This window comes from Hibiscus syriacus, unplaced genomic scaffold, assembly GCF_006381635.1.
Source record: "Hibiscus syriacus cultivar Baekdansim isolate YM2019G1 unplaced genomic scaffold, ASM638163v2 tig00112339_pilon, whole genome shotgun sequence".
Taxonomy (NCBI): domain Eukaryota; kingdom Viridiplantae; phylum Streptophyta; class Magnoliopsida; order Malvales; family Malvaceae; genus Hibiscus; species Hibiscus syriacus.
The window spans coordinates 377,907-444,314 of record NW_024063304.1 but is presented as its reverse complement, the minus strand read 5'-3'; the positions used below and the strand labels follow the sequence as shown (position 1 = coordinate 444,314).

At 33.1% G+C, this 66,408-nt stretch overlaps 2 protein-coding genes and 1 pseudogene across 3 annotated transcripts; 1 reads left to right on the top strand and 2 right to left on the bottom strand.

The window, feature by feature from the left end:
• The first annotated feature begins 16,917 nt into the window (after positions 1-16,917).
• On the top strand, positions 16,918-17,528 carry LOC120177856 (ethylene-responsive transcription factor ERF024-like). Its single transcript, XM_039183848.1, has one exon. It carries the CDS (start codon positions 16,918-16,920, stop codon positions 17,512-17,514), a length of 597 nt encoding a protein of 198 aa, XP_039039779.1. The 3' UTR covers positions 17,515-17,528.
• A 12,106-nt stretch (positions 17,529-29,634) lies between these two features.
• On the bottom strand, positions 29,635-39,664 carry LOC120177866 (serine/threonine-protein kinase CTR1-like). Of its 2 annotated transcripts, XM_039183854.1 has the most exons (16): positions 38,841-39,664; positions 37,501-37,802; positions 37,265-37,409; positions 36,946-37,049; positions 36,408-36,613; positions 33,999-34,337; positions 33,839-33,879; positions 32,776-32,844; positions 32,564-32,664; positions 32,340-32,424; positions 32,122-32,220; positions 31,386-31,454; positions 31,146-31,277; positions 30,463-30,557; positions 30,174-30,380; positions 29,635-29,889 (listed from the first exon to the last, which is right to left on the bottom strand). In XM_039183854.1, exons 1-15 carry the CDS (start codon positions 39,444-39,446, stop codon positions 30,272-30,274), a joined length of 2,502 nt encoding a protein of 833 aa, XP_039039785.1. In that variant the 5' UTR covers positions 39,447-39,664; the 3' UTR covers positions 29,635-29,889; positions 30,174-30,271. The 2 variants fall into 2 exon arrangements, with proteins under 2 accessions (XP_039039785.1, XP_039039786.1); XM_039183855.1 differs by lacking the exons at positions 29,635-29,889; positions 30,174-30,380; positions 30,463-30,557 and adding an exon at positions 30,743-30,817 and having other exon boundaries at positions 38,841-39,662.
• Positions 39,665-65,589: 25,925 nt separating this feature from the next.
• LOC120177843 overlaps positions 65,590-66,408 on the bottom strand; it is a 925-nt pseudogene continuing 106 nt past the window's right edge.

The window sequence follows — 66,408 nt, the reverse complement described above, 5'->3', positions numbered from 1 at the left end:
TTATCTGTAGATATCATCTTTTAACTCTATTGATTATCTTACTTGTACTACCTTATTTCTTTTCTTTTGTTTGTGCCATTTTTCATCTTTCTGTGCATTGCATTATATTTCATCGACATAACATAATGCGAAAGTGTTGATCCGCAAGGGGATATTCAAGAGAAAATTTTCACAAGAAGAGATAAAAGTTTTCAACCAAGCAGTCGCGTACACATACATGCCCCGAAGGTTAAAAGAAGTTCAGAGAGACCAAGAATGAGGCTTGCTCAAATATCGTGCAACATTCAAGACTAAAATGAGGATCCATTGATCCAAGGAGTAATCCAACAGTGGAGTATTATTTACGATCATCTCATCACTAGTCATCAAGGAGCAACACACTGACTTCAGCACCGCACGATGCATTAATGGAGTTAGGTCACAGAACGCTTGAGGGGCATCATTTTCAAGAACGAAGATCTGAGACGAAGTAGTGATATACTCCAAACTCAACATTTAAGCGAAGGCATGTCTATAAAGTGGGTTGTCTTGTAGTGTGGAGGCTTTTATCTCTGATGAAAATTGTTTTACGATGTTCATCGTTGGGATAAAATATTTTTGCATCTGTATTTTCATCTTTGCATTTTGCATCCACATTTCATTCATTAAAGCATTTTCACATACATCATTTACAAAACATGGAATTAATATGCGGAGGATTTGATGAAGTGGCCCTAACCACATTAAGAATAGAAGCAAGAAGCTGAAATCAGTACGGTGGGAGCTTGTTCGACTGGTTGCAGTATTGAACCTTTCAGGATGATCTGAAAAAAGAGTCCCTGATCCCTAAGGTTTTTGATGTTGAAGCCATGTGAAGTTACCACATAGGAAGCTTCAGACATTCCACTAAAAACTCTAAGGCAATGAAGCGCAAGATCCAGAACCTGATGGATTCAGGGGCATGGACAATCGAAGAAAGATGGGGTCATTGCATCTACTAATTGCACTAAGATCATTGTTTTGTTTGAACTCGTTTTTCTTCTTTCTTTAATATTTGCTTAAATATTTTTAATCTTTGATGATTGAATTTATGTTACATTCTAAGGTTGAATAATTGAACGAGTTTTAATCTTTAGTTCTTCAAATATCAAATGAATTATGGATTCTCCTAATTCTTCAAGAATTATGGATTTTTTACATATGGCAAGATTAGACCTTTCTTATCCTGTCTAAAACCCCAAAATAAAATCTCTTAATTCTTTACCCTAAATAATACATGGTCACTACCAAAGAACCAAATTTTAACATTCCATCTCTTTAAGACCTTGAAAAATTATTTTCGACCTTGAAACACTGCATTTATCTTTTCAATATATAAAAAGTCATACACATACCTTTCTTTGAGTCAATAAAGTCACACCATTGTTTTCTAAGACGCAAAACCAACATTTTTTCTACCAATAAAACCTAAATGCATTAAGTACAAGATGTTCATTTGAACATAAACCTTATTGCAAGAAGACATAATGTGGGGCATCTCGACTCAACTTCTTGAAGATGAGTTTGTACAATTGAGACATGCTGGGAGCGAGAAGACGATAAAAGAAAATTAATTCAAAATAATTCTATCATGTATTAATTACATTGTTTTCATGTAAATAAAATTAATCCTGAAAATCTATCCCCCTAGGGATACCTCTTTTGCAAAGACTTCCATGTATGAAATGATGAATGACATTCTTTCATTATCCCTTGACAAAAGGAGAAAATATATCCCTTGTGTCCCCTTTTGAGCCTGAATGATATTTTCTTCTGATTCAACCCTAACCAAGGATCACCCTCCACACCGAGGGTCAAGGTAGAGGAATTCTACTTGTATGAGTGAAGACATCGATTCAGAGGAGATACCAAAAGGTGAACCATATGCAAAGTGCGAAGATCCCATCATAACAAAGAGAAAAAGATCAAAGAAAAAACAAAAAACAAAGAAAAAAATCAAAGAAAAAAAAAGCAAAATAAGAAAACAAGAAGCACATGCAAAGAGTCTCTCGACTCAAATGATGCATCGAGTTTCAAACCATGAGATTGATCAAGCACAATCATTTCAAAGAATTGGTTCACCAGAAGATCATAGAACATCAAGAGAAAGATGCATACGAGTAGATTCAAATTGAGCAAGACAAAATTGAAGACAACATAATGAATTGATCATTGGTTCAATAACCCTAAAATACTTATTTGGGCTTTTTATTCCTTTCTTTCATAACCATGAACCATGACCCACATTACGTGCCTTAAAATTCCCTTCTAATCATACATGGATTTCTAAGCAGGAGATACTATCTTCAGATTTCATCCCGCCTATCAGGATTAATCTTTTATTTACAAAAAAGGTTTTCTAAAATCTTTAATGCATGATACAGAAAAAATAACAAGGGGGGTTCAAGACGTAAATTCTGAATAACATCAAGAAACCAAAGGAGGATTCGAGTTGAAAACCTGAAAAGGCGGCTCGAATATGAAGATGGTACAACTATTGAATAGAAGCCGATCACATAAATCTCTTAATAGCAATAATCTTGACACTTGTCAAATAGCTATAACTTATTGAAGGATTAACAGTGTAATTAGTTCTTTGATATCCAATGAACTCTTGTTTTATGATTTGTCAATTGTGAGACCTCGAAAGGGGCAATATTTTCAAACTTTTGATTAAACATTTTTAAAACTCTTTTAATTGATATTTTCAGACTTTTGAAAATAAAAGAAGAAGAAAAACGTTTTTCAAACAAGACAATCTCTCTAGAGTGGATCTTGGTAGTTGATATGTGGCTCTCAAACACAAAGCTCATGCTTAGAATCAGTGTTGAAGCATTCAACATCGAATATTGGAGCATATTTGAAGCAATTAAAATCGAATGTTAGGGCATCTCTAGGGATTCAACATCCTGATGTGAATGATCAGATCTTCTGAAGGCATTTCCTCCACTAGCAGGAACAAGAAGAATATCAGTATCCTTTGATGTTGTTTCTCTCGAAACAAAGTGTCGTCTCGCTAGAGACAATTTTCTTAAAAACAAATTTTGTCTCTCGAGACAGTTTATTTTGAAAAAAATATCTTTGAGTCTGTTTCTCTGGAAACAAAGTTTTGTCTCTCTTGAGACAATTTCTTTTGAGAAACAACTTTGAGTTTCTTTCCTTTCAAACAAGTTTAGTCTCCCTTGAGACATTTTCTCTTAAAACACTTATATTTGAGTATGTTTCCCTTGAAACAAAACAAACATCTTTGATATCGTTTCCCTTGAAACGAATTTTGTCTCTATTGAGACATTTTCTTTTGAAAAATCATCTTTGAGTCGGTTTCTCTTAAAACCAAAATCCTTAAAGATGGCATGCCGTCCTCATCGTGTAGGAACCGTATCATCCCCCAACCATACCTCCTCATCACGTAGGAGTTGCATCAACCTTAGATAACCAATCGTCCTCATTACGTAGGAATCATGTTATCATCCCTAAAGATGGCATGTCGTCCTCATCACGTAGGAACCGTGTCATCCCCCCGACCAGACCTCCTCATCACGTAGGAGCCATGTCACCCTAGATAACCACTCGTCCTCATCGAGTAGGAACCGTGTTATCACCCTTCCTAAAGATGGTCAGAACTCTTGATAACGTATGAGTCGTGTCATCCACCGACCAGATCTCCTCATCATGTAGGATTCGTGTCACCCCTAGACGACCAGACCTCTTCATCACGTATGAATAGTGTCATCCCCAAATCAAACCCTATCAAATTCTCAAAACCAAAAAAAGAGAATCGAACAAAAACTTGTTGTCTTTTCGTCTTTTCCCTATTATTGTTAACACAAGAATGTTCAAAGAGTGGAAGCTGTAGACACCCGTTTTTGTTAGAGTTTACAAAAAATATTAAATTATTATTATTATTATTAATTATTTTGTTACATATTTTGTATAGGCCCAAGTGGAGCCCATTACACCACCAACCCATATTACACTCAAACCCAATCCCGATTATAACTCAGACCTAACCCAGCTGCCCCATTGCAATGATCTGGATCCTGACCAGACCCGTGGACTTGAACCAACCTGACCCGAAGGGGGATCCGACCTGAGCCTATATGATAACCCTAAACCCATTAGGGTTTCCTCTCACCAGCAACAGCAACCACTGCCAGCAACATTTCTAGCCCCAGCCGCGCGTGTACTACACTGCCACATTTCTCAACCGCTCAAGCCGATTGCTTCCCTTGCCGTCGTTGACAAACCTGCGCCAACAGTGACCCATCCAAGTCAGAAAATCAAAAAATATTATCCTAAAAGTCTAGGATATTATTACCCTATTTGAGCACTCAAATCACCAACAATCACAGAGAGAAAACATAAAAAGAGAGGGATTCGGGAACTAAAAAAGAAAATAGATGGAGATCAGAAGAGGGACATTCGAGGTTTGAATGAGAATAAAGAAAAAAATAAGGGGGTTTTAAAGAAAAAATAGAGAGAGGATTCAGGGTTTACAAAAAGAAAGAACAATAAAATATTAAAGAAAAAAGAAAGAAAAGAAGAGAAGAGGGAGAGCATACCTCGGTCGAACGTCGGTGAAAGACGAGGTAATTGGGGTCAGAGAAACCGAGGGGTTTTCCTAGATCTACCCTTTTGGGGACATTTTTTTTTTGGCTAAATAGAGCATGAATCCGTAACCAGGGTAAAAAATGAGTCGAATGATGTCTTCTTCTTTCTCATCCGCTGTTAGTGGACTGCGACCGACGTCGATCAGTGGCGGCCAGTACGGTGGATGCTTGTCAGTTTCTGGGAACTTTGGAGTTCCGTTTGAAGCTCTCTTGAGCTTCCTCCCTTTTCTCTCTTTCAAAAAAACAAGGAAGGAAATAAATGAAGAAGGTGGGTCGCTGTTTAGATCCATATTAAGCATATATATGGGATGTCAAACGACGTCGTTTTAAGGGGGACGAGGCTTGTGATTTTGCGCATGGGGTAATATTCATCCTGGTCCTTCTGATTGTGTAATATGCCCTTTTGATCATTAATATAAGTCTTATATTATTTTGTTTTGGGCTCTTATTTTTCAATGTTTATATTTCAGTCACCATCTTATATGTTATTCTATTTTTGTTAATGTTTGATTATGGCTACAATATTTGTGATTATTTCATTTTAGTCACTGATTTTTGTTGTCATGTTATTTTATTTGATGTTCGAATTTGGCTATGATATTTATGTATCTTTCATTTTGGTCACTGTTTGGGTATTTGGTTTAATTATTGTTTGATCCTATATGTTTCTGTTTATTTTATTTTAGTCGTGAATATGATTTATGGGTTTTGTTGAGTTAATCGATCGACGGAATCGGCCAAGAGGGGGGTGAATTGGCAATTAAAATTTTCGTGGAAGCTTTTGCAGAAAAATTGAAAGTAATTGCACAGCGATTTACAGTGGTTCGACTTTCTCAAACAAAGTCTACGTCCACTACCTTAGCTATCCACACTAAGGATTTTCCAACAAATTCACTAATTTTTTCTTTCTTTTGAGGCCAAAGAGATAACCTTACAAAATCCCTCAAGAGTATACCCCAACTCTTGAGAACACTCTTTTTCCCAAAGAGAAGATTACAAATTTGCAAACTTACACGAAAACCTCACAAGGTAAGATGTTTGCACAATTCTAGAACAAGAAAAGAACACTCAAATATAATTACAAATGAGCACAAATGGTGTTCTTGAAAGCAAAATGAATATTGAAAGGAAAATTGGCTTGATTTGCACAAACTTGCTGTTTGATGCTTTCTCTCTTGTTTCTCTATGATTTCTTATTGATCAAGGGCTTCAGAACTTGTTTAAATACACCTTAAATCACTTCTGAACGTTGGGGATAATTAATGAAGATAATATAGCCGTTTTAGTGTGAAAACATTTAATAAAATAGCTTGGAGCGTGGGGGAATCGGTTCCCCCTCATAGGGAATCGGTTCCCTAAGTGTAAAATTCAAATATTTCGACTGTTGAACAGGGGGAATTGGTACCCCCTATGGGGGAATCAGTTCCCTCCGAGCATTCTGGAAATCTCGGAGCAAAACCATTTAGGGGGGAATCGGTACCCCCTTGGGGGGGAATCGGTTCCCTCTGAGCAATTTGGAATTTTTGGCTTTGAAATGGTTCGAAATACTTTGAAAGATTATTTTGAAATTGTTTTAAGATTAAAACTTAATTTTACACTTAAGTAAGGATTAAAAATGATTTTTGAAATATTTTGAGTAATGTTTTGATATTCGAATAATTATATCGAATATACTTAGAAAATCATTTTGGAAAATCTTAAAATTCATTTAACTTAATTTGTTATATCGAAACATCAAAATGTTTTCAACAATCTCCCCCTTTTTGATATAACAAAACATTTTAGTAATTTTAAGATTTTGAAATCAAGTTTTGAAATTACTCCCCCTTACTTTAATACTTCTCCCATTTATCATTTTAAAAACACACTTAAAACACACTTCTCCCCCTTTTTGTTAAATCAAAAAGATTCAAATAAATGTGAAAAATATTAAGCCAATTAAGCTGCTAAGATCACAATCAAGAGAACCGTTAGCCATTAGTTCCGTAATCAATATTCATAAATAATGTGATATGGCAAAATTGGTCATATTGCTAATAATGATGTAAATGATGCAATAATAAATAAATCACACCAAAAATATAAGTTCAAACCATCCAAACAAATTCACAATCCTCAAATTCAAACATCCCAAAACATCAAAATGTTAAAACAATAAGTTTGGAAAACAAATTAAAACATAGAATCAAACATCCGTAGGAGGATCGGGAGGAGGAAAACGAGCTCGCATAGCGGCCATTTCGTTAGTGAGGTCATTAATACGTGCGTTGGTTGCTTCATTATTTGCACGCATTTCCCGAAGAATTTCTAATTGTTGAGCTCCCATTGTGGATAAATGGGACTCTATAGAAATAAAGCGCGAATCCATGGTCGCATATCGGTAATCAAATGTCTCCATAAAAGATTGAAAATATGGAGGCATTTGAGTCGATTGTTGTGCTTGCTCTTCGGGCTGCTCCTCGGCCTGCTCAGGTTCAGCTTCAGCTTCATCGATGTCTCGCATTAGTTGCTCAAGCTCGAGATCTTCGTCAGCTTCGGGTGGAGCTCGTGAAGAACTAGCTCCCGGAGTAGTTGCAGAAGATCGAACCCATTCCCCGGTTTCCTTATCTTTAATCCATCCCGCTCTCGTTAAGGAAAGAAGGTTAATTTGTTTCTTAAGAGGAAAAACGGCATCTAGACTGACTCTAAGCTCGGCTTTAGAAAAGAGATTACTAAGGATACAACCGTAAACTAGTGAAGAACAGAGTTTCTTATTTGGCACTAGGTTAACGGTTTCAACGATCTCAGCAAATATAATCTCGGAAAGGTTTATTTTTATGTTGTGTTCAAAACAATGCAACCACCAAATGTCTAAAGCTCTAAGAGTAGAATAACGACCCCCGGATGGTCGAAACCACCAAGTGATCATGAGATGAAGAAAACGCTCATGGAGATCTAGAACACTTGCACTATCATTCCGTTTATATCGTGAGCCTAAAACTTGTTTTTCTTTTGATAAACCTTCATTATGCAAGCCTAAGGCATTGGCTATGTAATCCGGATCAAGATGGAAATATTGACCTAGGAGGTAAGAACGTACTCCTATGGTTTTGGTTTTGTCACGATTTTTGATACAAACGGCATTACAGTAGAAGATACGAACAAGTTGATGATAGACAATGGGTTCAAGTTCGAAAAGTTTATCAAATTTCCATTCGTGCAAGATAGGGAGATATTTAAAGTTAATATCAACCATAGTTTGAAGAGATGGGATACGTTCTTCCCTAATCTTATACGAGTCAAAATATTGGTAAATCCAATAACGATAATCTTTAGGACCCGGTTGATTGAAACAAGAATTTTGGATAGTCAAGTTAGGATCAAGATTTGGAATAGGATTTTGAGGAATAGGATGAGGATTTGGTTGACGACTAGAACGACTAGATGAAGACCTAGCACGTTTAGGATTGGACATGGTTTAGGAATCGGAATAGAATTGATAACCTGCAATTTTAAAAACAAATGTATGCAATTCAATTAATCCCAAAACTCAATTGAGTCCTCAATATTTCAAGGTTCTCTAAATCAATCCTAATGGGCAAAGTTTTTGAAAAAACTTTTGAAAAATATGGTTTTGAGAAACAATATATGTATAGTTTTCATAACAACAACATAATTTAGTCAAAACTGAATCATCGCTTTTGGGCGCAGGCAGCCCTCTACCATCCATCCCATTGCATTAATTTAGTCAAAACACAATAATTTGAAAATTAACATTTTTTTTATTTCGAAAAATTAAAAAAAAATTGAAAAATTCTTGTGTTTTGATGAAATTAGTTGTAACATCTAGTTTTTAATCACTAAACAATCAATGCCCGATCACTATTTTAACCTAGAACTAATTAAAACTAATCCTATGTTCAAAATCAATGTAATAGAGAGTTTAGAAAAATTTACCTTGAAAGATGAAGATTGAGGGGATTTTGATGTTGTTTGCACGATTTTAATGATTCCAACAGGTTTAGAAGATGATATTTGAAGCAAATTCCGATTAATATCATTGATTTGAGGCAAAAATGGAGATTTGAGAGATTTATAGGTGAAGAACGACGGAAGAAGAAGAAAATGAGGGTTTTGGGGTTTTTGGGGGTGTTCTGCCCGATTTAACAGAACCCCAGGGGGGTATCGATTCCCCTGTGGGGGGAATCGGTTCCCCTTCAAAGGGGGAATCGGTTCCCTCATGGGGGGATCGATTCCCTCTGCACCAAAATGCTAAAATCCGACTTTTAAGCACATAAAATGCTAAATTAATCTTTTCTAGTGGTATAGGCAACTCATTTATTGAAAAATAATTATGTTCAAACAATTAAATTAATCTTTAAACATTATTTGAACATAAAATTAATTTTCACTAAGAATCATAAACTCCCCCTAACTAATAGCAAGAATGCAATCAAAAATTATTATTATAAGCATTTTTCAGTATTTATTAAAAGTGCTAAATTATTTTAAACACTAAGTGAAGATAGGTTAGTTAAACCTAATTCTCTTCTAAGTGTCCAAAACCTTTCATTGTCTCAGGGTTTTGTAAAGATATCCGCTAATTGATGCAAAGTATCAACATATTCTAAAACTACATCTTCCTTAGTGACATGGTCTCTAATGAAGTGATGTCTTATTTCAATGTGCTTAGTTCTAGAGTGTTGGATGGGATTTTTAGTGAGACAAATAGCACTAGTATTGTCACACTTGATAGGAATGGTACCTACTTCAATTCCATAATCAAAAAGTTGTTGTTTCATCCATAAAACTTGTGCACAACAACTACCGGCTGAAATGTATTCCGCTTCAGTGGTAGATAATGCAACACAATTTTGTTTCTTTGAAAACCAAGAAATCAGCATATTCCCAAGGAATTGGCAAGTACCGGAGGTGCTTTTCCTATCTAATTTGCATCCTCCATAATCTGCATCAGAAAAGGCATGCAAGCTAAAGCTAGAGTCTCTAGGATACCAAAGTCCTAAACTAGGAGTGTCCTTAAGGTATCTAAAGATTCTCTTAACAGCTAGTAAATGTGATTCTTTAGGACATGATTGAAACCTAGCACACAAGCAAACACTAAACATAATATCCGGTCTACTTGCGGTTAGAAGAGCCAATCATGGATCTATATAATTTAACATCCACACATTTACCTCCTTCGTCTAAGTCAAGCTTTGTTGAGGAGCTCATTGGAGTGTTATGAGGTTTCCCATTTTCTAGTCCAAACTTCTTGAGCATATCTTTGACGTACTTAGCTTGATTAATGAAGATGCCATCTTTTCTTTGCTTGATTTGGAGTCCCAAGAAAATGAGAGCTCCCCCATCATGCTCATCTCAAACTCACTTTGCATTAGCTTAGAAAATTCTTGGCAAAGAACATCATTAGTAGAACCAAATATTATATCATCAACATAAATTTGAACTACTAATAAATATTTACCTTTTCTCTTTAAAAACAATGTAGTGTCAACCTTTCCTTTTAAAAAACCTTTTTCAATTAAAAAATTTGACAATCTTTCATACCAAGCTCTAGGAGCTTGTTTTAAACCATAAAGAGCTTTTGTCAATTTTAAAACATGATCCGGAAAATTTGAATCTTCAAAACCTGGAGGTTGTTCCACGTACACTTCTTCTTTTATAAAACCATTTAAAATGCACTTTTAACATCCATTTGATATAATTTAAATTCATTGAAACATGCAAATGCTAATAACATTCTAATTGCTTCCATCCTAGCTACGGGAGCGTATGTTTCATCATAGTCTATGCCCTCTTCTTGAGTATAGCCTTGAGCAACAAGTCTAGCTTTGTTTCTCACTATATTACCACTTTCATCAAGTTTATTTCTAAAAACCCATCTAGTACCTACAGTAGATTTATTACTAGGCCTTTCAACTAATGTCCATACTTTACTTCTCTCAAATTGATTTAATTCTTCTTGCATAGCCATAATCCAATGTTCATCTTTTAATGCTTCTTTGATGTTCTTAGGCTCTATGCATGAAATAAATGCAACATAATTACAGATATTTCTAAGAGAAGATCGAGTAGTTACCCCTTTTGATGGATCACCTATAATTTCACCATCCTTGACATAGTTGTACTCTCTTAGAAAAGATACTTCCCTTTCTTCACTGGTTGGATTCTCGAGGGGATCATGAGTTTCCTCATCTTTTGTTTCTTCCTTTGATGATGATTCTCCAACGTCATGTCTAACGTCATTTGCTTGTACAATACCTACATCATCATTAACAGAAGAATCCTTCCTCGGAAGGGGATTATCATCGAAAACAACATGTATAGATTCTTCTACAACTAAAGTTCTTTTATTAAATACACGATAAGCTTTAGAATTTAAGGAATAACCCAGAAAAATTCCTTCATCACTTTTAGCATCAAATTTGCCAAGGTTTTCTTTACCGTTGTTTAAAACAAAACATTTACATCCAAAAGGATGAAAATAGCTAATGTTAGGCTTTTTATTTTTGAGAATTTCATATGGAGTTTTCTTTAAAATTGGCCTAATCATTACTCGATTTACAACATAACAAGCGGTATTTGTGGCTTCCGCCCAAAAATATTTTGGTAAATTATTTTCACAAAGCATGGTTCTAGCCATTTCTTCTAAAGTTCGATTTTTCCTCTCAACAACTCCATTTTGTTGAGGAGTTCTAGGTGCTGAAAAATTATGGCTAATACCATTAGAATTACAAAACTCAATAAATCCAGATTTTCAAATTCAGTTCCATGATCACTTCTAACACTAGTGATAGAGTAACCTTTTTCATTTTGGATTATTTTTGAAAATGTGATGAAATTTTCTAATGCTTCATCTTTAGTACTTAAGAATAGAACCCAAGTGTATCTAGAATAGTCATCTACCAAGACAAATGCATATTGTTTTCCTCCCAAGCTAGTAGTTCTAGTTGGCCCAAAAAGATCTAAATGGAACAATTGTAATACTCTACTAGTTGATACATCATTAATAGATTTAAAAGAAACTCGCTTTTGTTTTCCTTTAGCACATGCATCACAGATTTTATCATTATCAAATTTAAGCTTAGGCAACCCTCTTACTAAGTCTCCTTGAATTAACCGTTGCAAACACTCATACTAGCATGACCTAGTCTCCTATGCCATAACCAACTATCATGCTCATCCTTAGCAACTAGGCATAAATTAGTCATATCAATAGAATCTAAATGCACCATGTAAATGTTTCCTATTCTATGACCAACAAGCATAATCCGATTAGATGCAATGTCAATGACTTTACAACCATTAATTTCAAATAAGACATTGAATCCTTTATCGCATAATTGACTAATACTCAATATATTATGCTTTAATCCATTCACATATAAAACATTCTTAATTTGTATGGAAGAGGTATTACCTATTGTACCAATACCTTCAATGTGACCTTTTGAATTGTCTCCAAAAGTCACTTCTCCTCCATTTTGGCGTTAAGCTCAATGAACCGGCTTTTGTCTCCGGTCATATGTCTTGAGCATCCACTATCAAGGTACCATGAATTTGAATTTGTTTCCCGTGCCTTGTAGCAATGCTCCTTTCCCTACAAACATAGATTAATTTTTGATTTTTGGTACCCAAATTCTTTTGGGTCCATATTCATTAGTTTCCAAAATCCTAGTCCCCTTAGGTATCCATTTGTGTAGGATATTTTTATCTTTAGTAGTAATGAGTTCTTTAGGAACCCACATACTTCTAATGATTTTTCCATTAGAGGTTCTTTGGGGACCTCTATGATTGTAGTTTCTAAAACTTTTTCTAACAAAGTTGGATTTTGAATTTCCACCTTTTCAAAATGTTTTGTTCCAATTTTATCAAAAGAAGTTTTAAGATCATCAATTTTCTTTTGATGATCATCATTGATCTTTGAAAGTAAATTTTGCAAATCTAAATTTTTCTTTTCAAACTCTTCTAGTTTGATTTGCAAATCTTTGATTTTACTTTCAAGATCGTTGTTGGTTTTGGATATGAGTTTGTTTTCATTTTTCAATTTTGAAACATCATTTTTATATTTTAAAAACAATTTCTCATAATCCGAAGCCAACCCATTGTACTCCTCAAATAACTGATCATAAGATAAATCATCAAAATCGGATGAGTTAGAGGTTACCTTAGAATCTTCCCCGAATGCCATCAAGCACAAGTTTGCTACTTCTTGTTCCTCTTCATCGGAACTTTCTTCATCGCTCCATGTAGCCACATGAGCCTTGTGCTTATTCTTTGATTGACCCTTTTTCTTCAATTGTGGGCAATCATATTTGACATGCCCCGGCTTTTTGCATTCATAGCAAATGATTGGGTCCTTCTCTTTTGGTTCATTTTTGAGGCCTTCGTTTCGTTTGAACTTTCTTCCTTGGTAAGGTCTCATCATTTTTCTGAACCGTTTGGCAAACAATGCCATTTCCTCGTCATCATCATCATTATTAGAATCACTCTCATCTTTTGTGGATTTGAGAGCAACTCCAATATTTTCTTCTTCTCCTTTTCCTTTGGTGTCTCTTCAACTTTATCAAGGTCCACCTCATCTTCAAGCATCATCTCATGAGTGAGGAGTGAACCGATAAGTTCTTCAAGAGTTAAGGACGATAGGTCCTTAGACTCGATAATTGTCGTCTTCTTTGATTGCCATGATTTTGGGAGGGAGTAGACTAACTTCCTCACAAGCTTTTCATTTGAGATGATCTCTCCATATGATTTGAGACCATTGACAATCGTTGAAAATCTATCCGTCATAGCTTTGATGTCTTCATTTGGTTTCATCCTGAAATTTTCATAGCTATGCGTTAGAATACTAATTTTTGATTTCTTTACCTCATCTGTATCTTCATGTGTGACTTGAAGCTTGTCCCATATTTCTTTGGCGGTTGTACACGATGAAACTCTTCCGTATTCATCTGGTCCAAGAGCACAAAAAATAATATGGATAGCATTGGAGTTGAGCTGGAGCATTCTTGTCTCTCATTCACTCCACAACCTTGGATGAGTGAGAGGTTTGATGTATCCTTCTTCTACAGCATTCCATGCTCCCATGTCACTTGCTTGAATGAAGTACATCATTCTATTCTTCCAATAAGCATAGTTAGCTCCATTGAAGAAAAGGAGGCTTGTTGACGGGCATCGAATCGAGACCGGAGTCGAAGTTTGAAGCGGAGGCCATTGATGACTTTAATAATCGATATAACTCTTCCCGAATCGACTCAAGAGGCGATTAAACCTTCAAATGAGTTAGGCTATGATACCAATTGTTGAGTTAATCGATCGACGGAATCGGCCAAGAGGGGGTGAATTGGCAATTAAAAATTTCGTGGAAGCTTTTGCAGAAAAATTGAAAGTAATTGCACAAACGATTTACAGTGGTTCGACTTTCTCAAACAAAGTCTACGTCCACTACCTTAGCTATCCACACTAAGGATTTTCCAACAAATTCACTAATTTGTTCTTTCTTTTGAGGCCAAAGAGATAACCTTACAAAATCCCTCAAGAGTATACCCCAACTCTTGAGAACACTCTTTTTCCCAAAGAGAAGATTACAAATTTGCAAACTTACAAGAAAACCTCACAAGGTAAGATGTTTGCACAATTCTAGAACAAGAAAAGAACACTCAAATATAAATACAAATGAGCGCAAATGGTGTTCTTGAAAGCAAAATGAATATTGAAAGGAAAATTGGCTTGATTTGAACAAACTTGGTGTTTGATGCTTTCTCTCTTGTTTCTCTATGATTTCTTATTGATCAAGGGCTTCAGAACTTGTTTAAATACACCTTAAATCACTTCTGAACGTTGGGGATAATTAATGAAGATAATATAGCCGTTTTAGTGTGAAAACATTTAATAAAACAGCTTGGAGCGTGGGGGGAATCGGTTCCCCCTCATAGGGAATCGGTTCCCTAAGTGTAAAATTCAAATATTTCGACCGTTGAACAGGGGGAATCGGTACCCCCTATGGGGGAATCAGTTCCCTCCGAGCATTCTGGAAATCTCGGAGCCAAACCATTCAGGGGGAATCGGTACCCCCTTGGGGGGGAATCGGTTCCCTCTGAGCAATCTGGAATTTTTGGCTTTGAAATGGTTCGAAATACTTTGAAAGATTATTTTGAAATTGTTTTAAGATTAAAACTTAATTTTACACTTAAGTAAGGATTAAAAATGATTTTTGAAATATTTTTAGTAATGTTTTGATATTCGAATAATTATATCGAATATACTTAGAAAATCATTTTAGAAAATCTTAAAATTCATTTAACTTAATTTGTTATATCGAAACATCAAAATGTTTTCAACAGGTTTTTTTTTCTGGTACCTGTATTTATTTTAAATTGATTATTGGGGCTCTGATTTGTTCATATTTGTTTATTAGGTCCTTTCAGTTTTTGTTTTTACTGTTTTAGCCCTTTAAGTTTCTATTTTTTCCATTTTATTCCTTTAAATTTCTTTTTATGCCATTTTAGTCCTTTAAGTTTTGGTTTTTTCTATTTTAGTCCTTTAAGTTTCCATTTTTGCTATTTTGGTCCTCATGTGTTTGTTAATCCTATTTTGGTCCTTTAAATTTTTTATTTTTCTATTTTAATCCCTTATGAATGTATATAGTTAACATGTATATTTTTAGGTATAACATTAAATAAATGTTATTATTTTATGTTGTAAATCTTTTATTTTACATCGTATTTGTTTTTATTATATTTCCTTAAATATTAAAATTATTCGAATAGTTTCGAGAACGATATTTGTGGAATGGGCGTGGAAAGCACCACTTGATCGAAGTGATGTAATCCAATATGACATTCGAACCAAATACGAACTTGAAATAAATCAATTGTATTTTGCTAATTAATAATTCATTTCATTTTAAGTCGAACATTGCAATGAATGTCTCTAAATAATAGTTTACTTCATTTCATGTAAATTCTCGATCTTCATTCTACATTTTATATTCGATTCATTTTTTTAGTTAATCAATTTATTTTGTTGTATGTAAACATCGATTTTTTTTATTTATTTGATTCGCATATTTATCGATGAGGGAATATTTTTTACGGATAAGAAATAGACGTGATAGCTTTCTTGATGGAGGATTGTTAATCTCGAAGTTTCTTTTCAAGTTAAAGAATTTTCCCTAATTAAATAATTCGAGGCAAATTAATTAAATCTCAATAACCCGATCATAGGTTAACTTTACATCCGATTCATCATTTCCACCATTTACAACAACATGTAAGCAATTCAGTACCAGTTTTTGGGCGTTGTGGGGGTGCTTACCATTCCCCACACGTAACCGACTCCCGAATCCTTTTAAATCGAATCTTTATGAATGCAGACTAGTTTTTTGTCTTAAAAACGATTTTTCCTTAAAATTGTTTTAAAAGACATTTTTAGGTATTCGATCTACCTAACCCAAAGGTCGATGGAGACTCCTTTTCAATTTAATTCCAATTATTCCAAAATCACTAATTTTTCAAAATAAAAATGTCATAATTTTTTAAAAATAACATTTAATTATTTTTAAAAATGGTTATGACACACTAAAGATCCACTATAAAACTTTTCGAGTATGATCGAGAGACAAGATGAGATCTCTATGAAACCACCTTACTCGTATTCTCCTCTACTCTACTCTTCGTGACAACATAGTTTATCGACATCGACAAACAATCAATTCTTCAACAATTACGACTCTTATCCAAACAAAAAGTTTCAGCCGCCTACAACCGCCACAATCCATTTCGTCTCATCAACCATCCTTAATCTTATAACCCTTAATTAATAATATTCATATGAAAGAGAATATTATACACTTGAGTTCACCCAAAAAACTACTCTAGCTGATTTGTTAATGATTGTAAATGCATAAAGGTTGGCATAGCTGAGAAGGAAAAAGTAACACGTACTCAACCCAAGTTTTGAGCAGTAAGTTTTGTTGAAGCCACATGTTTTCTCAAATATAATAATTAGAGAGTCGAAATCTTTAGTATTATTGTCGGGGGAACAAAAGAGTCAGTGTTGAGATATAGAGGATTATACTTGGTTTTTCAGAAGCCAAAATAGCAGTCTCCAACCCACACATCCAACATATATCTGGTTTACAACCCAGCTATCAGCAGACTGCAGTTCATCAACAACTGTTTTGCACTCTTTGCATTCATTTTTGAGCTTTGGGAATTCCAATTCTTCTTTCTACAACACCACCATAAATGGATTCTCTCATCTTCAACCTCAAACCCCAAATCTTCCCGCCATGCAATACTCAAAATCCAAAAAGAGTTCTAACACAAGCGGCAGCAGCGGGGGAGGTGGTTCCGCTACAAGTTCCGGCGATGCCACGGGTCATCACAGGTTATACAGGGGAGTAAGGCGTCGGAGAAGTGGGAAATGGGTGTCGGAAATTAGAGAGCCGAAGAAGCCGAACAGAATCTGGCTCGGCACTTTCCCCACGGCGGAAATGGCAGCTATTGCTTATGATGTTGCAGCACTTTCCCTAAAAGGCCAACACGCCGAGCTTAACTTCCCAAACTCCGCTACTTCTTTGCCTGTGCCGGCCTCCAACTCGCCTCGGGATATCCAGGCAGCTGCTACCTCTGCTGCGGAAGCTTTCGGGGCCGCGAATGATGCTTTATTCGATATCGATTGCAATGAACAACAGGCTAGAATCAATCCGATAGAGCTAGATAAACCGACGCCGGCTTACGAGTTTGTGGACGACGATATGATCTTCGACATGCCGAACGTTCTTGCCAATATGGCTGAAGGGCTGCTTCTTAGCCCTCCTCGCTGGGACATGGACACTCCAGCTTATAATACTGGAGATGCTGAGAACCTTTGGGAATTCCCTTAATAATCATCTTAATAATAATAATATGAATATCGACACCAATAGGATCAAAATAATTATGAAAACTCTCCCTTATACTCTCCATGCGTCATCAAACAAATTAAAGAAGAAAAGGATCAGTGGACACTGTTTTGTATGTAACAGTGACTAGCACATGAACTTGCTTGCTGCTAAAACCTGGGATGGAGTGTTCTTATTATTGTTTTGTACAGTTGTTGCTTTCTTTCTTGTAAATCTTCAAAGTGTCCGTACGCTCTGTTCTCGATTTGAAGCTTGCCTTTGCAAAAAAAAAATGTTTTTAGTTGCTTCTTTCAAGGATTTAAATTACTATTGAGATCACGTTTTTGGTTAACAAAATCAATGATATCGTGGTCACTACAGATATCACAATCCGACAATAACAGTTTCAAACGATACCATTTGTACTCTACAACGATCGCCCCTCTAATAACATATCGATTTTTAAATCCTTGATATGTTCATGACATGAACCAAGTAAAAAGAAGTGAAGGAAAAACAAACAAGAAAGCAATTCAAGAAGACAAACATGGAATGTTTGGTGAAGGAAAAAAGCATAGCAAGTTGGAAGGTTTAGTCAATAAGAATCATTAAAACGTTGATTTAAGTACTTGGATTATCTCTCCCCAACCATTTGAGTAGGGGTCGACATAAAATTATATTTTTTATGTTTAAAAATAAAACATTTTTGTATTAATTGTCTTAGATCGAATTTTTAATATCTAAGGGTGGTTAAAATGAAAATGTTCCATTTAATATAGGGTCTAAGAGGGCTTAAATATATTATTAAATCTTGAGTTAATTGTATCATACATTCTCAATGTAACACCCTAGACCAGTACGACACACAGTCGATCGATTTAAGGTGCTACACAGAACTACCGAAGTGGATGACCAAGTTTTTCTTACTTTCTTATACTTTAATACGACTCTTTATATCTGAGATCCCTCAAAATATATAGATACCTATGTACTGACTATTAACTAACTTTACAACTCAATACAGCTGAATTCATGAATATACATGCCATTTCAGAAACTTGTGATGTATTTTGCTCTGCATTGGATATGGACCTTGGTCTCTTTAAAGCTTCTCAACTGCTATATCTACTAACATGCCCATAGAAACATCTGAAGGTTGAGCTAACTAGCTTAGTGACACACTAACAATTAAAACATACTAAAAGTTTGTCACTGAAATGCTCAAGCTATCTGGTATACTGGTCTGTTCTGCTTTAGTGAGTATATTGGTATACTCACTCTCTATTTTATGGTAGAATCATGGTGCGATTGAGGGTTCTACATCTCGAAGCTCACACACCTCTCTAGTCTATCGAGAATGTGGCCCTCGAAATTTCTACATCGGACACCACACTCTCGACTAGCCCACTCCATGAGTGTTAAACCTTGCTTCCAAACTAGTCAGCTTAAAGTGCCTTGCACACTCCCTAAGAATATTCGGACTGAATCTATAGTTTTGACTCTACTATCTTTTCTCAAAGAACTCGGGTATCCTGATAGTTTTCCCGAGCATTTAAACAAGTTTAGCTTTATTTCACCCTACTTTATTCTTGTCTCTATGGTTAAATTAACCATCATTAATGTTCTCACTTAAAGTCTTATTGAGAGAAATTATAAGCTTTTGGGAAACCTCACTTACCTCTATATTTTCTCTTGACTTAAAGCCCACTTCTCAACCTTGCTATTGATACTGACCTTACAATATCGATACCCTTACTTGCCTCTACACTTTCTCGTGCTTTAAAGCTCAAACCATACCCTTGGTATCGATATTGGCCTTATAGTATCAAAACCCAATATGTAGTATTGATAGGTATTGATACCCCTACAACTATTTCATCTATTTTAACCTAACTTTAAACACTTTTTATAGAATTTATTATAGCGTTTTACACATATTCAATCCCATTTATGGTCATACTATGGGTCTAGGGCCTCTCGGGCAACGTTTTGGCCAAAATAGACTGAAAGTATCGATACTGGCCCAAGAGCATCTATACTCCTACAAAAGTTTCGATACTTTCTATAAGTATCAATCATTTTAACATTTTGTTCTGCCTATTTTCAAAACTTTCTTGGAGTTTCAAAACTATGACCCAAAGTTTCGTTACTCTTGCCCAGAAACTCAGGAATTTTCCCAGAATTAAGAACAAGTTATCCTTATAGTATCGATACTCTTCCTACAGAAATAATAAAATACATACGAAAATGTTATATTTCAATCCCAAAGCCCATAATGATGTCCCCAAACATTCTTTAAAGTCTTATGTGAATACAAGGAGCATAAATAAGGCATTATATCATGTTTATAACATAAATCATGTAATCTACCATTAGCATATAACACTAAGTTTCATAACTTACTCTCAATCTAGAACTCATTTCTAATTATCACTAGGAGTATGAAAGAGTTGTGGGTATGCTACCTAGCCTCCTTGGTTGCTAAAATCTACCTCAACTCAACTAGGAGTCACCTTACCTTTATCATTTGCTTCAGAACTTCACCCACCTCATTGGCTAATCAAAACAAAACTAGGAATTACTGACTTGTCTTTGACTTGGAAACTAAGTTAAAACACTCTATACTACTTAATATTACTCAAAACCAGCTTAAATCTCTAGGTTCCTTTCAAACTCCCAAAAACCCATTTTGATAACAAATTCTAAAACTCAAAAAAATAGAGCTTGAAATAAAATTTGAAGGATGGAGAAAAATATTCTTACTTTGGCTAAACGAATATAAGATTGGAATGCTTGAAACTTGGCTCTTGAAAGGAAGAAGAAATGTAAACTAATGAGAGGAAGAATAAGAAGAATGGGTGAGATATTTTGGGGAGTTTGGTTACATGAAATGATATAAAAAGAGGGGGAGTTTTCAGCTTCAACAAAATGGGAAAACTACACTTTAGGTCATTCACCTATTAACTCACTTTAAAACTATCTCTTAGCTTTAACTCTTGGGCCTACCTTAGGCCCAACACCTATATAACTTGGTCTAACTATCTTGGGAGGTCTAATTGGCTTGATTTAAAGGTCTCGGGTTGACCCAGACTACTACTTGGGTTTTGGAGTATTACAACTCTCTCCTCCTATAAGAAATTTCGTCCTCAAAATTTTCCTAGAGAAAGGTTTTACTCTGAAACTCTACTGGGAATCTATGACAGGTCTTGACCATCATATCATCTAACTCTAAGGGTTGAACACTCGAACCCCTATCTTAAAAGCATCGGCTGAAACTCTCTCTTTTAAGCTAGGTCGTAATAGATAGAAGAATCCTTATGACACTCTACAACTCACTGCTAATGCCAAAACTTTCTTTACTAACCTCTTTATCTACTGGGAAAATACAACTCTGAGGTATGATGACACTTGCCAAAACGTATACTAAAATAAACTTTTATGCTTCTGTTGCGCAACTCTAATTTAATACTCATTTATGATAAGGAACTGCTTCCTTGACCTTATGGTTTCTCCATGAAACCTTCGCTAGAGAAAATATTTTATACCTTAATAGTTGATATAAACTTTAAACCCTTGGTCTTCTCACTGAACATCACTATCTTACTCTTATTTTCCTTTCTAAGCTCAAACTATCAAAACTTACACTTTAAACTCACATATATTGTGGCCTCAGCTCTTTAATATTGCAGATGCAGAAGTACGACATAACTCTGTAGGGCATGTATACTCATAAACTCCTTATTGACACTGACTGACTCTGACCGACATTGACCACCATTGACCCACAAGTCTTAGGAATGTCAATCCTGACGCTCTGATACCACTAAATGTGACACCTTAGACTTGTACGACACATAGTCGACCGATTTAAAGTGCTACATGAAACCACCAAAGTGGCTAACCAACTTATTCTTATATTCTTATACTTTAAAAGGACTCTTTACATATGAGAGCCCTCAAAATATATAGATACCTACATGGTGACTTTTAATTTACTTTACAACTCAATACAACTGAATTCATGAATATACATGCCATTTAAGAAACTTGTGACATACCTTGCTCTGCACTAGATCTGGACCTTGGTCTCTCTAAAGCTTCTCAACTATTAGATCTACTAACCGACCCACAAAAAAATCCGAAGGCCGAGCTAACTAGCTTAGCACCATACTAACAACTAAAACATACTTAAAGTTTTTCACTGAAATGCTCAATCTATCAAGTCTACTGTTATCTGGTCTACTATTATATGGTCTATTCTTCTTTAGTGAGTATACTCGCATACTCACTATCTATTTTATGGTAGACATTATCATGCGGCTTAGAGGTCTATATCTCAGAGCTCACACACCCCTCTAGTCTACCGAGAATATGACCCTCAGAATCTCTGCATCAGACACCACACTCTCGACCAACCCACTCCTTGAGTGTCGGATGTTGCGCCAAACTAGTCAGATTAAATTGCCTTGTGCACTCCCCAAGGATATCCGAACTAAATCTATACTTTCAACTCTGTTATCTTTTCTAAAGGAACTCGGGTGTCTTGGTCGTTTTCCCAAGCATTCAAATAAGGCTAGTCTTATTTTACCCTACTTTATTCTCATTTCTACGTTTGAATTAATCATCATTAATGTTCTCACTTGAAGTCTTATTTGAGAGAAATTATAAGCTTTTCAGAAACCTCACTTACCTCTATACTTTCTCTTGACTTAAAGCCCACTTCTCAACCTTGCTATTGATATTGGCCTTACAATATCGATACCATCGCTTTCCTCTACACTTACTCATACTTTAAAGCTCAAACCATACCCTTGGTATCGATACTGGCCTTACAGTATCAATACCCTCTCTGCTGTATCGATACCCTTACAAATATTTCATCTATTTTAACCCAACTTTAAACATATTTTATAACACTTATTCTAGCATTTTACACATGTTAAATCTAATTTTTGGTCATACTATGGGTGTAGGGCCTCTCGGGCAATGTTTTGGCCAAAACAGACTGACAGTATCGATATTAGCCCAAGAGTATCGATACTCCTACAAAAGTTTCGATACATTATATAAGTACCGATACTTTAAACATTTTTTTCTGTCTAGTTTCGAAACTATGACCCAAAGTTTCGATACTCTTTGAAGAGTATCGACACTCTTGCCCAGAAACTCACGAATTTGCCCAAAACGAAGAACAAGTTATCCCTATAGTATTGATACTCTACCTGCATAAGTCATAAAATACATACGAAAATGCTATATTTCAATCCCAAAGACCCTAGTTATTGGGATTTTTAGAAGCTCGAATCGACAACCGGAACGATTTATGTGTTTAGGGAGTAAGGAGATTGAAAGATAGAAAATTGCACAGCGATTTAGAGTGGTTCGACATTCTCAACCAAGGTCTACGCCCACTACCTTAGCTCCTCACCAAGGATTTTCCAACAAATTCACTAATTTGTTCTTTCTTTTGAGGATAAAGAGATAACCTTACAACTCCCTAGTTTTTCTGGGCTAAACTAGAACCTTTCTATAGCTTTTACACAGGATTAGCTAGAACCTTTCCCCTTTACAAAAAGATAAAAGAAGTAAACAAGAAAACCTCTCAAAGGTAGGTGTTTACAAGAATTAAGCTCACTAGAATAATATTTACAAGAGAGAATGAAAATAAGAATGAAAAACTCTTCTCTTGTGTTTGATTGCTTGGATAGTTGTTCTCATACTTCTTCAAGTGTCTTTAGCTTGTATTTATAGCTTGGAATGTGTTTGATGTCGTATATAATCATTGGGGATATTTTGGAGCCGTTTGGTGATGATTTTTCTACTCAAAAAGGCTACCCATAACATGGTGCATCGGTGCACTATCAAGGTGCATTGATACCCCCTTCATTAAATTTAAATAAACTAGTTGTTACTAGCCGTTGCAGCCTTGGTGCATGGATACACAGCAGGGTGCATCGATGCACTAATTGCATTCAAAATGGAGTGCATGGATGCACTACATGGTGCATCGATGCACTAGTGGTAGGTGTATGGATGCACTTTGACACCCTTTAGCATTTTTGCTCAAATCCGAATTTAATGGACTTTGAATTATTTTTGAAACCTTTTTAAAACTTTGAATAAATTCAATTTAAGTCCAAAAACATTTTGCCTTTAAATTTGTTATATCGAAACATAATTCAACAATCTCCCCCTTTTTGATATAACAAAACATTTGAAAAATTGTTTTTTGGCAAAACTCCCCCTTAATAAAATGTTCAATGAAAAAGATACCAATTGTTAACAAAAGGATATCAATTGTTAAAAATATACCAATTATTGGAAAATATATGAAAATGTTAAGCTCCCCCTTTTTGAACAATCTCCCCCTTTTTGAACAATCTCCCCCTTTTTGATATAACAAAACATTTGAAAAATTATTTTTGGCAAAACTCCCCCTTAATAAAATGTTTAATGAAAAAGATACCAATTGTTAACAAAAAGATATCAATTGTTAAAAAGATACCAATTGTTAACAAAAAGATACCAATTGTTAACAAAAAGATATCAATTATTAAAAAGATACCAATTGTTGGAAAATATATGAAAATGTTAAGCTCCCCCTTTTTCATTAAGAAATTGATTTTTTTTAACCAAACTTCTCCCCCTTTTTGTTATATCAAAAATAATTCAATCTTTAAAGTTCTAAAATAACATTGGAGAATAAGTGATAAATTTGACATTTAAAAATCATTTGAAAAATCAAAGTTCCCCCTTAATAAATGCATTCCAAATAAAATTTAGCTTTGAGGTCTTGACACTTAAAAATTAATTGAATTTCAACAAAGAATAGCAAACATGTTAGTAGCACATGAAATTTAATATATCCAAGTCTAAAATACTTTATGCAATACCAATAGTTGAAATTAAGTACATATGCATAAAGTTTTATAAAAAAAAGTTATGCATTTGAAAATTTTGATATCAATTGTTAAAGAGATATCTTTTGCATTTTAAATCACATGCATAAACATTTAATTTAGGTCAAATTTAAAATTTATAAAACAAAGTATTTGAAAAGTTTATATCAATTGTTAGAGAGATATCGTTTGCATTTAAAACTAATTTTGACCAAACTTTTTTTATGATGAACCAAAAATTATGAAAAATCATTAAAACTTTAAAATGTTCATCATAAAACATCTTTTCAACATACATGAGATTAAAATAATGCATAATCATTCAAAATCAAAACTCATCTATGCATAAATCCAAATGAACAACCAAATAACCAAAATCAAAAGCATTAAGTTTAGAGGTTATCCATTCCTTTTTCATGTGTGGCTAGAGCATCTTGAATATCATCACTTTTATCACCATTGCTCCCACACACCTACAAGAGACATTTAAGTAGATTTTGGTATCCAAATTGCTTTGGATCCTTGAAATTTCCTTTCTTCAAAGGACAAGTATGTTCCTTATGACCATGAAAATGACAATGTGAGCATTTTGTCATTTCTAAACATATTAAGTTGTTTTAGAAATTTTTTTTTTTTTGTTAAGCTTTCAAGCTTAACTCCTAACTCAAAATTTTTCTTTTCTAAATCATTTATTTTGATTTTTGAAAGCTCTAAATCATTTTTCAAAATTTCATTTTGATTTTCAAAATCAACTCTAGCTTTCAAAATCGATTTATTTTCAATTTTGAGTTTTGAAATTAATTTTGTATATTTGTAATTCATGGTCTCAAATCCCAAATACAACTTATTATAAGCATCTTGTAACTCATCAAAAGTAAATGAATTAAATTAATTTGAGTTAGAAGATACCTTGAATTCTTCTTGAGTGGTCATGAGGCATAGGTTAACTACTTCATCTTCATCATTGGAATCATCTTCATCGCTCCAAGATGCAACAAATGCCTTCTTACTATTTTTCTTTAGAAGAGGACATTCATACTTGACATGACCCTTTCTTTGACAATTGAAGCACACCGGGGGACTCTTCTTCTTGGTTGATTCATGTTTCACTTCCTTGGAAATCATGAATCTCTTGTGTTCCTTCAAGAGCTTGACCATCTCTTCTTCTTGTTTATCATCATCTTCATCCACCTCATCACTTGAATCTTGATAGCTTTCATTGGTGGATTTGAAGACAATGTATGCCTCCTCATTCTTCTTCTTCTTCTTCTTGTTTTTCTTCTCTTCCCTTTCTTCATCTTCCTTCACCATCATCTCATGAGTGAGAAGGGAACCAATTAGCTCATTGAGAGTGAGAGACTTTAGGTTTCTTGCTTCGATAATGGTCTTCTTATTCGATTGCCACTCCTTTGGAAGAGAATATATAATCTACCTCACAAGCTTTTCATTTGGGATTACTTCTCCATATCCCTTGAGACTGTTGAAAATCACGGAAAATCTATCCGTCATAACTTTGATGTCTTCATCGGGTTTCATCTTGAAGTTCTCTTAGCTATGGTTGAGAAGACTTTTCTTTGATTCCCTGACTTCGTCGGTTCCTTCATGAGTGACTTGGAGCTTATCCCAAATCTCTTTGGCACTGGAACAAGATGAGATTCTTCCATATTCATTTGGGCCTAAAGCACATAAAAGAATATGTATAGCCTTAGAATTAAGTTGGAAATTTTTCTGTTTTTCTCTACTCCTATCATTGTACTTGCCGGGTGGAGAGGAGTAACCATCCATGATTGAGTTCCAAGCTCCTAGGTTGTAGGATTGAATAAAGTACATCATCTTATTCTTCCAATGTGCATAATTTGCTCCATTGAAGAAGGGTGGCTTGTTGACTGGTTGTGAATCCTTAATAGGATATTCTTCAAGATAATAAGCACCGGAGGAAAAAGTCATTTCTTTGTCGGTTGCGTCGGGAATTGGTAGAGCTTCTTCGAGGATCGTCTCAAGGTGGTTAACCTTCTTAACGACTTAGACTCTGATGCCAATTGTTGGGATTTTCAGAAGCTCGAATCGACAATCAGAACAATTTACAAAGAGGGGTCGGAATGATTTTTGTGTTTAGGGAGTAAGGAGATTGAAAGATAGAAAATTACACAGTGATTTAGAGTGGTTCGACTTTCTCAACCAAAGTCTACGCCCACTACCTTAGCTCCTCACCAAGGATTTTCTAACAAATTCACTAATTTGTTCTTTCTTTTGAGGATAAAGAGATAACCTTACAACTCTCTAGTTTTTCCGAGCTAAACTAGAATCTTTCTCTAGCTTTTACACGGGATTAGCTAGAACCTTTCCCCTTTACAAAAAGATAAAAGAAGTAAACAAGAAAACCTCTCAAAGGTATGTGTTTACAAGAATTAAGCTCACTAGAATAATATTTACAAGAGAGAATGAAAATAAGAATGAAAAACTCTTCTCTTGTGTTTGATTGCTTGGATAGTTGTTCTCATTTTTCTTCAAGTGTCTTTAGCTTGTATTTATAGCTTGGAATGTGTTTGATGTCGTATATAACCGTTGGGGATGTTTTGGAGCCGTTTGGGGATGATTTTTCTACCCAAAAAGGCTGCCCATAACATGGTGCATCGGTGCACTATCAAGGTGCATCGATACCCCTTCATTAAATTCAAATAAACTAGTTGTTACTAGCTGTTACAGCCTTGGTGCATGGATGCACAGGCAGGGTGCATCGATGCACTAATTTCATTCGAAATGGAGTGCATGGATGCACTACATGGTGCATTGATGCACTAGTGGCAGGTGCATGGATGCACTGCAGGGTGCATGGATGCATTGCAGGGTGCATGGATGCACTGCAGGGGTGCATGGATGCACTGCAGGGGTGCATGGATGCACTTTGACACCCTTTAGCATTTTTTCTCAAATCCGAATTTAATGGACTTTGAATTATTTTTGAAACCTTTTTAAAACTTTGAATAAATTCAATTCAAGTCCAAAAACATTTTGCCTTTAAATTTGTTATATCGAAACATAATTCGACACTAGTGAGGTCCCCAAACATATAACTCTAAGCTTCATAACCTACTTTCAAGCTAGAACTCATTTCTAATGATCACTAGGAGTATAAAAGAGTTGTGAGTATGTTATCTAACTTCCTTGGTTGCTAAAATCTCCCTCAACTCAATTAGGAGTCACCTTACCTTTATCCTTTGCTTTAGAACTTAACCCATCTCATTGGATAATCAAAACAAAACTAGGGGTTACTAACTTGTATTTGACTTGGAAACTAAGTTAAAACACTTTATACTACTTAATATTACTCAAAACAAACTTAAACCTTTAGGTTCCTTTCAAACTCCCAAAACAAATTCTAAAACTCACAAAATGGAGCTTGAAACAAAGCTTGAAGGATTGAGAGAAAACATTCTTACCTTGGCTAAACAAATCTAAGATTGGAATGCTTGAAACTTGGCTCTTGAAAGGAAGAAGAAATGAAAACTAATAGGAGGAAAAAGAAGAAGAGTGGGTGAGATATTATGGGGAGTTTGGTTACATGAAATGATATAAAAAGGGAGGAAGTTTTCAGCTTCAACAAAATGGGTAAACTAAACTTTAGGTCATTCACCTATTAACTCATTTTAAAACTATCTCTTAGGCCCAACATCTATATAACTTGGTCCAACTATCTTGGGAGGTCTAATTGGATTGACTTAAAGGTCTCGGGTTGACCCAAACTATTAACCTGAATTTTGGGGTATTACATTGAAACTATAATTCTCATTCTAAACTAGTCCCTAAGCTTTTAAATATTCTAATTTCATCTTTAAATTATGACTATCATTCTAAATTAGTCCTGAAACTTTTGAACATTTTTGTTTCATCCCCAAACATATCCTTCAATCTAAATTGGTCCCCAAACATTTTTCAACATTTCAATTTTATCCCAAATTATGTGTATATACTAATCACATTTCCATGTTAGTAAAATCGTTAGGTCAAGTTATATTATTATATGTTTGAAAAAATAAAATTTAGGTTAAATTATGGTTTAAATTAGTTATATATTTGGATGAATTTAAGGATGAAATTAGAATATTTAAAAGTTCAAGGACCAATCAAGAATAAGGTTCATATTTTGAGGATGAAATTAGAATGTTCAATAGTTTGAGAAGTAATTTAGAATGAATAGGTTAGTTTGAGGATGAAATTGAAATATTAAAAAATATAGAGATCAATTTAAAATAAGGGTCATAGTTTAGAGAAATATTATGCAATTAACTCTTAAATTTTTCAGTGGACTAACTATATAATTTTATTATTGAATCCGGTCGATTTTTTACTTTTGATAAAGAATTGGATGAAGAAATATTAGATTTATTATAAATATTAGAAAAAAATTATTATAATAAAATAAAAGTTTTTTTTAATATCATAAGAAAATTGTTCGTGTAAAGTTTTTAAATAAATTAAAGTTATACCATTAAAAAAATCTTTAGCATTGTGAAAAACAAATCTTTTGTTGTTTAAATTTAATTCAATTAACGTATCGTTAGTATACTATATAAGAGGACATGAGACATGAGATTTATGTGCGGTTTGATGTTTAATTTATTAGGTTCTGTTGACTTCACTTAGATGTAAAAAATTCTTATAAAAAGTATAAAAGTTTGAGAGAGAAAAATTAAATGTAATTGAATCCACTTGATCTATCATATGAATTTTTTTTTTTTTGATTAATTTTAAATCTAATTTTACTTAGAGAAGTGGGAGAAGGGGAAGCTCTAAGGATAAAAATAAGAGTGCTCGAGAACTACCTAGATTTCACTATCCGCGAATGTCAATCACGTGTTATGAAAAATATTGGGTTATAGATATAATGGGATAACTGAAGTCTAGATGGAGATTTCGTTTAGTAATACTTTTCCAAATGAGTTTTTTTAACGTAAAAGTATCATTTTTTCAGCTTTTTTTTTATTTGAGTCAACGATCACTTTGCAAACTTAAAATTCTGGCTGATAATGAAATGTTTAAAAAATATTTTTACGTTTGAAATAAAATTTTAGACCAAAAGCACGTCCATAAACATTCCCAATCGGCCCTTTACGTTTCATATCTCCTTTGGTTCTTTATTGATTCTCTAACCCTTGATTTCAACATGTTCTCAAATAACTCCGGCCATCGTTAGCAGTCTTGCTGAAATTCTATCATGAATCCCTCGTTAAAAAGCCTCGTATTCTCAGATAAGTTTCTTCTCATTGATCTAATTCCAATTAAACCTTTACATGCAAAATTATGAGAGAGAATGTACTACTACTTTTTCCCCTCATTGCATTTGAAAATTCAATCTTTGGCAAGACGAGGGTAAACTCCATAATCCACAGAAACCCCTTTACACTTAAGATTTTAGTCCATGTTAAAAATCAGAGGTCCTAATCGGCTATACGCGAACAGATGTGCACGACACTCGATCCTGCAAAATATCGATCGATTGAATGAATGTATCAGTGAACAAAACAATGGAGTTAAACATTATAATTCTTGTAAACTATGAACGAGAACGTGTATATGCAACCAGGCACAAGCATGTCCCGTCTGCATGAGCAACCAATGAGGACATACATGAAACACCCTCAAGCTTTTCTGATTGCCATACAACTTCAAAGGAAATTCTTGATCCAACTATAAAAAAGAATCCTAAAGCAGACCGCATGTTATGTTGCTAATTCTGAAACTCGAGTGTTTAGAAGAGCGTACCTTTAGTTATTTAGCATGAACTTTTGCAATGCATATAATGTCAAAAAGAATATTGTATTATGTGCATGAAGGAGGCTTTGATTGAGTTGCACGACCATTCAGGCAAGCAATGGCATATCGGGACACCCTGGTTGTGGGTTGGAAGGCTTTATTAGTGATTTCAATCGTTCCATGATGTTGGAAAATGAAGGTCGCTTCCAAGGCTCGCTGCATTTTAATCAACAATTAGTATGGATAACTGTAGAATTTGCCTAACAGGATCCATATACGAAAAGAATGTAAGACTTACTTGGCCCAACATTCTTCAATTATGGCAGCCACTTGAGGATTCAAATCGCGCGGAATATCAAGCCTTTTTCCCTTGAAACCTACAGCTGCTACAACCTACGAGCCGGATTTACATTGAGTTGTGCTATTTAGGAATTTAGCTTCTCGCATGACAATTACACAAATTTATAAGTTTGAGTGGCGGAAAACCTTAGTTTTAAAGGGTATTGAACGAACAAAAATACTACTTGTTCAATGAGTGGTATTACGTATGTTAATCCACAAAGTGATAAGTATAGCTATTTAATAGCAAGCTGCTAAAATCTGAAATAGCTTGTGAGCTTCACAATATTTTCAAAGGCACAAAACTTGTAATCCTGCTGTACCATGTAAATAAATCTGAACTTTATGTCAATATGAGACGTCAACATTTGGTGTAAAGATATTCAGATAGTTCCTCATTCGATCATGCGATCTCTAGCTCAGGTTGTACAACACTGTTCATGGAGCTTAAAACTTGGTTTGTTCTCTAAGAAATTTCTCGACATCTTATAATTATTCAAACTATGAATCGATAAAGTGCTATCTTTAGGAAAAACCAAACATTTCCTTTTAACAAAGATTTCAAGTTGCTACTTACCAAAAGCTAGTAAAAACTAAAATATCAGCAAAATGATATATTTGTGGGGTCAAGATGCTACAAACCTGTGCTGGATTTAAGTTGCCCCATGGTTGTTGAAGCGTTGCAAGTTCCCACAAAATTACACCAAAACTGTATACATCAGACTTCTCGTTTGATGGCTCGTCACGAAGAACTTCAGGAGCCATCCACTCAGGCTGGTATAAAAAGTACACAGGATTTAGTATTGCAGCATAAACATTTATTGATCTATGGTAAGTTAAATAGAAACACAACAGACTTCATTAAGATTTTGTGAAACTTACAGTTCCAGCAGCCGACTTGGATGAAAGAAATGTGTTTGCCTTCAAACGAGAAAGCCCAAAATCACAAACCTGAATGTACAGACCAGGCAATGTGAGGTAACAGATGTACAAGAACTTTGAAACTGCATAACTATTTTGAACAAGTTATGACAGAGCAAATAAACTTGCAAGCCATAAACTGGAAACCGTATCAACATGGACTTCAAAAGAAAATAGAAAAACCACATCATAGCTATGCTAAGATCACCATAAAAATGCAACAGCAAGCAGGAGTGTAGGAAAATGTGACACAACTACTCTTCCTTAGTCAGAGCCCAAGAGATTCCCTCTTGACTAAAATTTCTGAAGCATGCAATATCATCCCCCAGACAGTCAGACACGCCCAAAACTGAAAAAGTTCTTTAAAAAATTAAAATGGTACAGGATATAAGTTACAGCAAATTATATTATAATGAACAAAGTTGGTGCCATCCATACAAAGTGCCAAATATGATCTCGGAACACTAGTTGACAAACTGTTATCAACTGTTAACCATAGCTACATTTACCATTTGTAACAGCATAACAATGGTTAAGAACTACCTAGATTCCACTATCCGCAAGAGTCGATCACTTATCAATTCATCCATCAAAAAAATCCGTAAACAAAAATGGAAAAATATTGATGTTTATTATCACTAGACCATTACGTGAAAACATTATACAAGTCACAGCAACAAAATATTCAGGGTCTTACCTTCACAGTATATTTTTTATCAACTAAAAGATTGGGAGACTTCAAATCTCTATGAACAATAGGAGGATTGTGTCTATGAAGATAATTCATTCCCTTTGCCTGTGTGTAAAAAAGGAGGTGGTGATTTAGCCCAATCCAATAAACAAAATTTAAGGATTATATCATGAGGAGTTGGGGAAAGAAAAAGCAAAAAGAAAGTATATCCTTTGAATACCCACCACATCACAAGCCATACTCAACCGCCGTCTCTCATCCAATGCCTCCCTCACACCAGGCTTATGCAAAAGCCTAAACAAGCTACCTCTGCAAGATTAACAATTCAACCTCTGACAAGAGTTCAGCCTCATGAAGATGACATGAACATTTCCCTTTCTTTCTTTTTTTTCAAGTGCAAGGGTATTAAAAAAAATGGAAGATGGAGATTAAAGCAGTAACAACAAACCTTGATAAGTATTCTGTCACTATGGACAAGTTTGGCGGCTGAGTAACTGCTCCCATAAAAAGAACAATGTTTGGATGACGTAGACGTTTCATTATTGCCACCTAACAAAAAGTTTGGGTGAAATTACAGATCACATCAAGAACGTGAGCGTAAAATTAATGTTTCCTTAATCTCAAGAACAAAGTATGCTCCAATTGTCACCCAACTCATACCTCCCTCAAAAATTCTTTGAAGCGTTCAGCATACAAGTCTTGCTCCATGAGAATTTTCACAGCAACATCCTGTAATTAAAAATAATGTTTACTTGGATTTACAGGAATTGTAAACTACACAACCAAATATCAAATTTCATGCAAGTAAAGACAAGTGCAAATTAGTCTACATGAAAAACATCAGGGAGTCCAAAACAGCTGACTGCTTGAAAGTAGGAATATCACAGAAAATGGACCAAATTGCAAATAAAATAGGATAAACCAAGTTAAATCTTACAACAAAAGGGTAGCAAACAGGTGACTAAAAGGCGGTTACCAAAATAGATGGTTGAAACTATGGGCCTAATGGAAGATTCTTTGCTAAGCAAACTAAAAATTGACACAACAAATACCTTGTACTAAAACCGCACACAAATCCAGGTGTATTGCCAGATTAACCTTATTGAACCTTTTCCATTTATGGATATAGCTAAAAGAGAACGAGCATGTCAGAAATAGAGAGGCTGGTTTAGAAGGGTCTATAGAATAAAAGGATTCTGGTACTACGACATGCAAAAACAGTATCAAGATTAATAGTTTGGATTTGAGAGTTGAGTTTCAATGGTCAATTGATGTGAGCTGAAGTGAACAGTAAGAAAGGGTTTCTAAAATTCAAGCCCATTTAGGTTCGAATCTTAAGAAATTATAGTGTAGGAATTGATCCAAAGATAAGAATAAAGATAACATAGATTTCGCACCTAAAGTTGACTCCATGGAACACCATATTATAGAAAATCTAAAATTCACCAATTTATAGAAAACTAAAATTCCTTAACTATCCCTAATTCCAAAATCAATGCTAACAATTATACCATATGGTACTGAATCTATCAACTTTCATTTATCAAATATACATGACTAATGTTGCATTTTCTCAATAAGACACTAGACAGCAAGAATTTTGAAATACAAGAAAGCAGATATTAACCATCAAGTATCGACAACATGGCACATCAGATTTCAAATACAAAACTTTTATAATATTTAACTTTAACAGCAAGAAAATAATTAAAAGGATTCTTACCGAGCCATTCCATTCAGCACGATGGACAGTTCCAAAAGAACCTGAAAAGAACAATGTATAATCCTAAGTACACTTGAATAACCGCAACTCCATGGATTATGAGCACAATAGAGGGTCTCTATACTGTAAAAATCTTCATAAAAAAAGGACCAGGGAATACCAGCACCAATTCTCTCTCTTAAAACAATATCACTCCACGGAATATCCAAATCATCAGCTTCAAGGGCAAGTTCGCCACTTGGTTTGCTGGGTACATGCTCACTGCCCTCAGTAAACCTTGAAGGATCATTAATAATGTTCTTTGAGTGTACTATAGGCTGAGAATACTGGGAATCTCTATCATGAGAAGTTGGCCGAGCAATGTTAGGAGGTCGGGGCAACAGTGAGATACCATCTATATTACTTGAAATCTGCACAAGCTTATTTCCCTCTGTGTCAATCTTATCATGTTTATTGGCATAAAGAGAGAATCCAAAATTTTCTCCATCTGTAGTAGCACCTGAAATGGAAAACAATAGCTTAATTAGACACCGGATGAATACGGAATCAGAAGTTGAACCACAAATTTTACATAGCTATGGCCGAATCACTAGAAAAGGTATCATATTTTAAGTCACAAACATAGTTCATATACAAGACTATATTTCTTCATGAAACACAGCCCGGTGTTCAAAAACAAAATTTTAATGTATTTGCAGATATAGAAATGAAGCCTCAAAAAGGTTATAAAAGTGCAACCAACAACAAGGAGCAATTGAAAATATGTATTTATTAATGCTTGTTCACATAAAAACTGCCGACACTTTTTGGGTTTTCCCAGTAATTCAAAGCAATATTTAAGAAAAAGCTTGAATCAGGCTCCAGGAGAAAATTCTGAACAGAAGCCCGTGCTTAAATTTCAATAGAAAATTGATAAGAAACGGTTAATATAGAACATGGATACCGGAAAAGATGCATCATCTATCACTTCCATCAGTGAAGATGCCAAAAGAAAAACTACAAAACTTGAAATCGAACTTTAACCTACAGCATACCAGTGAAGGCATATGAAAAATCTTTCTGCATTTGATCAAACGAAACTACATACTTCACGCCAAATGAAAGGCTAAAAGGATATAATCTCAAAGGAAATAAAGGGCATTCATTAAAGCGCTTCATATAGATAGTAACTGGAACTTTACCTGCTGGAGCAACATGCAAATACAAGATCAAGTGATATTTATTATATGACAGCTATACAGATTATGCAATCATCACTTACTGATTATTTGGTACTAGCTGACTAACAATTATGGATTTTATTATGCAAGTATTCCTTTAACAGCATAGTTAGTTGGCTTAGATAGGTGACTACCGTTGTGTATAAATACCTTGTAATTTATGAGTTCAATACATAAAGAGTGAATCATTCTTTATCCCTATTTTGTTTCTGTAGCCTAGAATTCCAATTTAGGGACCAAAATTTGTTTTTTCAGTCAAACCCTAGAAAACAAAATCTTGGTACTTACACCCTTGACCCAGTTATTTCTTCTCCCCGCCACCCTTAGGATACCCTCGGCCGCATTTCCAGGACCCAAGAGTCTAACCACCTCTCTCTCTACACGTAAGCCTCACGTGTCACCAGAAGATCTGGCGCCTTTGTCCACGCGGCGCGTGACACAAACCTCTTGGAGGTGGTTTCTCCTATCATCAACTTCCTTGGGCTTTTTCCACCCCACCCCCTACTGATTTTGGTGCTAGCTAGATGTTTTGCTTAAAGCTTTTTTTAGTGAGTCCTCTTTCCTTGGATTATTTTTTCTGCCTTATTATTTTATATTTGAAGGAGAAATAAGGAAATGGCAGAGAACAAAAAAAATCATTTGCCTCAACAACCCCTCTGCAAATCAGCCTCCTAAAGCTTGATAGGAACAACTATCTTACATGGTGGTAATCATGTTTGTTGTTCATCAAGGGCAGAGTATTGCCAGGGGTATATTACTGGACATTTAAAAAGGCGCAAAGAGAATGTTCTTACTTATGATCGGTAACAGGGTTTTAAATAGCGGTCTGCGACCGCGATAGCGCCCGCGAAATAGCGGTAGCGTTGCCTTCCAATATACCCGCTATGGCCGCAATCGCGTAAACGCGACAACCGAAAACGCGACCGCGGCCGCGATTTGAATCCCTGATCAGTAGGACTCAGAAAATTCCCTCATGATGTCAGGACTCAACAATTCAATTGAATCACGCATTTCCAGGGCATATTTGTTGCTTCATACTAGAGGAAAAATATGGAAGGCAGCTGCCCTTACATATTCACAAGTTGGGACATGTTTGTTGCTTGATACCACTTATGCAAGTCGTAAGTTACTGGTTGTTTAAGATTAATTTAACAACAAATAGGAATTATATTCTATAATTATTGTTGACAGCTTGGTCAGTTGCATAGGATAGATGACTATGTTCTTGTATAAATACCTTGTAATTTGAGTTTTATACAGAAAGAATGATTAATTCGTTCTCCTTATTTCGTTTCTCTGATTATTAACAAGTGATTCAGAGTTTAAATAGATGATAACTGAAACTTTACCTGCTGGTACAACATCAAATACAAGATTAAGTGATTCACAGTCCGAAAAGTACTGTTTGGCCAATGACCTGAAATCAGTGGCAGGTGCTGGTTTGAGACATGGAAAACGCAATGGGGACGGAATTGATATGGAAGATGGACCATTGAGCAAGGAATCAGGCTCACATAGGTAGCCTGGGTTCCCAATTAAATCAACAAGATACTCCCTGAAATCACAAAGGCAGGCTTGGTGAAATTTTTCTTGCATACGGAAAATATTTTACAGAGATAGTTGCAAACTAACTTTTCACAAATCATAAATCAAAATGAAGAGACACAATCAGAGCAATGCAAAGCCATCATGCAAGTGAGGTAAAAAATAACTTTCACGTGAAAACATTAAAAAATTGCTAGATTTGTTTTGTCAGCAAAATATTGCCATTCAAACACAAACCATACCAAAAGAGAATCAGAATTTTTAAAGAATAAAAAATAGCAAAAGAAAAATAAATCAAAAACAAAGTTAAGGCAAAAAATACCATGGTGATGATTAAGCTACCTGTCAAGTCCAAAGCGAACAAGGCAGGAGGAAGCATCATCTCTTTTACAATATTTGCAGCCCTTCACAATTCGACATGGTAGATCAATAGTGTCAGCTAGCACCTGCACAAATTATAATTGAACCGTGAATGAATCCTCACCTCATAAAGGGGAACACATTTTACAAAAGGAAATTGCTCCTAGTTAGATGTAGTGAAGTTTTATAATCTTTTTGGCAAAAGAAAAAGTCAAGTCATACCATGTTAACTATAACTAAAGCCAAAGTACCATATAAACTCTCAGTTGAAATTAAACACCATAAATGTTAAGACCCTTACTTTGAACAGTAAAGCTCGATGTCTACAAACGCCAACAGATAGGCTTCCTATAGGAAGCACAACTGAACCTAAGCAATCTTTTAAATCATCACTGCACTGCCTCCAAAAGGAAACAAAGTCGTCTTCTCCAGTAGTGGATGAACCCCTTGGGAAATAAATAAAACAATTCATCACCAATGAGAAACAAAATAGCATGACTGTCAAAAATTTGTGCATTCATGGTTTACATGACTTACCCCATGCGAATGCATACAAGCTTGGCTAACTGATCGACTACTTCTTTTGTAGTTATGCAGCTACAAGAAATGTGGTGGACTCTATTTTGAAGTTCCTTTAAGCCAGGATCACTTCTTCGGTCAACCAATATCACTTCTAGTGGCAAATCGACATTTGGATCAATAGATCTTAGAGATTCAATTGATGGAATTCGACCTTGTTCATGCAGATCAGTGCACACAATCCAGACATATGAATACAGTCCATTCATTGAATAGAACCCATCAGGAACTTTGTCGAAGTATGATAAGCAGCCATTAACCTGATGCATGTAACAGTGATACATGAATATCCAGATTATAGTCGGCGCAATCCTGAAACTTTACTAACTTCCCTAATCTGTGCACGTGTATTTCAAATTCCAGGCGACTTATACACTCTTAGTTAGCCCACATTGACAGCCGATAACGTAGGATACAAAATAGATACACTCCAAAAATATCATAGCAATCATCATTAGCAATATAATATGCATAAACCCTTTCCACATGCACCCATTTTTTAATAGACATATTTACAGTGTCTATCTAAGACAGTACTTCTCTCATTTCAGCATTTTGACCTCTAAAGATTATTATTTTTCTAAATAGCGACAGCACTTCTCACATTTCGACATTTTGACCCCTAAACATTATTATTTTTCTAAAAAGCGTACCTGAATTCTACTAGCAAAACAAACATATTTACTATCTAATTGGTGAATAGAATCCCCACCTTGTTTAAACAAAAAAGAAAAAGATACAACAGTAAGTAACCATTTCACATGTATTTGTAAATGATTTTTGTCAAGGCAGACATAGTTCTTTAGTATGCATGTGCCCCATTCATGCCACATCCATCTACACAGGCTAACCAGAGTAATAATAGTTCAACTACAATTGATGCAGTTTGATCATGAAATTAAGCAACTACTTCCACCTTATAATGTTCAATTTTTAAATTGCAAATAACAATTATTTTCAAAAATGACAACTGATCATCTTATCCCCCGAAGTTCAAATTGGACTAATCCTGAACAAATTGAAAACTAGTGGTAGTTCCAACCAACTTTTCACATCCTATAGGACCTATCTTATGACTAATTCGGGCTCACAACTCAAGCTCAGAATTCACGCCCATTATCCAGCTTATCTCATGCCAAATCTTTAAAATATCTAAAATGAATTACATTCACTGTAACACTTAATATATTCACCTATTCATATTTATTCAATCGCCTGGTGTTGATGACCATTGGTTCATTTAAACAAGCTCAAAGTGCGAACAAACAAAAAGAAAATAAATTCTCAAGGATGCTTACCCAGAACCGATACGAAACTGTTTCCGCAGAGCTAGAACTAGACGACCGAATAGCAGAATCATCCGGAACCGGATCCAGAAAATTCGGATCATTAGAACAGGTAGCTTCATAAGAAAGCCTCAAAGCCAACGCCAACTGCAACTGATAACTCTCCTCCGTTTGCTGTGCCCAGCTTTTCCCCGACGACGAACCCCCAACTTTCGTTCCAAAATCCCCATGCCTAAAGCTCCCATCGTAGCCATAATAATCAATCTCGTTCGCCGCCGTCGTAGAAAGCGTAGGCACATAATAATCTCCAGATAACGAGCTCTCACCAAAGCTACTCCCGCTCGAGTGCCGTTGATGTCCGATTGATGACCCATAAGTGTTCCCTCCTCCACCGATTCGACTCGCTGGCTGCATGTTCTGGCCTTGGTTCTGACTCTGATTCTGACCCCAATCCAATAAACCTCTCTCTGATTTCACTCTGCCGATTCTATTAGTCATAGCTTCGCTAGAAACCGAATCGTAATACTGCGGCGGACCACCTGACAGGGACACGGAATACTGGTCGTCAGGATGCTGACTAAGGAGCGAGTAGTTGGATCTTCGACTGTGCATTTCCATTGATAAAAAAAGCTATACAAAACCGTCAATCACTACACCTCATGAACTCTAAAAACCGCCATTTATTGAAGCTTTTTCAACCTCTCTTTCTCTTCCGAGAGAAACAAAACAAAATAAAGATCTCAGCAGATTCTGAATTTGATTTTCCTTTTTCTTTTCTTCGGAAAACCAGATTTTTTTTCTGAATCAAAAACGCCGATTGGATGAATTTCTTTTCGCCATATATATATAAAACAAAGGTTTCCCGTTTGGTTTTTTGTCAGCCTGGCTCGATTACTAGTGGTTTATGCCGTCTGCTACATTCCTTTACATTGAAACTTCACGTTACTCTCTCCGCGCGTGTCTTCACTTCTCTTTAATTAATTCTCCATAAGTGCATGAATCTGGACGAGGTCAATAAATTCATCACCATATTCAAAACGTTAAGAGGTCCATAAGCTCGATGTTTATCCCTCCTCTTAATTGTATGCTTAAAGTTTTTCTTAATTCAAACTTTAAATTTTCATTTCTTTAAATAAATCTTTGTAATGGTTAACTTGATGAAAATGTACGAATCAAGTGGTATCCGAGGTAATAGAATTATTATTATTTCTTGAGAAATTAGATTCAAGCACCATAAATCTCAAGAATATAAGCGTTTAATGACAAAAGGTTAAAAGTTATTTTTCAACATTTATTTGTCAATATATTAGTATAGTAATATTTAAAAATAAAAATATTTGATATCAATATATATAAATTTATAATTTTTATAATATCATACTTTCTTTTAGTTTACAAAATAATGTTTATAATATATATTTTATATTTTCAAACTCACTTGTCATCAGCAATTCAAACACTTAAATTTTAAACTACACTTTTGTGCAACACTTTTAAAAGTTCGTTTCTACAACACTTTTAAAAATCACTTTTCAAAAGCTATACTTACTGCCCTAAATCATTGAATCAATTCTCATACTTGGTTGAGATGTTCTCATTGTTTTTTTTCTTGTGATATATTCTCATTTTCTATTGTTAATCTCAACTTTTGATTTTTCTTCATCCAACGATCCTAAAAAGGTGTAAAACTTTTTAGTTTTTCACTATGCAATTGGATCCTTACCCATATATATTATTATTAACACCATTTTCTTTGAGGATTAAATTTATTAAATTATTTCTAATTAAAATTATGAACAAACTAATATAGTGTGTAAGTAATGAAAATTAAATATTCTATTATATAATTTTTACTTTAAGTATCATGTTAGTACTTATGTTAATTGTCAGTCGACTTGATTGAAATTGAATTGAAAATTTAGTGACTTAATTGATAAAATTTTTAATTCAATAGTCAAAATAGAATCAAACTAATAGTTTAGTTACCCTAAAATAAATTCATAAATCAATAGTGATAAAGGCATAATAGCAAAAAAATCATTAATGTTGGTTTGTTTTTTTCAATTGTGTTGTTAAAGTTACCCCATCATGCCAATGAAAATATTGATCATTCAAAATGGAATTGTTTAAAATTAAATAAAGTTTTAAAATTTTAATCGTCGAATAAAAGATTTCTAAAAGTATAACTGAGAAAACCGACTAATATTGAAAGTTTTTATCAGTATAATATGAGTAAGGATCCAACTACATAATGTTAATAATAATAATAATAATAATAATGTAACGTTTGCTGATTTTTTTTCAATTGTGTTATTAACATTGTCCTATCATGTCAGTAAAAAATATTGATTATTAATTGACCATTGAAATATAATTATTTAAAAATAAATAAAATTACATAAATTATAATTGAATTTTCTTTTAGCTTAGGTGATACACTCATACACGGGTTATCGTTGCATGCAACCTTGATGTTATGAAAGAGATTCTTAATAGTTTTATTCATTTTTGATCGTCTAGTGAAAGAGTTGGCTTATAGGTTATTAATTTTCAACAGAACAATCGATTTCGCTCCTAGCGGTGTTTACTGACGAACACTAAGAAGAATCGCTACAATATATTTTTTCTTTCCCCTTAAACAAATCGCTAAAGTGTATTTGTTTTCTCTTCTTTTTAATACGTTAGTTTGTGTATTTATAGATTGTTACTTTAAAAGTTAAACTTTAAAATTACTTCGTAGATTCTTTTGATAATTTTTATGTTAAAATTATTAAATTTTTTAATATAAAGGAAGGCAAAAACCATTACAATGATTTATTCACCCGAAGATAAGATGGACCGAAAGTGTCTCTTTGGAAGATATCAAGTAATTGGGGGCGGGAGAGAATCTAAAATAATAGTGAAACCATTCGGGGTAACCTGTAATCCCCTTTATCTGACCAAGGAAAAATTAAATACACAAAGTATAAATATCAAGATTACCAAAAGTAATAATATATATATATATATATGTTAGTAAACTAATAAAAATTAAAGAATAATATATATGAAAAATATGAATAATAAATAACCATAACAAAAAAAAGTGAAAAGTTGCACATCAAATTGAATATTTATATATATATTATAAAAATATTTACATATTAACAATATAAGAATAAATAAATATATATAATAGATAAATAAAAGTTATATATACAAAAATAATATAAATAATATAATAATAATGAATGATAAAATATAAAATATATATATATATATAATGAATACGTAAAAGTTATATAATATAATATAATATATATATATATATATATATATATATATATATATATATATATATGAAAAACTTAAAATGAATAAGAATTAGAAGAAGAATAAATATTACACATGCAAAGTTAAGACTAAAACAAAATAAACTTATAAGATTCGATGTAGCAATCAATCTAAGTAATTAAATAAAGCGTGAATCCAAAGTAAGAACGAAATAAAAGAAAAGAAATTGAATGCAGAAATAATTCTCTCAAGAAATTTTATTAGCTCATTCCTCCTCTTTTTCAAACAAAAAAAAATCATCCTCTCATTACAAAATAAGAGGTGCCTATTTATAAGCTCCCAAAAACCCTAAAAGCAAAAAAAAACCTAACATATTTTCATTAATGCTAAGATACACTAATTAAAAGAAAAAAAATTGAAAATAATAAAAAGATCCTAAATTACCAAATAATTGAAAGTATAAAACTGAATTTATTCACAAATAATCAATGAAATAATTAAAATTTTGGAATAAATTAAAATTCCCATATTGGACATGTATCTAAGTTTTTGCACGCACCATCTTCGCTAAAATGAGCATATTTTGAATTTTCGATGTCCGATTGAGGCGTTTCAAGATACGTTGGAAAGCTAACTGAAATAAGGTTCTATCTCAAAAAGATATCATGTCCTGAAAACATTTTTGATCTTTCTTGAAAATTTGTTACAAATTGACTAATATCCCAAACTTCAAATTTGGCTTCAATAAAATATTTTAGGCCTTGGAGAAAAGATAGGCCAACCAAAAATTGGGTATTACAGCTGCTCCTCTTTATTCATTGGCGTGTAACACGAATAGACCAAAAATAAAAAATAACTGATTTTTATTCCATTGACATAGCTTAATTCCATGTTGTTGTCGCTTTCCTTTAACCTTCGACTGGTATGCTCTTCTACTTTATCTGCATCTTCAAGAAAGATTGGGCTTTTTGAGTCCATTATAAGGGCTTGTTTACATTTTCTACATCTTTAAGTATACGGGCTTGAAAATCTTCCTCTAGTTCATCTTGGTTCCAAAGTAATTGAATATGAAAAAGTCAACAAAATTCTTAGTTAGTTTGCTAGTGAATATTAAAGTTAATTTGGATGATTGGTTTTTCAGGCTGGATATCCTCCGTCGTGGAGTTGAACTTCAAAGCTTTGGTTGACAGATAGCTCTTATTGACTTAAGCTATATTGTGGGCGACCTCTCTATTGTGAGTTCGGTCTTCTGTGACTTGAGCTCGATATATTTCTCTGTGAAGTTGAAATATTTGCTCAAAATCTGGACTGGGAAATAGTTCCTTGTAGCTAAATCGTAGTCAGTCTTGGGTCTTCTTCTATACTTAAAGTCCTCAGTCTGAATTTTGACCAGAAGATAGTTCCTTGTTGCTACAACACGGTCAATGTGCTTCTGAGTTGAGTATCCTTCGTTGTGAAGTCAAAATTGAACTTGAAAGCTTTGATTGACATATAGCTCTTCTCGGCTTAAGCTAGGTCAAAATCTGGGATGAAAAATAATTCATTGTTGCTAAATCGCAACCAATGTGGGTCTTCTTCTAGACATAAAAACCTTGGTTTGAATTTTGACCAGAATATAGTTCCTCACTACTATCATGATATCAATGCGCTATTGAGTTGAGTATCCTTCGTCGTGAATTTGAAACTGAACTTGAAAGCTTTTGTTGATATATAGCTCTTCTCGACTTAAGTTTTTGTTGTAAATGATTCCTCCAAGTGAAGGATTCTTTGGATGGCTCCCCTTCGTGGTTTTAATCCAAACAAGACGACTTCCCTTCGCAATTTAAGTTTGTATTGATTCCTTAGATGATTCCCCTTTGCAAGTTTAAGTCACATAAGACGACTCTGCTTCACGATTTAAGCCAGTCTTGATTTTTTTATGACTCCTTTTCGTGGATTTAAGTCAAATAAAAAAACCCCCTTTGTGGGTCTAAGCCAATTTTGATTTTTTTGGACGACCCCTTCGTGGGTTTAAGTCAAATGAGACAACCCCCGTCGTAGTTTAAGCCAGTCTTGATTGATATCGAGCTTGATATCCTTCGTCGTGAAGTTGAAATATTGCTCGAAAGTTAGGCTAGAAAGTAGATCTTCGTTGTTGAGTTAAGCTAAACCGAAGTTAATTTAAGGTCTTCTTCTAGATTTGATAACCTTGGTGGGAAAATAGCCCCTCGTCGTTGAGTTGAGCTATGTTATGGATGTCTCATCCATCGCGATTTAAGTCGATCCTGGGTGCTTGGTGTGCAATATCCTTTGTTATAAAGTTGAAATTGACTTGAACAAACCTGCAAGATTATATATTTATGTCTGATGTTATGAATATAAGGTCTTAAAGTATGCCTAAAATGCAAATGTATCACTCTTTGGCATTCTCATTTTCAAAGAAAAGCATAGATCTTCTTTTTTTAATCTTGAACTTCTCTTATGTTCTTAATCTTGCCCCAACACTGACACAACCATTAGATGACATTGCTTTTCATAAGCTAAGTTGATCATTATTCTCAACTCGAAAATATTCTACTCTTAGTTAAATGGGTTAGTATTTATCTTCGCATCCCGAGGCCCTCACCTAGGCTTGACTTTATTGATGGGACTATGATCTTTGGTACCTTGACAAGTTATGATTCCACTGTGGATCCCCATCTGGCTAAGGACACTCCTAGATGATTTTGAATGTAAACTTCTCTTTAGATGTTTCAGGTTGCTTGCATGAAACTTTTGTATCAAAGTTTCTCTTTTTGATTTGATCATTTTATGCTCATGAGTATGTTTGCCTTTAGATGTAGCATCTTCAAGTTTCACTCGTGAATAGGTTTCCGTTCTTTGTTGTGTGCAGAGCTCTTCTCCAATTGACTCATTATTGTGAGCCCACTTTTTCAAGAGGAATTGTGAAACTGCATCGAGAGACATAATAATGGAAGAGATAGGGATTTTAGATGCCCCATTTCACTTCAAGTTCTGCATCGATTTTCGAGAAAGTATGTCTTGTTTGGAAAATGTCTTTTATTCAAAGTGTTGAAAAATAATATCAGAGCAATTGAAGCAACATATCAGTTCACTTAATATCAAATAAATAAATCACACATGTTGATTTCAAAAATTATAGCCATTTGGCAAGTTTAAAGACCGATGAGTTGATTTAGAAAGGCAATGTAATTTGGCTTGGTTTTGTCTCATCTTTTTCTAATTGTTATAATCTTCAAATAGGATACGAGCATAATAGTACAACTAGTACATTCCACTACTAGACTTCTTAGAGAGCATTTCTGTTTCAGTTCTCAGGAATATTCCATTTGTTCAAGTTTCAAATACTCCTATAGCATAGAAAGTGCAAACATATCGATCTAAAAACAAAATTCCTAAGATCTTTTTTGTAGTCAACTATAAAAGATGTTTCTTAACTTTCTTGGTACACCTTTTATCGTAATTCATTTTCCATTCAAACTTTAGGCCTTATCTCATTCTTTAAGTTATACTTTGAATTTGATTATCTTTACTTGGATTTTGCTGGGAGATTCATCTCGACACATGAAGACTAGTGTCATGATCTGAATGTAATCCTATTCATAAAGTTAGGGGATTACCTCCGAACAGAACCCACTTCATAAAGCTTGGACATTACCCCTAATTAATGTTAGAATATGTGTATAATAAATAACCATAACAAAAAAGTTAAAAGTTGCACATAAAATTGAATGTGTGTGTATATATATAATATAAAACAATATTTACATATTAACAATATAAGAATAAAAAAATATAATATATAAATAAAAATTATATATACAAATATAATATAAATAATAATGAAAAAATATTTATATATTGAGAAAATAAATAAATATATATAATGAAAACGCAAAAGTTATATAATATAGTTAATATATATATATATAAAAAAAAATTAAAGTCGATAAGAATTAGAAGAAGAATAAATATTACACATACAAAGTTAAGACTAAAACAAAATAAGCTTATAAGATTCGATGTAGCAATCAATCCAAGTAATTAAATAAAGCTTAAATCCAAAATAAGAATGAAATAAAAGAAAAAAATTGAATGAAGAAATGATTCTCTCAAGAAATTTTACTGGCTCATTCCTCATTTTTTTTCAAACCCAAAAAAAAAACAAGAAAACCCTATCATCTTTTCATTAATGTTAGATATACTAATTAAAAGAAAAATTCTAAAATAATAAAAAGATCTTAAATTACCCTAAATAAATAATGGAAAGTATAAAAATGAATTTATTAAAAAATAATCAATTAATTAATTAAAAATTTGGAATAAAATTAAAATTCTCATAATAGACCCATATCTAATTTTCTACACGGATTTTCTTCACTAAAATAAGTTTATTTTGAGTTCCCGATATCCGATTGAGGTGTTTCAAGATGGGTTGGAAAGCTAATTGAAATCTGGTTTTATCTCAAGAAGACATCATGTCCTAAAAACATTTTAATCTTACTAAAAGCTAATTGAAAGTCGATTGAGGCGTTACAATATATATTTATAATTTCCAATATAAAAATAAGTAAATAATAATAATAATAATAATAATACTTTTATTCCGACAATTTCATTTTTACCCAAAAATATTTATATGCATGCAGAAATTATATTTGCTTAAAAATTTTCTAAGGTTGAGCTCTATAGAGGGTTAAACCTAGCTCTGATACTATTAAATATAACCTGTGACACCCTAAACTTGAATGGGTCTAAAGTATAACATTGGACTACTCCTGATTTTCAAAACATGTTTATTTTCATTTCAAACATACTAAATGGTATCATAAAAGACGTTAATAATAGTTATAAAATATTTTATAAATCAGAGCTCCGTGACACATAATTTAAATCAAAATAATAAATTTTAAAGTTTATATCTCAAATACATGGGTAAAGTCTTATGAGTGCATATGCCCACTAAAGCTACAATACAATACTCTGAAGGAGATGCTAGAAGTCTTATTTCGACAGTGCTCCACGAACGGCTCTAACTACTGACATGCGAATGAAAAATATCTGAACGTTGAGCTTACCAAGTCCAACAGTGTAATTGTTAATCTATATCAACATTATGAGTCTCATAAACATAGGCATGCTAAAGACATGGTACTAAGCAGTAGATACATGCATGATCTTAATCAAGTGCTACCTACTTAGAGCTCAACTATTATATCACTAAAGTAAGACTCTCATATATCCCTTAATCTTTACTAAGGCCTCACCATGAGTACACCTCTAAAGGGTCTCTAACCCTAATGATTGTAACTTCTACGTACTATCTAAATATGATATTGACACTTCTATGGATTATCTGAATGCAACATTGACTCTGTTGTGCATTATTAAAATGCAAAATTGCTAGTAGCTGGTCTCACATAACCACCAGACACTAGTTAACTGAGGGAACCCTGTGTCACATAGCATAGGTGAAATTCCCACTAAACTTATGAATGATCTCATAGTCCTCAAATAGTTATAAGGTAGATAATGGAGGGGGAATCTGGTGTCACATAACATCGGTACAATTTTCGCTCAATTGAAGCATTAACTTGGTCTCACATAGCCATCAAGCCAAGCTTTAAGGATATATGTTGTACTTAACTGATACACATATACATACATATATGAGGGCCCAAAGACCTCACAAAACTGACACTGCTAACCCACTCCTCGTAAGTGTTCGGGCCTCGCACCCTTGTTAGACCCTGAAGTGCCTTACATAATGACAATGCCACACTAGGGCAACTAAGGTAGCATGACTACACTCTAGCATAGTTAGACAAACTAAAGTGTGATCATCCCTTTACTAGCTGCTCTCTTACTCATTCTCTTACTTAAAATATTATGCAAGGGTTTATTAGGTTGTTACTTATATTAGTTTATTAAGTTGCTCTATTATGGTTATTTGTTACTTAAATGTGTTTTATTCATTCTTTGTCTATAGAGAAATCTCTATGTGTTTCTTGATTTTACGATGGTTACTGTTTTTGTTGTTCGCTGTCTGTAACACTAGCTAACCCAATACCTGACTTGGGTTCATTACTAGGTAACAAGATTAGAATCGCTCTTTTCGTACTTCTTTCTAATACCCCTTAAATTGGAGGAACGACTTATACATTCTCAAAAGAACGTGATTTCTACAATTACTGAGTCTAACTTACTTATCGTACCACTTGTTGGTATATAATCTGTAATGATTCTCGTGCTTAACTATTCGATAGTGCTCGACTGAAGATACTTTGACGTATTACGCTTAGTATCGTTACATCGGTTGTAACCCACTTTTACGAGTGTTTTTAGGTATCTTTGGTCATTTATGCCCTCCACGGACTAAGTTCTACCATTACATATAATCCTTAGCTCTTACAGGCCAATAAGGGTAATTTGGTCATTTCAGCCCCCAATGGTGTTTTATTAACCTCCCGCACCCGAGCTAGATGCTCGATCTCAATCTATATTAAACTTCTTAATCTTGAGTCTATTGGACATCTTGAAGTCACTCAACCACTTTGGGTATTGATATCAAGTCTTCAGTATGGATATCAGTTCATCTAGTATGGATACCAACTCATCTGGTATGGACACCAGTTTATCCAGTATAGATACCCACTGTATCTATACCGAGCATCCGATATCGATACTTCTCTCCTTAGTATCGATACTCCCTGATAAAATTGCCCAGATTTCATCCCAATTCATCCATATTGATATTGTTCATCCAATATCGATACTCAAACCCATAAATATCTTATTTAAGCTCGAGAAACACATAAAAATAATCCCCCAAAGATTTTAAGTTGGTTCCTAATCCTGTGCTAAAACTTTAGAAAGTTACTTAAGGACTTAAAGTATGACACCTATAGCTCATAAACATCTAAGAATACGAGCCATAGATATTACATCAAACTAACTAATGATTACTATTCACAGTTAATTTTTTTAAAATATTCATAGTTTCAACTTTTATCAACTATTTTTATCTACTTGAATTTCCATGCCATTTAAAAACATACTATTTTATTTACTATATAATTTTAGGCATATTAAAATATTGATAAGCTAATCTAGTAAAATTAAACAGTCCTAATTTACTATTACCAACCATTTAGTCAAAATTGATAAAGCAGACTGATAACATAAATATACATGCCACTACTAGTCAAAAGAAAATTCAACGATGTCTTACTGATACTGATATTATAGATGATATGCACATGATGCTTGGAAGGCTCCTCATAAAACGTATGTATCTCAATCAGACCCTACGCATGAAAATCATCACGCGCTAAGTATAACTTAGTGAGGCGGTAATACTAAAGGTGAGAACAAATAAATAAAGTATCAAAATATATATAAATTTATTTTAAAATAAAATAAACAAACTTTCAGAATTTCAAACCGGATATCTTATGCTGAACTTTATCAGAAACCTGAAAAGAATCATCTGATGATTTACACGACATCATAATATATCAGATCAGATAGAATAATCAGTCCATATTCTTTTGTAATCAGACACTTTTCAGAACTTTAGTATTTCATTTTTATAGCCCAAAGTATATTTTAAGAGAATATAAGGTACTTGAGTCAGACGAGTGTGCGCAATACATATCTCAGATCATCAGAGTCAGAACAGATAAGCACACAAGTGCTATCGCATCGGAAATAACAATATGCACACAAAGTGCATTCAGATCAGAATATATATACTAGTGTACACTCCGGTACACCACAGTATATCAGAATCAGAAAAGATAATCACTCCACCTCATGGCATGCCAATTGTACCTTTGACTCTCTATATAACATACAATGGGCTTTCAATTCAATTCATAATCATTTGATAAAAATTATATCAGAGTCAGAAATATATTTAATTCACATTCATAAAACATGACATGGGCAATTCATACTCAAAATAATTCAAATAACATTTCTAAAACTATCGAGAAAAATTCCATCATTAACAATAAATATTATTCTTTAAAATCATTATAAAAAGAATTCATTCGAATACCTTTATGAGAAAATATCATATAAAAACGTATTGGGTAATTTCATACCCAAAATAATCATTAATATTTTATATCTCATTATGGAAATATTCATTGATTAAAATAAAACATACTTTTAAAAGATAATATGAGGTTGACTTATCGCAAGTCTTCCTCAATCAAAATAATTAAATAAATAAACTGCACTCACATTTGCCTCACTACAGAACTTTTATATAATAATCCTAGTCACGAGCTTTGTCCTTTCCTTTCAAATCGTTCGTATTGCTAGATTTATCGAAGTCTGACAATACTAAGTTATAACACAAAAATTGTTCGAACTACATATTAGTATCATACTAATATAAACTGATTTTAATATTGAAAATCTACAAAATAAAAATCGATATCAAACGAAATCATATTTCTATTATAATTTCCAACTTTTGAAATACTCTTCCAAATCCATGGATATTTATTTTTCATCTTTAACCCTTCATCTTTGCTAAATTACACAAATAAGCCACAAATTATGAATTCTTTTTAGAATTCACCTCAACCTTTCCATTTAATTCAAAATTCAGCATACTAATAAATTTTCCAGAATTCAATAATTTACTCAAATACTACTTCTTCATTTAAGAACTCGCAAACATGTCCCCAAAGTTTTGGAACCTTTCGAATTCCACCATCTAACCATTAAATTGAATTCTTTTAGAATTCTTCTCAACATTTCCAATTTATTTAAAATGGTCTCTTTCCATTTTACTTCAATTCCAAACATCCAAAAATATACTCAAACATTTAAACATTACTCTTCAGCTTCTAATCCATTTCCACTTAAATTCTAAAATTTCCATATTCAGACAGCTCACACTACCTTTAAAGAATCAGTATTATATATTGATATACACATTGTAATTTAATTCCATTTCTTCCATTGAAAGCTATACTTGAATGCGAATCTATCCCTATAAAGAACTCATTCTAATTCATTATGTACAATTTATGGTGAATTTACAAAGTTGACTGACATAATCTGTTTTGTGCAGAATCTGTTGCCCCGTTTTTCTGACATTTCCTCAGTTAAAAATTCATATCTTTTTGTATATACCTTTAAATTGATCATCGTTTGTTTTAAACAAAACTAGATTCATATACGAACACAAATATATAAAAATAATCTCCAAATAATTTTATATAATTTTTGGTTAATTTGTAAACTCACTGCCAGATTCAAAAATTTAAACTGTTTTCATTAATTTGCATCCTTAAGTCCTTCATCAATTCTTACAACGCTTCTAATATCAAGAATCGATCTTTAATCATAAAAATTGCACTTCCCCTTCATCAACATCTTACCAACTTGAGCATAAAACATGAATATTTTTATACCAAATGAAAGAGAATTTCATGTAGGTTATGTTATCCTTAATAACCTAACTTAAAAATCTAGTAAAAATGAACCAAAAATTAAAAAACAAAGTTTCTCACCTTATTCATGGAGTCTCAATGGCAGCAAGGAGGATGAAGGCTTTCTTTTCCTGAATTTTCTACAATTATAACTCCTTTACACTGGTTTAATAACCATTAAAAAAGAATTAAAAATTCATTTTAACCCAAAAGTCAAAATTACCCTTAATGAAACTTCATAACTATAACTTTGCCATTCTATGACATCATCACTTACCTCATCATATCCAGAAAAATATCTTAAATTCTGATTTTTCATGTTTGTCCTTGCAACTTTTTGAAAATTGCAATTTAGTCACCTAATTCCAAATTTTTGGCTTAACTTGGAAAATCGACCTTAATTCCATTGATCCATGTTAAATTTCACTTTTCTAAAATATATAAATAATATTTTCAACCTTTATCTAGCATCCTTCACAATTTCGTGAAATTCTGATTCGATCTGATCATTTGATTTCAATACTGATATTTACCTTTTTATAGCTTTTAACACAAATCCCGTATCAAAAAATTGATTCTCGCTAAAATATTTGTTTTAATTCAAACTGTTCATTTATAAGCTAAAATATATGACTTTTAAAAATTACAATTTTAGTCCCTACAATTTTTAAAGTTTATACTTTAGTTACTAAACTTTCAAAACTTCTATTTTAGTCACTGGTCAAAATTTAGGGTATTACATAAAGTGTCATAAAAATACATTCTTTACATCTAAAACATTATTTAATCATGAAAACAAGTATGAACCCAAAATGCTCAAATACATAAATCTTAGCAATTTCTTCATATTTTTGAAAGCCTTAACATCCCAAAGGATTAGAAATACACTACCTTGATGTTTAAATCCCGAAATGAAGCTCCTTGCTTAGCCACACTCCTTTCTTTTGGGATTTGGATGAAAAACCCCACTTTTCTTTAGTTAGGAATAACCCAAGACTTGAATCGTTAAAACGATGTTGCTTAGGGGATTATGAACGAAATTAAAGTATGAAGGGGACTCAAGAACTTACTTTTATGCTATAGAACTTGAAAAATAAGAAGGAGAGGAAAATGAGAAGGAAGAAAGAAAATGAAGAGAATAAATAGATGGAAGAGATAAAAAGCCTTCATCTTTTAAAAATGGTGAAATTGCACATTTAAGCATTCATCGTCTTTCTACCATTCAACAATCTCCTTTCTATGGCTAATTGGGCCCAATTCCAACCCAATTAAGCCCAACGACATAAATTATGAAATTCACGGGGTCTATATGCCTATCGGGTAAACCTGAAACTACTAGCCCAAAATTTGGTGTGTTACATAACCCCTTTTACTTGACCTAGAAAAAATATGTTGGATCTTGGGAGTTTACATTGAAACTTGTCCCTCACGAAATTCTTATTTGATTTAAAACTTAAAAATTAGTTTTAAAATTATAGAAACATTCCACTAGTTCAATCTCCAAATATCTCATTAAAAATAATTGTTCAAAGAAAGCTCGACATAAATTATAAATATTCGAAAAGTCATGCATATACCTTCTAAAAATAGTTATAATTTCCAAAATCCCAAATTACATAAATAATAATAATCCCAAATTAAAGTTACAAATATAAATCCAAAATAATAAATTTGAATAAAATTCCATACACAAAATAATAATTTTCTTAAAATAAATGACGTAACATTCTAAGTACCGGATCACCTAAATCTGAGTATTTGAATTAAAAACTATAGGGGTGTAATCTATTAAGCTTAGTGTGTCTCTAAAGTGCAAAAAATCACAATTCATATCATAATCCGAAATAACCAGCAATAATCATAATCAAAATCAAACAATGATAAACATAATTTGAATGTTGTGCAAATGATCATGCACCCATATGCCTGTCACACCATTCGAAGAGTATGTTCCCCAAAACCACTTTAACTACAATCACACCATCTAAAGTGAGGTCCATCACAAAGGAAAAGACCACTGAATCCGAAGTGACGTTCACCCCCATTGAGTGAATGCACTGAACTTTCTCTATCATTCCCAACCCAATGTGACTTAACATCATGATACATATATCCGAATTTTGATCTGATTTGAATGTGTAAATAATTACATAATATCAGAGTCTAAATGCAAATCATAAGATTCCGAATCAGATAAATCAACATACTTAACGTAACACAAATTTATGTCCGACAAATCACATTCAATATATAACATTTCCCGAGATATGACATACTATCATATTTCACATATAATAACTGAAGCATAATTAGGCAATCAAGGTTTACATATAATCAACAAGATATACCAAACAACCAGATATTTCACAACAAAAAATATAACAATTGATAGATACATACCTTGACAAAATAGTTATCGACGGTCGTAGCGTTTATCATAATTAGCTCAAGTAATGGATCGATCCGAATTAGTTCCTACATTGAAAATAATAATAATTACTATTCTATCGAGTTAATGAAGTCAAACTAAATTTACTATTTTTCACTAACCCACGATCAGTTCTCGTAATTCGAGTTGATTCAAAATTAGTGGGTAACAATAGAGAGCGGTAATTTCATTTTAAGTTCGATGTTCTCTGCAAAAATTCAATGTTCGTATTGAAATCCCAATTCACTAATTTTTCTAAGTACCTTACAATGACCTTAAAGTAATTTTTGATTTGAATGATGGAAACAAGCAGCAAGCTACCTACCGGTTCGAACAAATGGACAGTTAGTTTAGAAAAATGGGCTACCTTGTGATGAAACAACACTGATAGCAGACCAAAGGACCGACTACAATGCACGACTGGTCTCGCCTGACCTTAAACGGTCGATAGGAACTTAACAAAGGGCCGAAATAAGCGACAACGAGCTTCCATGATGACACCAGTGCTGTCGAACGACAGCAGCAGCAGCCCGATGAAGAAAACACACCAACAACATTCCCACCCAAAGCCATCTCCGAACTGCCTCGAGATCGAAGGAAGCAACAATACCTTTCATGGTGTCTCTATCGTGAGAGAGAGGAGATGGTCAAACGGCCAAGGCGGAAAAACGTTCACGACTGAGGGTGCGACAAAGCGACGAACGACTTACCGGTGACAATTTCTTCAACGACGATGAGAGAATAACGAGGGAGGGTGAACAACGAGATGAGAGGAAAAAACAAAAAAGGAAAATAATGGGAGAAGCAATTGCGCGTGTGATAGAGGGGGCAGGATTTTATGTTTAAAATAAAAGTGGGTTAACTGCAGCTTTAGTCTCTGAAATCCTTTGGCTTTCCAAAATTGACCCAATTCTTACCTTATATACGAATTGGTCACTGAACAAAATTAGATATTTAAGGATTTCCCCAAATATTAGGGTTTTCAATTTGGGATAAAAGGGGTGTTACATAATCATCCTTCTAATGAAATATGCTAGCACATTTGCTTCTCGATAGATCATCTTGAAATTAACGAGCCAAGGTCTGTTGTATAGTCGCACACTAGATCTCACCAACACAGGAGGGTTATCCAAGAACGAAGGGGAGAGCAAGCTAAACGCGATCTGAAGGCCTTCAAGGATACCCCATAATTCAGATTCAAGCATTGAGGTTGTACCAATGTATCTTTGAAAAGCAAGCAAACAATCGCCATTTGAGTCACGAAGAAGCCCTCCAGCTGCACTAGAATGAGACGAGAGCGAGAGGGCACCATCTATATTCAAGCAAAATTAGCCCCCATCCTGCAGAGACCATTTGATATAGAAATGGCTGGGGTAGGACTAGTAACGGCCGGGTTATCGGAAGATAAAAGATACGACCTGTTCCAAGAAATGCCAATATGAAAAGATGATCAGGGGTCGATTTGAATATTTTAGAAAACACGACTATTTCGACTTTTCCAGAGCTGTCAGGTAATCGCTAAAAAGATCATGTTCCACGGTCTACTAATCTCAGTACGATTAGAGTAAGTTTGCAGGCTGTGGAGAAGCCATGGAGCGAGGGGGAAAAAAAGAATCAATACCATATTTTGGAGTTAGAGAACTCCAAACTTGTTGGGTTGAAGGGCAATCTCGAAGGATGCAGAGTAGGGATTCTGTCGTTTGATGACACTTGGAGCGGAAGGTGGATGAGAGGGTAGACAACCCTAGACGCATGTCTCCCGATTGGTTGCCTCCAGCATTCAACCACCGTTGCTGACTTTCTTCTCTCCCTTCCGCTAATTTTTTCCATTCCGGCCGCGATATAACTGTCTCATAATAACATTTTTTTTAAATTACTGTAACATCACAAACCGCATCCACAACATAAAATTATAGTCATTTCTAAGAAATAAATCACGTTATAACATGAACAACATCCGTAATTACGAGACCGTAAATGTTAACCACAATCATAATTAAGTACTATGACTTCAACCATAGAAAATTCACCTTAACTGTTGCTTTTTCTCCTTTTCTATTGTCGAAAGACCCATCGACCTTGTACTTTGTTGGCCGTCGTCGCATTCACCCTACACCCATTCGTCAACACTTTTTAGACCTCGTGTCACGCCATTCCTGTTAAGACTCTTAGCCTCGTTGATCGCAAACCTTTAGTCCATATTTGAAATCGAACCGAACGCCTGCCCTTTTTGTCATCCTTATCACCATTGCATGCTTGTGTATATATATATATATATATATATATATATATATTCTTTTAAGAAAATTACTTCATACACAAACTTTAAATAAATCTATTTAACTTAATGTCATGCATTTTATTTAAAGTTTATGATTTAGGTTTTATGATTAAAGGTTTAGAATTTAAAATTTAGACTTAGAAGTAATATTCTAGAGTTTTATGATCGGAATTTTAAATTTTAAAGTTTATATAGAAACAAATTGTATAAAATTTAATTTATGTAAATATGTATATATAGATAAATAATAGAGTTGCAATATTTTTTACAATTTATCAAAGGGTTATCCTGGAAAATCTCAAAAATAAAATGTACGATAACATAAGTTACTTTTTGCATGTTTGGATGTTGCCAAAATAATTTATTTTACGCGTTCATATTAAACGTTGATAGAATAACGATCTAGAAATTAATTGAAGTTTATAGCTACATAGTTTTCTTAAGATAAAGTTTTTGTTTGCCCGTTTGTCTCCCAAGATACAACAAGAATATAATCAGTGTACAATAGCACAATTGCGGAGATCACAAAGTATATCTTGTTTGAGGCTATCACCGAAAACTAGAGAAGAAGAAAAAAAAATTTTAGTTGTGTTTAGCCTAGCAGGTTTACATGATATTTATAGAGTTTCTCATAGGAGAATAACTAAAAAATATATATTCTGAAAAGTAATGTCATTAATGAGTATCCGAATAAATTCGACAGTAATCAATTAATAGAATATATTTGTGAACTACAAGATATATTATATTAATATTTGAATTAAAGAAAATCATATAATATCCTTTTTAATTCATAATATTCAAATAAATAAAAATTATTTTAGATATTGCCAATGTCTTGCAAGTTGACCCCCAACCCCAATGGGTTCAATAGGATTACATTTGCACCTTTTTGCACTTAAACGAGAGAAACAATCTTAACATAAGTCATTTAATGACTAACTAGTGAGTTGATTTATATAAACTATTCTCATGCTTATCCCACCAATGTGGGATATTAGTTTTACTATTTTCACTCGCAACATAATTTACATGTATCCTACTTTAAGCATCAATTTTTTATTAATCACTCAACCGTTTTGAGCATATGAGATACCGTTGTAAAGATCTCATGGAGTAGAATATGAATCAGTAAATTTATTATTTGAATCTCTACTTTTTCTCTTAAAAAATATGTCTCAAACTTTCCAATTTATCGTAATTTTTCCAATAATTTGTTCATAATATCTTTTAATTATTGACAACACACCCTGTAGACAGGAATGAACCTAGGATGGAGTGGTCACCCCTGAAAATTTAAAATTATTATATATTTTATATTTTTCTATACATTTCGTCTCTTAAATTTTCATAAGTTTAAATTATTCCCCTAACATAAAATCATGCATTCGTCCCTGCTTATAGATTTATTTGTTCGAATATGAGATCTTTCGAAAAAGCAATATTCCCTTTAATTGATCGCTTGATGGTTATATATATATAACATGATTAATTAAAAAGTAAAAACGTTATTAGAGGAAAAAAAGTAAATTCTTAAATAAAGTTGTTTTTTTACAATTAAAATAAAGTTTTTTAAGTGATTAGAACAATGAAACATATAATAAATCCATCGGTCGAAGAGGGTGTGTTTGATGAAAAGTATGATTTAAAAAAAAGAACATTTTCCGACTGCATTCTGTGGTTTAATAATATTAGTATGCAACTTGACTTAAGTTTCGGAGACTAAGGGGCTGTTTGTTTGCCTCTTAATGGAACCATTCAGTGTTGAATACTGAACCGTTCAACATTCAGCGCGTTTGTTTCGTACCTCGGAATGATTCAGTGCTGACTGATTCAACAAAATAATACTGAATGATTCAGAACATACTTCTGTTCTGAATCATTCAGTGCCAGTTATCAAACAACGTGTCACATTCAGAGCCTCTGAATCATTCAACATTGAATCATTCAGCGCTTAATCATTCTGAAGTAAACAAACAACCCCTTAATGTTGTATTATTATGCAACTTGACCTTTTTTTTATAGAAAGCAATTGGTTTTATTAAAAATAGAAAATATTAAGAATTATAATGAAGATTTACAAGAATAATCGTAAATGTAAATTAAATTATAATTAGGAATTTTCTTATAATCATTGACAATAAAACTCGTCACCTAGATCACACAATGACCAAAGAAGGAAAATGTTAAAAGACCTAACCAACGCTCGAACAAAATAAAGATCCAAATATCTGACGGCATCATCAAACAAATCGCAAAAGTAGATGAAACTATTAAAAGACTATCGACAAATAAAAAATAAGAGTCAAGCGGCATAAGAAAACTATCCACAAACGCAAAACGTGTATCCAAATCAATCAGATGATCCAAAACAAGGAAGATCAATATGATAATAAATATGCGTCATCTTGATCAGTCGTGACGATGTCAAATTCAACTCTGAGAAAAAAATATATGAAAACAACAACCAAACGACCAAAAATTACCAAAAGGTAGAGAAAGATATAAACGTGTCATAAAGGCATAGATAAACATGCCACACAGACATAATTATTCTTATTAAAAACTAAAAAAAAAAGACAACCGACGGTCAGCAACCAACATCAAAACTGATGTCTCTACCGGCTAAACAAAATTAAAAAAAAGGTTGATATGATCTATAGAAACTAACACAAATTACAAAGAGAAAAAAAAAAGGGATATGAGGAAAACGACAATGATTTAACCTATCATTGAAACCATTTAAAAAGATACTAAATTATTATGCAACTTGACTTAAGTTTAAACAATATCAAAATAAATAATGTGAATATATTTTGATGTTAAATATTCATTAAATATAATCATTTTGGGGTAAACTATTATCCTATTAGGACCATTTTTATTTTGCTAAAAAATTAATATTTTTCATTAAAATTATAAAATTTAATTATTTTTACCATTTTTAATATTATGATATGATAATTTTTAAATTAGTATAATATCATATTCAGTCCTTAATGTTTATATACTTTATGTATTTAATTTTAATTTTAAATAATTTAATAAATTTAATCATCCACGTTAACAAATTTCATCAATCTTGTTTCTAAAAATATTCAAAAAATATTCAAAAGATACCTAAACTATTTAAACAAATATATTTTTTAAAATAAACACATAAAAATTATTAAAAAATTTTAAAAATTCAAAATAACATAATACTATTTAAAACCTCAAAGAATGAATTAGGCTCAGTTTGGTGTGACTTTCTAAAAGAAAATTTAGCTAAAAAACCGTTTTGATTGCAAAATAAATGCCAAATGATTTAAAAAAAATAAAAAAAAAATAAACGGTGAAAACGGTGGCTTCAAACCAACCGAAAAAGCTAAGATTTGTATTTTTTTCATTTTTCAACTTTGCTTTTGAGAGCAAATTATAATTTTACCCTTTCTAATACATGGACTCTATCAATTATGTATTTATATTTTATTTTAATAATTTAATATTAACATCCCTAAAAATAATTTATTATCTAATAATTTATTTTAATTACTTAAAAGTAAATAAAAAATCATAATTTTATATTAAAATATTAATAGTGAGTTATTATAAAATATATTATAATTATAATTATATTATTTTATTTGTATTTTTATACTTTTATTATAGTTTAAATTGATATATTTCATATATAATAATAATTATATTTCAATTTATTTATAATATATATATATATATATATTATTTGCAATCAATATTGTTTTTGGCAAAACAAGTATTTAAATTATTATTTCGTAATAATTTTATACCCACATATTAAAAGGTATTATAATATATTTTTCCTTAATAGAATATTTTATTTATAAAAATATTATTAATGAGTTATCTTAAAATATTTTTTATATTTTTATTATAGTTTAAGTTGATATATTTTATATATCATAATATTAATAAGTGTGAATATAATTTAAATTCTATACTCTTAGTTTACAACATAATGTCTATAATGGACATTTTATCTTTTCAAACTAATTTTTTAATAATAATCTCAAACAGTTAAATTTTAAACTCTAATATTTCTACAACACTTTTAAAAGTTCTTTTCTACTACACTTTTAAAAATTCTTTTCTACAACACTTTTAAAATTTTCTTTTCAAAGTCCCGCCAATCTGTGCTTAACAAGTTTAAATTAATGAGATATATATATATATATATATATATATATATATATATATATATATATATATTATTTGACTCATTGATTTGGATGTTTAAGTAAAAGAATAATATCAAATAAGTTACAAGTGTAACAAATAATTTTATAAATATATGCATGTAAATATTTAATATAAACTTAAAAAAACTAATGTTTATGTCTCAAGACTTGCATGATTGAACCAATATGTTTTGGTGGCCACCAGATTGTGTGGCTCTAAGATTTTCAAAGGCAACCAACAAGTCATACACGTTGACTTTCTTACCCTCAAATTTCATTATTTCAACAACAATTCAATGTCTCTTTTCTTTTTAGGAGGAGTCAGATTCCATTGATTGACATGTTTCATATATAATTTTTATGCTTGACACATTCGATTGGTTTAAACTTATCAAAGAGATCGATTAAATGAATTGTTTATAACATATTTATGATATATTTAAAATATGCTTTTTTTTATACTTGAGTTGAGTCTAAATACAAATCATTATATGTAGATTGAAAAGTTGGATAAAAGTTTACACGAAAGTGGAGCTTTAACTTTTTTTTTAGTGTAATACGATTATAAAGTAATATATGTTTAGAATTTTCTTAACCAACTAATAAACATGCATCTTACATATGCAATTGCTTAGATTCAAGGCCTCTAAGAAATTCAATATTTCCTTTTATTGTTGAAGTTACTTGATGGGTTCAAAAGAATTTTAATTTTTAAAAACAAAAATAAAATGATTATTTTAAATGAATTACAAACTTAATCAAAAGTGTTTAATGCTAGAAGTGCTTTGTTATACGTACAAAGATTGATATTCTACTCTAAGTATTGATACATGTAGCAAAACACTTCTGAATATTGGTCTGAATCTTACATAGGAGATCAAAATTCAATGCATAAAAAATGACATTTTATCATTGCTTTTCTTCGAGCATGTATCCTATTAGCTTGAACATAATATGAATAGTAATTACTAAAAATGACTAAAATGCCTTCATTAACTCGTACTTTTATGAAATAATGATAATGGTTGATAAATGACTAAAATACCTCTGAAGCTTCTATAAATTGATAAATGAACCCTAACTTAAACATCTTTAAATTTTAAATTAAAATCTTTTGAGTTTAATGATCCTAAAATATTATAAATAATTATTTTAATTAATTTTGAATATCGAGATTCCTACTTCGTTAGTTTCATTTCGTTAAATTTAATAATAATTTGACTTGAGAAATTATTGATAATTGAAGAATAGAATGGAAAATGAATGGATAAATTGTAAATCAAGTTAAAGATGAGGCTTTGCATGTCTATTATCCCTTAAATAAAGTGTTTAATGGGTTTTGATGAATAAGCAAGTTGATGCGTCTTTGTGATATATATTAAATTTTATAAGTTAAAAATATAAGTTAAACTGTATCTGATATTCAGATTATATTTACTACTTTAATAATGTTACTATATTATTACTGATAGTTAAAATAAGATAGGAAAAACATCTTATATCATTCTTCCTGTAACCCCTCAGACCGATGCAGATAGCCCGATCCGATCTGGAGTGTCACATTAGGGCCACCGGAGCGACCCACTGTAAAAATAGCAGAACATTTAAAACTTTAATTAAAACATGCAACTTATAAAATCATTTATCAGTATTCAGAAGTAAAATAGATTTTCAGACTTGTATATAAAACAAAATACAATCTACATGCCCCCTAATCACATCTATCATACTCTGCAAGCAACGTCGGAAGAACTCCATTACTGATGTTGATAGTTGCACATGTACGATTCTTTTAACCTGCAATGGTGAGTAATAGAGTGAACTTCGAAAAGCTCAGTAATACAGAACTACCAGATGATGCTGCAAGATATGCCAATAAATGGAAAGCCATATCATTTCTTATTTAATCAAACGTATACCGGTTTTCGGAATAATCTGGAGTTCCACTGGTAGTTCAACGAATAGAAGCCATGAATATCTCAGTTCATAGGAAACCTTTCATACAATCACGTTTTCATGAGCTCGAATAGGATGTCTAGTGTGTTCAAACAGTACGATAAAATCATAATAGGTACACTAATCAAATGATATTTCAGTAAATCCCATAAACCATACTGTAGTGGAGCTTTTTAAACTCGTGTTTTAAAAACATCGTATAAAGAGTTAACCTAAGGGAACATCTTAGGGTCTGAGAGCCTACCCAAGAAAGTTCGGGGCCACGGGGCCTACCTAAGAATACATCTTAGGGCTGCGGGGCCTACCCGAGAATGATCTCAGGGCCGCATAGACTACCTAAGAGTCACATTAGGTTCATAAAATTTTTCCACCTTGATCAGAGCTGTACTTTACAAATCTGTATCTCCAAGATACAATTTATACCGTGATACAAATCCATAAGCCATCAACATTAAGTCGGCGCATCCATAAAACAGTAACCATAAATTTTAGTGTACCTCATGTTAAAACAATAAAACAATTTATTAAAATATAAGGAACACACTAGAGAAATCCCAATATTTATCAGAGGCATTTTGTAGTCATCAGTATGGATAACAGAAAACTTATGCAATTTGATCATATTCCAGGAACGAGGTCCTATTGAAGAGAATCAGTTACTAATCAATCTAAATAGACATTTAAGGTTAATACTTTAGAATCCCACTATGTTTTCATGTGCATCCAGAATAACCGGAGTGATTTGATTCGAAAAAGAAGAAACGAATATTCAGGGCAATTACCATCCATGACAATCGATCGGATTATCGAACAACTTGAGCTGAACAACTTTCAGAACTGATGCATGTCGATTGGTCAATTCATTACCCTTCCTGGCATTCACTCTATAATACCAACAATTCTTGTCCATAAATCATCTTCATAATTATCGCTAAATATACCTTAAGGAATCGAACATGCATCCTTATAATTTTTATTTTCTTTCCACATTACAACAAATATGAAGAATTGATGACATATTTGATTCTTAGTTCATAATCATAGGGACCGTACATCATACAAGTTTATTGTATTTTCAGACTCATCCAATTACGTACTAAATTCTCCGTCATTAAGGTTCCTTGGTTCATTTAGCAATTAATGCTATCCCGGTTACTGCAGAGTTTTCCAAAGTAATTCAGACACTTCTGAGTTTCGGATACATGTTGTACTTCCGTTCAGTTCGCTTTGGCATATACTAAAATCATTTTCTTATTCGTGATTGATTTTTCTCACGAATATCTACTTCTTAATATAGAATGCGCTTTAGCGTTGAGCTGAGCTGAGTACTTCCATAATTATTATCAATCCAAACTTAAGGAGACGAACTATCATTCAAGTGGTATCTATGCCATTCAAGTACTAATATAGCACTAGCATTGTTTGACCGACTTAAATTGTGTTTCATAACATTAAAGAGTAGTACAACATCCATGTTTATTTGAATTTCTTAATTAATCCAAGACATTTACTTAGTATAGATCATAAGGGCATTTTGGTCATTTTGGTGCTCAATGTTTTTCCATTCATTTCAAAGCTTGAGGATATCTATTCATTTATGAACTTGGTGATATTCTTGAGTTATTCCATTACAAGGGTACTTTGGTCATTTTACAGATCCAGTGTATTTCAATCATTTCTTTCCATCTGATCTTATCATTTAATTCAAACGTATCATCTTTTCCAGTCCTTTCAAACAATTCTGACAAAATAGCACCATCGATAATTTATTTTTCAGGTATTTACTCATAACTCAGAGATTTCCAGGTTAAAAGTCTTTTTCGACATTACTAACGAATTATTAGGAATTTTCCATACAAAACTAGGGTCTCAACCATTAAATCAATAATTTATCAGTTTAAGAACAAATTCTCATGTTACTTTCTCATTCAGAGTCAACTTGGACTATTTTTACATCTCAAGGGCATTTTTGTAATTTATTAACCAGATAATTTCGGTATTAACTCTTAATGAAAATAATTATACTTTAGAAATCCAATGGTTAATTGCTTTCTCGAACATTCTTTGATCTCGAAATGATTCCTTAACAGACTTCTAGTATTTTGCATAAACCTTATTGGGTTAAAAAACGGTTATCCAAAATTTCCAAGTAAAACTAACATTTCTTATGCACATCAGTAGTTTCATCATATCAATATGTCTTTAAAACCCTCTTATCCCACTTCCATGGTCAAATCTTGTCTTTTTACAATATAAGGGTATTTTCGTAATTTTACTCTATCGGAGTATTCTCGTAATTTCTCATCCAAGTACCTTTAACATTTAACCTTTAATGACATATATTATAAGCTACAAATCCATGATAATTCCTTTATCACTAATCACAGAAGTCATAATAAAATTCTAATAATCCATCAATTTCTTATATTAATTATTTGAACCATAATCAGTTGTCAAATTTCTATTGTATTCGGATCGTGTGTAGAAATTCATTAACTACACAAATGAGACCAACATTATCTTATTCATGCATTTACCAATATTCACATGTTCCATAAAGAATAAAGAGGTAGTAAAGTATTACCTCGATTTTTGTGTCATACTGATCGACCATTAAAATTCTATTCGAACGCCCTCGATCTTTGATTCAACTTCCAATATTTTCCTCTCGATCCAGACCATCAAAATTACCAACTCGTATCCAAATAATTTTCCTCGCCATAAAGACAACTTATTAGAATTGAAATAATAATTTGGAAACCCAATTAGTATAATAGAATACTTGTGGGGTTACTTTAATAATTAATCACTAAAAATTAGGGACTGAGCCATAAACTAAAACTAAAGGAAACTATGAGACAAGACCAAGTTCTTACCAACCCTCGAAGACTCATGATGCGATTTCCCAATATATTTGTTTAAGGCACTACCCACGTGATTTTCCTTTTTGGAATCATAATCCCATTTTGCAAGTAATTGTTGTGTGGGGTATTGCCACATAACCCACGTGGAGTGTCCCTTGCATGCACCACTCTCAATTATTAAATCTAGTTGTATCCATATGGCAATGAACCAAAGACCAAAGCTATGGTCAACGGTAGCCACGAGTGCCATGAAGATGTCAGCATCCTCTATGCATGTTACGTGTCGCATGGCCAGTTGCACCGACGATTTACTGCTCTCTCATCATCGAGACCTTCATAGTTTTAAGTTGGTCCCCTTTCGGTTTCTCATCAAATTCAATTATCCGCCCTTCTTCATCAATCTTCTTCAGACCAAATACAGTAGCCCGTTTTTCATCCATTGGAAATGCAGCTACGGTGATATCAACATCGATCTATCTATGCCCTTGAATAAACTTTTCATAATCCATTCTATATAAATGGTCCTCAGCAAGAACCAAGAATTCCGTGACAACATGCTTTTCAACAGCCACAAATATTACCTCACGGTATCTGCAGTCCCCTGAAACCAATTTGGGTTCTTAGGACTCTGCTGAGCAGTAAGAACCTTGACGAACCCTTCATTCTTGTAACCATCCATATTACTTGCATATGCGCGGGAGAGATGACGATTGAGAGAAGCATAATTGAATTGGGTGAAAACGTAGGTTTTGGATATGTTAATGTTAAAGCAATTACTAACAGTAATATCAATTAGCCTATAATTGGCTCATAATGGAACAGCCGTCTTAGCTCTCTTCTTTGTTAGTGGTAAAGCCTTGTCCCTGCTCCGCCTCCCAAAATAACCCCAAAAACACTTAAACTAGCGTCAGGGCCGAGATATGTCTACGAGTTCTGGGAACCGAAAACAACTTTCGGGGAAATAATCAATGGTGTTCGTTTCAATTGACGGGAAAAGATAACCGTTTTGGAAACGAGCTTGTCACTAGAAAGAGCAGAAGCGGAGAACGATAAGCTACGAGGAGCTGGAGATATACTGCTCGAAGATGAAATGGAAGAAACACTTTCCAGAAGGAAGATTTGAAATT

Coding starts and splice junctions, on each gene's coding strand:
- LOC120177856 (XM_039183848.1), top strand. CDS start 16,918: ATGCAATACTCAAAATCCAAAAAGAGTTCTAACACAAGCGGCAGCAGC.
- LOC120177866 (XM_039183854.1), bottom strand. CDS start 39,446: ATGGAAATGCACAGTCGAAGATCCAACTACTCGCTCCTTAGTCAGCAT. Junction 34,338..36,407: donor ATTTGATGTTGTACCAGCAG/GTAAAGTTTCAG, acceptor TTTCCATTTCAG/GTGCTACTACAGATGGAGAA. Junction 31,455..32,121: donor ATAAAAAATATACTGTGAAG/GTAAGACCCTGA, acceptor CTGTACATTCAG/GTTTGTGATTTTGGGCTTTC.